At 40.9% G+C, this 54,209-nt stretch overlaps 2 protein-coding genes across 2 annotated transcripts; one reads left to right on the forward strand and one right to left on the reverse strand.

The window, feature by feature from the left end:
- Window positions 1-7,868: 7,868 nt before the first annotated feature.
- On the forward strand, window positions 7,869-28,354 carry LOC122652150 (purple acid phosphatase 22-like). Its single transcript, XM_043845823.1, has 5 exons — window positions 7,869-8,048; window positions 8,166-8,457; window positions 26,138-26,709; window positions 27,900-27,988; window positions 28,135-28,354. The coding sequence occupies exons 1-5, from the start codon at window positions 7,887-7,889 to the stop codon at window positions 28,346-28,348; spliced, it is 1,329 nt and encodes a 442-aa protein (XP_043701758.1). The 5' UTR covers window positions 7,869-7,886; the 3' UTR covers window positions 28,349-28,354.
- Window positions 28,355-38,898: 10,544 nt separating this feature from the next.
- Window positions 38,899-40,476, reverse strand: LOC122650612 (pentatricopeptide repeat-containing protein At1g08070, chloroplastic-like). The gene has a single exon (XM_043844012.1). The coding sequence runs from the start codon at window positions 40,474-40,476 to the stop codon at window positions 38,899-38,901; it is 1,578 nt and encodes a 525-aa protein (XP_043699947.1).
- Between the last annotated feature and the right edge of the window lie 13,733 nt (window positions 40,477-54,209).

Here is a 54,209-nt window from a genome sequence, read left to right on the forward strand (position 1 = left end):
TAATTTTAGAGGAGCTAGGACTCCCAGGGCATGTTGATGGTGATCCACATGTGGTGCTCAAAGCTTATGGAGATGCAAGTCACATACTTTAAAGACGTGATCAGGCGGAGGAGATGATCGAGGCGTGGCATCCATGGTATGATAAATGCATCCAAAGTTATTAGTTTTATTTTTATTAGGAAGGTTCTTTAATTACTTCTGATAAAAATGCCGTCATCCCATAATCACTTTTAATTAATGTTGATTAATTATGTTGTTTAAATCAATCCATGATTTGTGAGAGTTAATCAATCCCTCTTTGATCATAATACATGTATGATATGGACTAGTCTTAATTGGTAGACATGTCCATGGCCTCCTATTGAAGATAAATGAAGAAAGTGTGTGACATGAATCTACATAAGCCGATAGGACATTACCAGAACCTCTGTCACACATTTATCTATATTTACCTCTATCTAGATACATTAGGGTATGGATAGTGAGAGGGCACTGCGACAGTGGACCATCTTTCATGATTCCATGATTCTAACTAATGCAATAGGTAAGTACATGACTTGGGTGTATGTCAGCCGACAGGATCTGGACATGACACCCAGGTGGCCAAAAATATTGGAAGCCTATGAGTCGGACAGCTTAGTCCACACTACCACGGTGTGTATAATGATTCACGACGGGGTAAGTTATGCATATAAGGGTTGTAAGTATCCAATTCATCTTTTGGGTTATGAGGGAAACTCAAATCATGAAAGACCATTGATGTGTGTGTGCTCAATTATTTTTCAATGGTTGTTAATTAGCATATGGTTTTTACTTGTACATCTGTAGATTATTATACGATGGCTGTCGTTAATTCCAACCTTTTGACACTTATTAGCGAATACAAACTTAACGGTACAAACTATGTCGATTGGTACCAGAGCATTAAGTTGCTCCTGACTGCTGAAGGACTGTATACAGTTCTAGATGAACAAGTTCTTCCTCAACCCGACTCGAACGATTTTGAGGCAAATGAAGAGATGCAGGATTTCCTCATGAGGGATTCCAAGGCATCGCTTTATATCCTAAGATTGTTGAAAAAGTCAGTTCTAGACTCGATCAAGGATATACGTACTGCTGGGGCTAAGATGGATAAGCTTGCTGAATTGTTCAACAGGCAGCTGACACACGCCCATTTTGATGTGGTGAGTCAAATCCACAATATCAAGATGTCCCAGGGGATTTCAGTGATGGATCATGTAATGTAAGTGATCAATTTGTTTGAAAAATTGGAATCCATAGGGACTGATTTCAGCCTGTGATACAAGACCGATGTGATCTTGGAGTCACTCACCCTTGCCTATGCACCCTTTAAGATGTCCTACAAGATGTCTGACAAAGAGATGGAGCTTACTGAGCTTGCTAACACACTAGTAGAGGCTGAAGCATTCTTGAAAAAGGATAAGGCTAAGGTCAATGCAACTGAGGCAAAGCCTTCTTCAACTGGGAAGAAGAAGAAAAAGAGAAGTAAGGGTAAGACCCTAAAAACCAAGGGTGGGAAGTCTGGTAATAAAGGCAAAGACAAGTGCTTCTATTGCAAGAAGGAGGGTCACTGGAAAAGGAACTATCGTGCTTACCTGGCAACTTTGAAAGACAAGAAGCCAGATGAAACAGAGGCTGCTAAAGAAGGTACATGTGATGTTCACGTTCTTTATGAGTCTAATTTGTCTCTTGAATCGACCAATTCTTGGTTGGTGGATAGTGGTTCCACTGTTCACATTTGCAATGATTTACAGGGGTTCAAGGAGACAAGGAACCTGAAAAGAAATGAGGTGCATCTTCGGATGGGCACTGGAGCTGAGACCATGGCAATGGCTGTGGGGACTTTTATTCTAAATTTTAGTTCTGCTTGTTTAGTTTTAAAGGATTGCTATTATGTACCCTCTTTTAAGAGGAAGATTATTTCAGTTTCAAAATTTGTTTTGAATGGGTATAGCTTTTCCTTTAATACTAAGTTAATTATTTGTTTTAATAATTCCTTTGTGGCATCCAGTTATATGCAAAGTGGTTTGTATTTCCTAGATTGCCCTATTAGAACAAATGTTGTTTCAAATGTTGATTTGAAACGGAAAGCAGCTCCAGTGAACTTAACATACATGTGGCATCTAAGATTAGGTCACTTTAACTTGGGCCAAATCAGTAGATTGGTGAGGGATGGGCCCTTAAAGAGTCTGAGGGTGGAACCATTCCCCACCTGTGAGTTATGTCTTCAGGGAAAAATGATCAAGAAACCCTTTAGCAATAAAGCTGCTAAAGCCACAGATCTGTTGGAGTTGATACACACCGACGTGTGTGAACCCATAAACATACTAGCAAGGTATGGGTATGAGTATTTTATCACATTCACCGATAATTATTCTAGATATGGTTATATATACTTGATGCATAGGAAATCAGAAGCCTTTGATAAATTTAAAGAATTCTAAGCCAAGGTCGAAAGACAGCTCGATAAACGCATCAAGTTCTTACGATCAGATCGTGGAGGGGAGTATCTATCGGATGAATTTAAAGAATATATCATATCACATGGGATAGTTAGTCAACTAACTAATCCAGGCACACCACAACAAAATGGTGTATCCGAACGACGCAATTGAACTCTATTGGATATGGTCCGGACGATGCTCACTTATAGTGAGCTGCCTCTGTCTTTCTGGGGGTACGCTTTAGAGACGGCGATTTATATCTTGAATAGGGTTCCATCTAAGTCTGTATCTAAGACACCCTTTGAGTTATGGAAAGGACGAAAGCCTAGTATTCAACACCTTAGGGTATGGGGTTGGATAGCAAATGTGCGAAAGCAATAGACAGACAAGTTGGAATCCAGGACTTGGAGATGCTATTTCTTAGGCTACCCCAAAGGCACGATAGGTGATTATTTTTATGACCCAGTTGACCAAAAGGTCATTGTAAGTAAACACGTCACATTTTTGGAGGAAGAAATGATGACCCAGAGGTCCGAACCAATAGTCATTAAGGAGCTATCAGATAGCTCCATAAACGTCACTTCCAAAAGTGAGACCAATTGACATACCCGCTGAAATACCAACACCTGAAGAACCTCAACGCAGTGGGAGGACTGTATGACCACTCACCAGGCTTACTCTTCTAACTGAAGAGGCAACAGTAGAAGAGTTCCACATGGTATCGGTTGAATCGGATGATGATCCGATGACATACTCTGAGGCTCTAAAGGATGTTGATGCCACTAGGTGGCCTGAGGCAATGCGCTCTGAAATTGATTCGATGCATTCCAACAAGGTCTGGACTCTAGTCAATCCACCACTTGGCGTTAAGCCGATTGGGTGTAAATGGATCTTCAAGAGTAAGAAGGGCGCAGATGGAAAGGTCAAAAGATTCAAAGCGAGACTAGTGGCAAAGGGCTATACTCAGAAAGAGGGTATAGACTATGAGAAAACTTTTTCACTAGTGGCGATGATGAAATCTATCAGGATTTTATTGGCTATTGCTACACACTTTGATTATGAGATCTGGCAGATGGATGTGCAAACTGTATTCTAAATGGATTCCTTCAAGAGAAAATCTACATGGAACAGCCAGAGGGGTTCTCTTCCTTGGAGGAAGAAAAAAAGGTGTGCAAGTTGCAGAGGTCCATCTATGGACTGAAGCAGGCTTCCAGGAGCTGGAACATCAGGTTTGATTAACTAATCAAATCGTTTGGTTTTGATCAAAACATGGATGAACCATGTGTTTACAAGAAGATCGGTGGGAGTGCAGTATGTTTTCTTGTTTTACACGTAGATGACATATTGTTGATTGGTAACAATGTTGTTTTTCTTTCATCAGTAAAACAGTGGTTATCCACAACATTTTCGATGGAAGACCTTGGTGAAGTTAGCTATATCCTTGGGATCAAACTCGTAAGAAATCGCCAGAGAAGGATGCTAGGCTTGTCACAGGCTACCTATATAGACAAAGTCTTGGCTAGATTTAGCATGGAGAACTCCAAGAGGGGAAGTGTTCCCTTTCGACATGGAGTTAGTCTTTCCAGATCTCAATGTCCTCAGTCTCAGATGGACATTGAAGAGATGAAGAGGATTCCCTATGCCTCAGCAGTAGGGAGTCTTATGTACGTTATGTTGTGTACGAGGCCAGACATTTGCTATGCAGTAGGTATGGTAACTCGTTATCAATCTAACCCTGGACGCGAGCATTGGAGTGCTGTCAAGAATATCCTTAAGTACTTGAGAAGGACTACGGAATATTTCTTGATTTTTGGATCTAATCAGTTGTCAGTATTGGGATACACAAATTTGGATTTTCAAACTGACAAGGATGACAGAAAATCCACGTCTGGGATGGTATATTTAATGGGTGGAGGTGCCATTGTGTGGCAGAGTGTGAAACAAAAGTCTACAGCCGATTCTACTACCGAAGCAAAATACCTTGTAGCTTGTGATGCAGCAAAAGAAGGTGTTTGGCTGAGGAAATTCCTATCAGATTTGGAGGTAGTCCCTGACCTTGTCAAGGGCCCCATTCCCCTGTTATGTGACAACAGAGGGTCCATTGCACAAGCTAAGGAGCCTAGGGCTCATCAGAGGAACAATCACGTGCAGCGGAAGTATCACCTCATCAGAGAGATTATCCAGCAGGGCGACGTGAGTATCTCTAAAGTGGACACAACTGAAAATGTGTCTGATGCCATGACAAAGGGTTTGTCTCTAGGAGTGTTTGAGAAACACATGGAGGGCATAGGTTTAAAATGTATGAGGAATTGGCTTTGATGTACAAGTGGGAGATTGTTGGACAAGTGTGTGTCCATCAAACCCGGTTCGGTCCGGTTCAACCCGGTTCACCTTTGTATTGAACATTTATACATTTTAGTTTGATATTGTCACATGCGATATAATTTTTTTGAGCATTATGTGTCCATAAGTTTTACTTAAAATGGTAGTCACGGCTAGGGTTTGAGCTAGGCACCCTTATTATATGGCCGTCGCATTGGGTATGTCTAGACATGTGATGTCTGGGTACGAATGCGAGTGCTCACATGTTTGATGTGTGCATTGGCGAAGAGTCTACTTTCTCGATTCCCTTATGTATTACTGCCAGATGTAGGAAGGGATAGACATGTGTCACCGACACCCTATGCCTGAGGAAACCCTGTCGCTGTAAAGTGTGACCGCATTCTTTGGTTCATCAATGACTGAGACTCAAGCGAGTCAAAGCCGGTATTCTGGGAATGCGTGAACACTTTGTGAGTGAAGGAGTTATCCAACATGGTCACCATTGCCCGATTGGGGAACACCAAGATTGAGACTGTCTGTGTATGATCGGATCAGAATCTGGATCTAGTGCCGTTTTGGAAATGGTTTTGCAAAACTCTATTTTATATAAAATGATAGATTATTTATAATTATTTGAACAAAGTGTTTTGTCGAGTTTTTACGGGACCCGATCAGATGCACAGACGCTCGTATATAGACATGTACTATGGATTGGGGTTTGACAGTACATGTGTACATGCCCTAGATTCCATAATGATGGTGTTGATTAGTGGGGGGGTTATAAATGATAAATTGTTATCATATAGGGAGTTATTTGGAATTTTCTATTTTAATTGGTTCTTTATTTAATTAATGGATATGGTGATATTTGTAATTATCCATAGATATTAAATAAAGTAATTAATTAATACTTTCCCTATTTAGATTCTACTTCTTCACCAAGCTAAGGATTCTGAGATAAACAGATAAAGGCTATCTAAGATAAACAGATATAGTAAATTAGGAGAGAGAGTGTCAGACTCTCACAGGGATTCTTCCCATTTGGGTTTTAGAAACCCATCTATAAATAGAACCCAAAACGCAGGAGGGAGACAGGCTTCCACGTTTTTCACAGCCACCCCCTCCCACGTTTTGGGTCTCCTTCTCTCTCTCTTGTGATCTCTTCTTCTTGCTCTCTAGTTTTGAGAGCTAAGGTTTTAGAAACCTAGATCTGGTTGGAGAAATATTCGGATTGGCTTGGAGAACCTTAGTAGCACCATTGGAGGTTTAGATCTGTCTGCTTGGAGTCCTTCTTGGAGGAAGAATCACTGTCTATTGGAGGAGCAACACTTGAGGCTCACCAGGTTAGCAGTTTTTGATTAATTCCTTTGTTTTAATTGTTTAATATTTGTGGGATGCGAAAGAAACTCGAATTGATTTATTTCCGCTACGCATTCGAGTATGGGATGGATCCCTCTTGCCATGTGATGGCTAGAGATGTATTTTCTTTGTCCCTAATGTGTTCTATAATTGCGTGGGACACATGAGGGAAGCAGAAACCCTATTAGGGATGCACCAGGGTTCCCATGGGCGACCATGGGAAACCCTAAAATTAAAATGGGGCACCCATGGGACACCATGGGATAACCCAGAGCGTGCAATACCCTAATTGGTTTGTAATTGGTTTCCCTAGGGAACCATGGTTTGATCCTTGGACCATAGTTTTGCCTACACCTGCTACAAGGCGAGCAGCCAAGGAAATGGAATAATTCACTTCCCCTTTGGGTTCATAAATACCCTCCTAGGTTTTTGTATTTTCTAAAATACCCCTTAGGATCCCATTTCCTTGGCTGCCAGACTTGTAGCAGGAACATTCCTACTACTGGTGTAACAGCAAAATTTCGTCCCTTCGCAACAGGGTTCCTCTTCTTTGCAACACGGATTTGGAAAGAAATCCGTATTTCATTTTTTTAATACAGAGAGAGAACTCAACAGCTTCAAGTTAACCACAATTCAGATCAGAAGAACCCTTACTTTCCTAAATCAGAATAGTGTTCTTCGCATCAGGCTCATCTTCTTCGACGGGGAAAAAATCTCGGCGGGGTTCTTCTTCCACGGTAGGGTAAGCAGTAGATATGGTGGCACTAGTTGCCGTCTCTGACGGATACTCCGGCAAAGTGAGAGGAGTGAGGGAGAGGTTCACAGTGAGGTCAGGAGGAGTGGTGACAAGAGATAGAAGTGCAAGAAAGAGGAGAGAGAAGAGAGGTTGTTAGGGTTGAGAGGAGTGAAATATCGACATTCAAATTTGGTTGTTAGATTTGAAAAAGCCACATGTCAAAATATTAGATATGCACTAAACGTGCACTGGGGGATCATGTATTGGGAGCGATAAGAATCTACATATGTATAGGTGCGCGTACATGTGAGAGGCAACCACCTGTCTTATTTTTGCCATTTATAGGAGAAGGAGGGTTATTTATGGAAACCAAATAAACATGTGATTGATTCTGAAGTGTACGTGCAGATGATCTATGTTCCCGTTTGGCCTTGGACACGTGTCGATAGTACTTACTCTCTTTGTACGAAGACCTGATCTGGACTCACGTTATTTCTTTTGTACGAAGAGCAAATCTGGATTCTAGGTTATTTCTTTTGAGAGCCTCATGGAATATTATTCATTTCTTCCGCACCGTCCACTTGGTTTGGCTGTGATTCTGATTCTCAATTAGTGTGAGCTTGAGGTTCTATCTTTCACTCTTTAATTTGTGTAACCTTTTTTGTTTTGGTAGGATTAATTTGTGTAACCTGTAGTTTATAAATTTTAAAAAGAGAAGGCAGAGTACATGACTTAGGTTAGTGGAGTTTGTTGGTGTTCTGCTTTATTATTATAATTTTTTTTTAGCTCTTTAGTTTGGTAAAAAAAAGTGAGTGTTTGAGGTGTTACGCAATGGGAACTTTTGTATGGGCATATATTGCTATAAGGATTCCCCAAGAGGGGCTGCTCCCTTGACGCCATCAAACTCCTCTCAGTAGTTACAGATTTGTTTTTAGTATTTGTTGAGTTTTCCTGCTACAAAGTTTCTACTTCTTCGAGCCCTCCCTTGCACCTGCAGCAGAGAAATGGAGAAATTTTCGCCACCGATCTATGTGTTCTCCTTCTCCTTTTTCTTCATCTCCTTTCCTCAATTCCTACAATCGCACGCTTCGTTGGAATACATTCGACCACCTCCGCGGAGCATTATATCCACTCCCCACCGTGGTTCGGACTCCGACCCACAACAGGTCTCCCTCTGATGATATCTGATCTCACTTTCTCTCCCGATCTCTAATTAAATGCTTATTATTATTATAAGACTACGATTGATTGATTTGTGTGATTCGAAAAACCTCTGTTTACAGGTTCATGTATCGCTCGTTGGAATAGATCATGCGAGAATTAGTTGGATTACGGACGATAAGAAGGTTCCTTCGATTGTTGAATACGGGCTAACACCAGGAAATTATGAGGGTTCTGCAACCGGAGAACATGAGTGGTATCATTACTTCTTTTACAGCTCCGGCAAGATCCATCACGTCAAGATCGGACCTTTGAATCTGAACACCATCTATTATTATCGCTGCGGTGGAACCGGCCAGGAGTTCAGTTTCAAGACTCCTCCACCTACCTTCCCCATTGAATTCGCGATTGTAGGTGCGTTGTTCCTGTTCATACATACCTTAACTAACAGCTTAATTAACCTGCAAATTTCATTTTTCATTTGGTTTCCCTTCCTTTCCCTTCACTTCTCTTTTCCGGCAACTTCTAAAATTGAGAAATCGCAACTTCTTTTGGTTGACACGTTACTGTCCAGCCCTGGTGCGTGCTGGAACGACAGCAAAAACAGGGGTGGGGTGGTCCCTGTGAAACGACCACCCCACCCCCGTTTTTGCTGTCGTTTAGTGGGATTGGATGGTCCAGCTCCCACCACGGCTGGACAGAATCCTTGTTCTTCCAAACCACACTTCAATCCCCAAAGGATAACCAACTTAGTTGGAATCTTGAGGACGTAATAAGTTATGTATTCTTTATGTTTAAGACTTCAAGCTGAAGTCCCAAAAGTGAATAATGGTCCATGGAATTGGAGATTTGGAGTTGTCTTCTGTAATGGGAGAATCCAATGTACATAAGGATGACAATAGCATTTAGGGGTGTCAATCGGTCTGTTTGGCCTGTTTTGATCCAGAATGAATCAGTTTCGGTGTCCTAAGGATGAATCCGAAACTAAACCAATAAAAGTTATGTTTTGGTTTTGATTTGGTTTGGTTATGGGTTCTTATCAGTTACTCTAATCAGTTTGTTATGGGGTTATTTTCAGTTTGAGTCCAATTTGGGTTTAATTTGACATATATATGTATATAAAATTATGAAAAAATTACGGTTCTCAATGAGTTTTGGGCTGGTGTCGGATTTTATTGGTATGATTTCAGTCCAATTTTCCAGAAATTCAATTTCGAGTTAGGTTGGTTTCAACTTGGTTCAAGCCGATTTTACGGATTCATGCTAGCTTTTCTACTTTTAGCACTATACTGGGATGGTTTAAAGTTGGTCCCCTTCACAAATGCTCTGAGTGTTTACAATTAAGGAGAATGTTCTCTGAGCCGCAGCACAGCCTATGCCTAGGCACATGGGCAGCCTGTGCATGGGGGCAGGTTGGTCATTGCGCCCACCCCCATGTGCCTTGGCACAGGCTGCACTGCACCCCTTACAATTATTAAAGCTATTGACGAGGAGGGTAAGGAGGCTGGCTCAGGTTCTCATACAAAAACCACAGGTCTGAGTCGCACAGATAGAATCCAATAATGGGACCTATCTCTTAGATTCCATCTGTGCAGCTCAGGCTGTACGGGAATTATTCTCATAGGAGAACCTGAGCACTAGAGGGTAAGATCAGGTAAGGGCTTTACTTTTCAAAAAAAAAGGTAAGTGCTTTACTCTCCAATGGTTCATGGATCATGATGGGTCTTTGCCTTCTTCCTGTCATATGTACTGCCTCCTAAAATATCTGATCCATTATTACTTTTTCTTTTTGGCTGGTTTCTTTTTTCCTGTAAAACTTTTTAGCTGGTTGTAGTTCTTAGTCACACATTAATCCAGTCCAATTGAACTAAATGGATCAAAAGGTCATGGCCGTAGAAGAGAAAGGACAGAACATGATGTGGAACATGATGTATTTATGGCAATTAGTGAGCATAGTGAGGATGATACCCTCAATCTCATTTCCTGTTCAGGAGTTCCTTTTACTGTAACTAATTTAAAGTAGGGAAAACAGTTTTCTATCAGGAAGTGTGACATACGGAGTACACCCATGTAGGGGTGCGGGTTTGGGCCAACATGTAGGGGTGCAAGTGTGGCCCTGTCGGCCCAAACCCGCCCTGAGCCCGAACAGGGTCTGGGCTGAGATATTTGGCCTTGAGGGCGGGTCAAGGTCGGGCCAGGGTTGAGGCCGCTAGCTAAGCCTGGCCTGGCCCGCCCGACCTTGTTTTAAGTTGTACTATAAAATATATATATTATAAACTTTAAATGTCACTCACATTTTGTTATATAATACATTATATATGAAGATAATAAGTGATATAATACATTTTATTATAGTGTTATTTTACGTAAAATTGATAATTTTCTCTCCGGTCTATTCCAGCCCATGCATTTCCTTCCCCCTCCCCATGATCAGGGCCAATCAAGGTTAGTCCGGCCTGACCCTGAGGGCGGGTCAGGGTTGGAGTTTTCAGGTCTTGAATCAGGGTCGGCTCAGGCCTGGGCCCAGCTAAGGGGACTCAGGGTTGGGCTAGGTTTCTATAAAGTCCGGCCCAACCCAACCCTGTTGCAGTCCGGCCCAACCCAACCCTGTTGCAGCCCTACTCCCATGTGTCTATCTCTCTTTCTTCTCAAAACAAGGGGGCAGAGGTGTCTTTTCATATAGGGAGGAGAGAGCTAGACTCATGGGAGTGCAGGCCAGACTCCCGACATAATTCTTTTTCCCTTTAAAATAATATAATGAAACAATGCGATAGGCCTTAACCCAAACCTAATTAATACTTCTTTAATTAAACACTTGAATTTTTTAAGTAGAATATAATATTATAGTGACAGTTCCTAGTCATAGCTATCCACGTTACAGTTCTGTTGCACAAAGAAAGGTGTTGAGGGATTTTCTCAACACCGTAACACTAGAACTAGAACTAGACTAGAAACGGTTATGGAAAACGAAGATCACTCTTGATGGTTTCTTGATTTCTCTATTGATTGAATACTTGAATATCCCTTTCCATGGGTGCAAGGGCCTCTATTTATACAAGTTTCTCTCCCCAACCCTCTTTCCAAAGATTTGCTAAATCTGCCAGATGGCTTTCCTTCTTCGTAAGACAGTGGAGTTGTGCTCAATTAGGAAAGCTTTCGAAAGGGTGATCCTCTCCTCATTTCTTGAGATTCATAATCTTCTCGCACGTGGATTGCAGTTGCCAGTCACCATTTATCAGGGTTCTCTAAAACTGATCTTGCTGACGTGTCTAAACTAGTATAACTGCCACGCACATGCTTTGACCAGACTTGGATGAAGACTGGTTTCTTGGAACCCAAGCAATTCCACGTGTCATCCTCGGACTGGGTGGATAATATATGGTGTATCATTTGCCGCCTACTCCCTTTGCCTTGAACAAGGCGTAGGGAGGATTACTTGTCTCTTTCGAGGATCAGTATACTGATTATTATGCTCAATCATCCATGATCTTCATTCACTGTAGATCCATGCCCGTTTCCTCCTAGGCTCGTTAATGTTCAGTAGTACCGACCATCGCCTAGATGAGGATGCAATCCTTGTTTTGAAATGTATCTTTTATTGGGAGTTGTACCCTTGGATATGAAGCAGGAGTTCCCAAAGTTGTGCTGCCATTCTCCATTTTTAACACGTGGGACCGACATATCTTTCGAATTTCACGCATTTTGAGGGGACGTGAAAAGACATTTATAAAGTTTAAATTTGAATCTCTTGAACTCCCGCTGCTATCTTGTTGAGGAAGCTTTCTTCATGGGTTGGACATGCATCCAATAAGTTCTCGTTGATATCTTGACCATTGAACTGAATAAATTGGATTGATGCAGAGCATTCATTCTCCTCCCAAGGGTATAAAGGATTTTGAACTCCTAAAATTGCCCTACTTTATAGTTCCCCAGTTTTTGAGCTCTAAAGTTTTAGGATTCGCTGCCTCTGTTTCACTCTAAAGCCTCTTCATTCTGAATTTTCTGCTCCAACCACACTTTTCTTACTCAAGTAAGTCATCTTCTCTTTGCTTTTTGTAGTTGATTTCTTTTCTTTTTCCAAAAGATGTCAAGTTCTAAGAAAATTCCAACTTCTACGACTACTGATGAAGCCGCTTTGTTTAAAGAATCTGATCTGCGATTCCATGGCCAAAAGTCTAAGGAAGCTACAGTGGCTCCTTCCAAGGCGTCTAAGGAGACTACTGTAGTTCCCCCTAGGGTGTCTGATACGGTTCAACGTAGGAAGTCTGGTACTTTCGCCGGTACTTCCCGACGTAACCCTTCGAGTGGACCCTCTGCACCCCGACATAGTAGCCCTTCAAAGAAATCCTTTGCACTTCCTTATGGGAAAGCTCGTCGCATTCGCCAACCTCAACACGACCCTACGATAGGGAGGAGTGTAGAGGAAATTCCCTCGGTGTTGAATGTATTTGATGTCATGGAGCTCCATGAGGTCTATTCTATTCCCGAATCCATTAACCTCAGGGCTGCTTCTCCTGAAGAGAGATTAAATACCAAGTGCCCTGGTGAGATCAGTTTGATCTCAGATTCTTTTGAAGCAGATTTTCGTCTTCCTATTCCCCAATTCATTTCTCGTCTTCTCAAACACTATGGAGTTGCTCCTAGCCAGTTGCTTTCAAATTCCTAGAGGTGTGTGGGTGCGTTCATCCTCAAATGTTCCCGATTACATAGGCGTCCTTCCCCTGCACTGTTCATTTGGTGTTTCCTATTCAACTCACTCAGGAATCACCCTGGGTGGTATTTCTTCCACCAACGTGATCCCTCCATTCAAATCATAAGTAATATTCCTACCTCAATCCATGCTTGGAAATAGAGGTTCTTTTAGGCTTCATGCTCAAAAAACAAATTCCTCTGTAAATGGGGCTCGCCCAAGACCTCTAGTCTAAATAAGATCCCACTCCTTGACAAGGAGGATCTAAAAACCATTAATTTAATAATAGAGCCCAAGGATCTCGTGGAGCTAGCTGAGATGGATGCTCTGGATATGTCTCAACTTGAGCTAGGTGAGAGTGTATATAATTATTCTTGCTTTTACCTTTCTATAGTCATATTAATTGTGCTTTCTTTCTCTTTCTTATGAAATGGATCTTGATCTATCTTCCGCATTCGAGTTGGTCGAGAAGGAGAATATCACGATAACCGGGGATGAACTGGCTTCCTCGGTTCCTTTGAAGGGAAAGAAGAGAAATCAGGCTCCTCCCGAGCAGGAGAAGGTACCTCCCGAGACCGAAACTCGGAAAAAGAAAACCGAGGATCCCAAGAACTTGAGTCTCCATGGTGGCAAAAAGGGGGAATCTTCGACTTTGAGAATTCTTGGTGTCACCAATCATGATGCTTGGGATGTTAGCGCTTCCTCAAGGATCCAGAAGAACACTCAACTTCTGAAGCCCCTAAAGGAGAAGTTGGTGCTTGTTAAGGAGAAACAAAAGATAAAACCTGATCTGTTTGTTCTTAAGTGGTCAATACATGTTGACCAAAAGGTTTTGGGTGACTCCAATGCTGCTGAGCAGTTGGCACTAAACTGTCTCCCCCCCCCCCACCGACTGGGATATACTTACCTCTATGCACAATGATTCCCTGGAGAGAAATGCCTGTTCCCGGACTTAAGAAGTAACCTCTTCTTTGCTCATCCTTGGTAGAAATGAGTCTTCCTTGTTTTCCTGACTCGATCATCTTTTTCAGGCATTAGCCCATGTTGCTAGGATTGTGCAACGGAAGAGCGATCTGGCTTCCGTATATAGTAAAATGGAGGAGGAGTATAAGGAATTGAAGCGGGTCTGTAAAGATCACGACCAGTAGATCCACACTCTTCAACAGGAGAACAGGAAGCGGGAACAGGAGAAGGGGACTGCCGAGAAGGCTCAAGTGGCAGCCCTAAAACAATCTGAGGATCTTGAGCGGGTTTTGAAGTTGGCTGAAGAGGAATTGAAGAAGAAGAATAATCTGGTGGAAAGCCAGAAATTGGAAATTGCCTCTGAGAAGAGTAAATGGGAGGCAGCCAAAAAGTTAACTGCCGAAGTAGGCCGTCGGGCGGTGGCAGCCTACATTGCTTCCTTGGAGAATAAGAGGGAACATACCCTCACCATGGCGAAGTCCATGTTTCTAACTGCCCCCACAGCATTTGGGGGGAGAAAATGTGACCATGCTAAAGGACGACACTTATGTTCCCACTGCGCCAAGTGGGAAGATGAGGGTTCCTATACCCAGACCTCCTACTGATATAGAGTCTTCGAAGGCTAAGGAGGGGAGCTCGGGATCCAGCGAGTAAGCTCCAATCGATCGGGATCCTAAGGAGTCTGCTCCTATGCAGGTCCAAAATACAAAAGAGTCTCCTTCTGATGCTACCAATCCGAACACAGATTCCCCAACTCTTGTTTAACTGTTCTTCTTATCTTTGTTCTTTTCTCATCTGTTGTATTCAGAGTTTAGGATTGCTGTCTTTTTCTTGTACAAAATTTTTTTTTAATGAAGAATTTTTTTGCTTTGGTTGAAAATCTGCTTCCCAATCTCTGTATGTTAGCAAATTCTGACCATAACTTCTGAACTTTATATAGGTCCGTATTATCAAACCCGGTAGACGTTCTGATGGTGCGAGTATAGTGGAGGAACTGCAAGCTCGAGTAAAGATGTATGCAACTTTAAATGCTGCTTTGCTAAGGTTTAAAACTTGTCTTGAAGATGAGTTGGACTGTTACAATTCGCTTAAGAGGTGGGAAAATGATCTACTCGAAAGTCTCAATTTTGCTAGGGACATTGTAGATGCCATTGTTGATTATCTTTGGGTTAAAAAGTAGCCTGCAGCCAATCTGACCATCGAGCATCTTCTCAAATCAACAGTATTTCAATGCTTCTATGAAGAGAAGGCATTAGAAGGTGCATAGTGGCTTTACAATAAGGTGAAGAAGGCTACCCCCTATTTTAAGTAGGGGAATATTGACTTGGGCTTCAACCCTCAAGTTCTTGTGAAGGAGGTGAGGTTGGACCCGTCCTCCATTTCAACACCCTTTTTTGATCCTCCCAAGAACATTCCAAGACCACCACCTCCCAATCCTACGCGTCCAAAGCGCTTATATTTATAACTCTTATTATATATAAGTTGGGTATTTGTAACTTATAAACTTTTGTTTATCTAAATAAATGAGATTTTCATTCTATTCTTGCATAAATCTTCCTTTTACTCTTCTCGGCCTCGGTTGCTTGTATTGTTCGCTCAATCATGATCGATGTAGCTTTACTTTTCTATGGGTTGTACGCCTCATCCCTATGGTTGGCAGACCATCACTTCCTTCTTTTACTATGGTTCAATTTACCATTATCGTCGAGGGGCCATACTTTATGATTTTTTTTGATGATTTACCAAGCTATTGATTGTACCCTTCAACGTAGTACATTTAATGCCTTGGCCTCTTATTCTACCCATGTCCCGTTAGACCTGCCATATGACGCTTCGCTTACTACGCTATTAATGGGATCTGAACCAAAATTGAACCATCGCATCTTCTCCAAATCTTTACACAAGCTTTGGTAATCGTAGGAGCAATGGGGACATGCCACATGTCTCCTGGCAATTACTTCCTTTAACTCCAGACTATCATCTTTTGGGGATTCCCTTTCAATCTAGTTCGTCCATCCTTCTATAAATAGGGGGTTTTCCTTTCTTTTTCTTTGTCACACCTCCTTTTTGGAACAAAGCCATGGATCTTCACTGCGGCTTTCCTCCCTGTTCTTCCCTTGATGTCCTCCTATTTCTCTAGTGTCACGAACGTCGCTACTTCTATGGCTATAGCGGATGCCATTTCTTGGGTGTTGACTCTCCAACTTTATAGCCCTGGTTTCAAGTTTGATCTTTAAACGACATTTGCCCTTACAGCTTCGATCTTCAATCGACACACCGTGTCTTTTGAACTTCCAAGCTGGGGGGCTACCTCTTTGTATAATGTGCCTGCGTCAATGCTTGACGCTGTCATGTTGACACAAAGAGGTGGAGAGTCTTGAGGTGGTTGTTTCCTGCCACCCTAACCTCCTCAGAATTCAAGGGTGGGAAGATTTGCACAAGTATTGCGCTGGAGGATCTGAGCCGGCGTTCTTCTTGTTGTCTTCAACACCCTTATCTTTCATAATGGGAGGAATTCATCGCAGGGATCCATTCCGTCTTCAAGGGAGTCCGAAGACATCCGTATGGAGATTCCCAGTTGGCAAATAATCTCCTCAAGGCTTCTCGGGCTCGAGTTGGGCTACAGGAGGGCATGCCATGTATGTCTGGGTTGATCGTAGCTTGTACGGCATCCTCTTTATGGCTACTCCTGTCTCATGCTTCTGGGCCCCGGTTTCCATTATCCTCCACATCTGTTGTCTGGCGAACCAAGATGATGCTCTGCGTGCTTGTGGTCTAGGTACACCTTGTTTCTACTTCGCTTTTGTTGCCAGGAAGAGGCATTCACTGGCAGCCAAACACACCCACTTCTCTTTCTTGGGACTTTGTATCACCCTAAGTTCTCATTTCAACGTTGTAAAATGATGATGTATTTGTTGCTTTTGGTACCCCATTTCTATGTTGTAAGAAGTTCCCCTTTAATAAATGATGAATCTTCTCAATTTCCTTCTATTATCCATGATGCTTTGGCTTGTGTATTTTTTTTTTCATACTGTCATTTTCATCATGATCCATCTACGTTTAAACTCATTGAAAATCGATCATTCTGGTCAAAAGCAACTTTATGGTCTAGAGACCATGAATTCTTTTATGGAACGTTGATATGGCGTAACTCACCATTATGGTCGGAAGATCATTAATTTTTATTATGGAGCGCCACTATGGTGCAACTCGCCATTATAGTCAGAAGAACATCTCGCCATTATAGTCAGAAGACTATTAATTTTCATTGTAGAATGCCACTATGGTGTAACTCACCATTATGGTCGAAAGACCATTAATTCTCATTGTGGAATGCCACTATGGTGTAACTCGCCATTATGGTCGGAAGACCATTAATTTTCATTGTAGAATGCCACTATGGTGCAACTCACCATTGTGATCAGAAGACCATTAATTTTCATTATGGAATGCCACTATGGTGCAACTCACCATTATGGTCGGAAGATCATTAATTCTCATTGTGGAACGCCACTATGGTGTAACTCACCATTATGATCGGAAGACCATTAATTTTCATTGTGGAATGCCACTATGGTGCAACTCACCATTATGGTCGAAAGACCATTAATTCTCATTGTGGAATGCCACTATGGTGCAACTCACCAATATGGTCGGAAGGCCATTGATTTTTTATTAATAACTTGCACATTATTAATAACATGCGAATCCTTTATAGCTTGTTCATAAAAATGAATCAATGAGATTGATAACTTTATTAAATGTAAAAATCTGAACATTTAAAATAATCCAAGGTTGATTTAAAACAAGTGAGGACTGACCTTCACTGGTAAAATTTTTTCAAATTTTCTGAGTTCCAAGACCGTGGTATGGGTACCCCATCCAAAGTCTCTAAATGATAAGCTCCTAGCACCACTTGTTTGGAGATTTTGTATGGTGCGTCCCAATTGGAAGCTAGCTTTTCCATGACTCTTGGATCAAAGGCTTCCACTTCGCAAAGTATCAGGTCTCCTTATTGAAATATTCTTGGTTTCACTTTTGCATTATAATGGCATGTAGTTCATTGTTCATGCGCACCATTCCTTACACGTGCTGTCTCTCTGATTTTCTCTAACAGTTCCAAATTTGCTCTCAGATTTTTACTGTTAGTCTCTGGGTCATAAAGCTATACCATTAGTGAAGTTTCTCCAATTTCCACAGGAATTACTACTTCAGTTCCATATGCCAACATGAATGGGGTTTCCCCTGCTGCAAGCCTTGTGGTTGTCCGATATACCCATAAGATGTTTGGTAGCTCTTCAGCCCATAATCCCTTGGCTGTGTCCAACTTCTTTTTTATCCCATCCAGCAAGATTTTGTTCATGGCTTCAACTAAGCCATTAGATTGGGGATGTATTACTGCAGTCTTACATAGCTGAATCTCATACCGATCACTGAACTCTTTGAACTTCTGCTCAAATTGCTTCCCATTATCTGTGATAAGGGTTCTCAGGATTCCATATCTGTATATGATAGAAGGAGGAAGAACTTCCACACCTTTGCGGCTAAGATAATGGCCACTGCCTCTGCCTCCACCCACTTAGCGAAGTAATCTACTACTGCCACCACGAATTGTCTACCTCTTGATGTCTTTGGGAATGGACCCAAAATGTCCATCCCCCATTGTACAAAAGGCAATAGTCTAGAGATAGAGGTGAGTTCAGTTGTTGACTGATGGGTGATCGGTGCGAAGGTTTGACATTTGATGCATTTGCTTACAAAACTCATTGCATCTTTTCGTAAATATGGCCAAAAGTATCTTTGCCTGATGGCCTTATGAGCTAACGCTATGTCCCCCAAGTGTTGTTCGTAAATGCCAGTATGAATTTCCCTAAACACATACTCTGCCTCTAATGGCCTGAGGCATTTCAAATACGGCATGGCGTAAGCTATTTTATAAAGTACTCCCTCGATCATAATGAACCATGCTGCTCTCATATATATCTTCTTAGCTTCTTCTTTGTTGGTCGGAAGCAGGCCCCCTTGGAGATATGCGATAAGAGGATCCATCCAACATGGTTCAACATCAATGGGTAATGTACTCTTGGTTTCTTCGATGCTTGGTACGTCGAGAATGTCTATATACATTGTTCTTCCTAACTCTTGAAAATCTGATGTGGCCAACTGAGATAGTGCATCTGTAGATGTGTTCTGTGTACGGGGTACTTGTCATATTTGAAAGTAATTGAATTCAACAATTAATTCGCGTACCTTCTTCAAGTATTGTGCCATAAGTTATTCTATAGCTTCGTACTCTCCATTCACTTGGTTACCCACTAGCTGTGAATCACTATGTACGGTGATCTTTTTCACCATCAGGCTCTTCACCAAGCATAGGCATGCTATCAATGCTTCGTATTTAGCTCCGTTGTTGGTAGTTTAGAATTCAAATCTCAACGCATAATGTACCACAAAACCTCCTAAGCTTGTTAGTATCAATCCTGCTCTGCATCCAACGCTACTGGAGGATCCATCCACATACAACATCTAGGGCTCTTCCTGTTCTTCATAGTCGTCATCTACTACTATTGAATCATCATCTGTTAAAGTGCATTCTACGACAAAGTCTGCTAATGCTTTTGCCTTGATAGCTATGCGCGGTTTGTATTGGATATCAAATTCTCCCAGCTCAGCCGACCATGCAACCATCCATCCAGAATGGTCGGGTTTTGTAAAATTTTTTTTTAATGGCTACTTTCTCACCACCATTATGATATAAGCTTGAAAGTAAGGTCTTAGCTTTCGCGCCGCTATGATCAAGGCGTAAGCGTGCTTCTCTATGTTGCTATACCTGGTTTCTGCGTCCAAGAGCACCTTGCTTACATAGTAGATTGGTTTTTCCACTCGACCGTCACCTTTGACCAATATTGCACTTATAGCCACCATGGTGGTAGCTAAATAGAGTTGGAGCACATCCCCTGGGTCTGGCTTGGCCAAGAGAGGTTGGTTGGCCAAATATTTCTTCAAGTCTGTAAACGTTTTTTGACATTCTTTTGTCCATTCGTAAGTGAGTTTGACTCCCTTTGTTTGTCTGTCCTTTGCTCTGTTCTTTAGTGCCTTAAAGAATGAGAGACACCGATCTCCAAAAGCTGAGATAAACTTCCCGAGTGCTACTACTCTTCTTGTTAACTCTTGCAAGTCTTTGACTCTCTGTGGTGACTGCATTTCTAATATAGCTTTGATTCTGGCTAGATTTGCTTCTATCCCTCTCTATAATACCATGAAATCAAGGAATTTTCCTGAAGTTACCCTAAACGCGCACTTTGCAGGATTTAGCATCATTTTACTCTTCCTTAAGACTTGGAATGTCTCTTCCAGATTAGTCACGTGGTCTGATGCCTTCAAGCTTTTCACTAGCATATGATCCACGTAAACTTCCATGTTGTGCCCTATTTGATTCTTAAAAATATGATTCATTAACCGTTGGTAGGTGGCACCTACATTTTTTAGCCCAAAAGACATGCGTGTATAGCAGTAGGTATCTCTATCGGCAATGAAAGAGGTCTTCAGTATATCTAGTTCATACATTTTAATCTGAATATACCCAGAATAGGCATCCATGAAACTTAATATTTTATGGCCGACAGGTGCATCTATTAGTAAATCAATACGAAGCAAGGGGTAATAGTCTTTAGGGCATACTTTATTCAAGTTGCTGAAATCAATACACATACGCCACTTGCCATTAGGCTTGGGTACCATTACAACATTGGAAAGCCACTCAGGGTAAATTGCTTCTTCTATGAACCCTGCTTCTAGTAGCTTGATCACTTCTTCAATCACTTTCTCTTGTTGTTCTGGTGCAAAGGTCCTTTTCTTCTGAAAAACTGGTTTGGATGTCGGGTAAACACTTAGCCTATGTTCGCTAATTCCCGATCAACCCCGGGCATGTCTGTAGCCGACCACGAACATACATTAGCATTATTCCTTAAAAAATTTACTAGGCTTTTCTTTCGCTCGCCGTTCAAGCCTGCTCTTATCTGTATTGTGCAGCTTCCATTCCCTCAATGATTTCTATAGGGATCAAATCCTCGGCTGGTTCTGATGTTTCATGCTCAGAATCATCTCGATCGTCTTCAAGGTTGATCTGGAGTATCTGAGGTTCTTTTCCCCTTATTCTCAGGTAACCCTTATAGCATTTCCTAGAGGTTAACTGGCTTCCTCGGCATTCTCCAATTCCTTCATCAGTGGGAAACTTCATGGCTAGGTGGGGAGTGGAGACAATAGCCTGTAGGGTATTGAGTCTTGGTCAACCAAGTATCCCATTATAGGTGGAGTTAACTTTCACTATCAAAAAATTCATCATTACCGTAGAGAGTTTGGGTTCCGTCTCCACCATCACAAATAATTTGATTGAACCCTCCACGTGTATAGGGGCACCATTGAATCCATATAGTGGAGACTCTACCCTCTTTAGCATCTCGAACTTCAGTTGCATCCTCTCAAACGCATCATAGTACAGGATGTCAACTAAACTCCTATTGTCCACAAGGGTCCTGGCCACCGCACAATTGGCAATGGTCATTTTGATCACTAAGGCATCGTCATGTGGAACTTGTAGGTCAAATAAGTCTTCATCAGAGAATGTTATCTGCTGCTTAGTCTTCCTCCTCTTGTTGAGTACTTCAGTATGGAATACACATTGGGCATGATTCTTTGTAGAGTTAGAGGATTCACCCCCCAACCCGGGGCCCCCGAAGATTATAGTGATTTCCCTGAGGGGTGCATTCTTAGTGTGTCGCTTTCCCTTGCTCGGTCTTCTTTGTCCTCGGTATCTTCCAACTGAGTAGGTGACTTCACCCTTTCTTCGGGTTCTCGGGGACGGTACCTCTGTCTCCTTTTGCCACCTTCCTTTTTGATAAATCTCCTCAGGCGGCCCCTCTGAATGAGGGCTTCGGTCTCATCCTTCAGTTGCCTGCAGTCCTCTGTGTCGTGACCATGATCTTGGTGAAATCTACAATACCTGTTCTTGTTACGTGAATGCGCGGGCTTGATCATCTTGGTTGGCCAGCGCAATGTCACTTGGTCCTTAATCTTATTTAGGATATACACCCGGTTATGAGTGAGGGTTGTATAGACTGGCTCTGAGTTTGAATCATTCTTTGGAATGCCTTGTCATCTCTCTTTCTCTTCCCATCCTTCTAGTCTTTGCTGTTCTTTTAGCCGTTTCCTTTAGACTGGGAATCTTTATTTTCTTGGTTCTTCTTCTCGGACTTGCCTTCTTTCTCCTGCTTGGCCGCAAGAACCTCCACCAGATTGATGTGCTTCTCGCAGCGTGAGAAGAGTTCATACATGTCCGCCGGCTCATCCATGATCAGGGATTTCTTCAACTCGACATCCCTGATGCTACTGCGTAGAGCTTGGAACTTCACATTCTGGTCCAGATATTGCACCTCCAGTGCCTCCTTATTGAATCTTGTAAGAAAATATCTGATGGATTCATCAGAGTGCTGCTTAATAGCTATGAGATTGGCTATAGTCTTCTTATGAACTCTGCTGCTTAAGAAGTGGGCAAGAAAGGCCCGCCCAAGCTCTACAAAGCTGGTTAGAGATCGCGGCTTGAGGTGTGAGAACCACTGTCTTGTCGCCCCCTTCAATGTAGAGGGGAATGCTCTATACATTATAGCATCAGATGCTCCCTGAAAGAACATTAACAATTTGAAGGTTTTCAGATGGTCTTCTAGATCCGTCGTGCGCGCATACTACTCAATCGCAGGCATCTTAAAGCCTTTTAGTAGGGGTTCTGCTCTGATCTCATCTGTTAAAGCGAGATCGGTGGTTAATTGGAAATCATGGCTCAGAGCCAGGTTCTTTCCCTTCAAGACCTCTTGAATCTGATCCTGCAACTCCAGCACTTTGTCATTCAAGGCTTGCTCGACCTTGGTCATCTGGGATCCTTGGTGCTTGCTGTCCCCCAGGACCTCCTTACCCTTTCTTCGAACGTTGTTCGCATCACTGTAGTTCTCGCTGTGTTTTGGGGAATGGATTCTTTCCCTCGCTTGTGACGGATGTGGTGGTGCCGAGATTACTTGTAGGAAGTTGTGTTGCACCTCCAACATCTGGTCCATCTTGTCTTGCCATCGAGACTGCATCGCATCAAATTGTTCCATAGTCACGTACCGTGGTGGATCCCCAGGGAGTCTTGCCTGCGATTCCTCCTGTTGGGATTCGTTCACCTCTAGGATCGGATCATGCAGTCTGGGGTGAGGACTTGCAGGTCCACCCAAGGCTCCTCCTTAAGCAACAGCGACAGCGGCAGCCTTTGAAACCTTTGATTGATTGCGAGTGTTGGTCATAGTGGAATCCTCATAGGTTTTTCTCCCTTGTTTCCCACAGACGGCGCCAAATATGTTACATAAAGAAAGGTGTTGAGGGATTTTGTCAACACCACAACACTAGAACTAGAACTAGACTAGAAACGGCTACGGAAAATGAAGATAACCCTTGATGGTTTCTTGATTTCTCTATTCATTGAATACTTGAATATCCCTTTACATGGACGCAAGGGCCTCTATTTATACAAGTTTCTCTCCCCAACCCTCTTTCTAAAGATTTGCCAGATCTACCAGATGGCTTTCCTTCTTCATAAGGCGGTGGAGTTGTGCTTGGATTAGGAAACCCTTCGAAAGGGCGATCCTCTCCTCGTTTCCTGGGATTCAGAATCTTCTCACACGTGGATTGCGGTTACCAGTCACCATCTATCAAGGTTCTCTAAAACTGATCTTGCTGATGTGTTTAAACCAATATAACTGCCACGCACGTGGTCTGACCAGACTTGGACGAAGACTGGTTCTTGGAACCCAAGCCATTCCACGTGTCATCTCGGACTGGGTGGTTAATATAGGGTGTATTAGGTTCAAAAATAAGAAATAGATTAAAGGGCCAGACCTTAACCAAAACTAATGCATGCTGCCCTAATTGAACACTACAAATTTTTTGGGGAAAAGAATGTTGCTTGGTTGCATGGGGGATGCAGTTCCTGCGTCTAGACATAAGGCTGTGTGAAATGAACGTTGCACCCCATGAAAAGTGAAAATCTCCAAAGGCACAACGCTCATTTCGCACAGCCTTGAGTCTAGGCGTAAGAACCACGCCCCGCACACGACTAGGTAGCGTTCTTTTTCCAAATTTTTTTTTGTGTCCTTTGATTCTTTGACAATATCTAGATGACAACATCAAAGTCTTTATTGGATAAATCATTTAGCCACAAAAAAGGTGTATTCTTTTTGTCAAAAAGGTCTAATATTTGTCCAAATGTCTTATAGGCTTCTACTGCCTCGTGGATAAATAATATTTCAATTCTGACCATTAGATTAAGAGATCATGATATAGGTTCGCCACATGTCAAATTTCAGAGTCTATTTCAACTAAATACCCCTTTTGTATTGACACACATCTCATGTATGTCAATGCATGTGTAAGAGTACTTTAGACCACATTTGGAAAACTGAGTGGATTGGGATGAGTAGTCTGAGTCGAGTTAAAAATTTGGAAAACTTGGTCAAAAGTTGTGTAGATTAGGCTAGGATACCAAATTACGAGACTCGATAAAAAATCTTCTGAATCAAATAAGATTTGGTATTTTTGTCCGAGTCATGACAAACTCGGCGAGTTTAGGTTTTTTTAGAAAAAAAAAACACAAAGCCGATTCACTTAGAAACTGAGTTGAGTAAAATAATAAATCCTTATTCTAAAATAGTAAGATACTCTCGTCTCCTCAACTCCCTTATCTTATTCAATGGAATAAACTCAAAATAAAATTATATGTGATTCCTTGATTTTTTTATTTATTTATTTTTTGTTTCCCATATTTTACTGTATTTTCCTGATTTTTGTTAATTTATACATATTTATTGCACTAATAATTAAGAAATAACGTGACTTTCCTTGACCAAGTCTGACCAGGCAAGTCACCAGGTTTTTCTGAAAGACAAGTTGAATTAGAAAACCTGATTTTCCAACTATACTTTAGACATCACAATGCACTCTTTCTATTTTGAATGAAAAAAAAAAAAAAAAACAATTTAAATTAAAAAAAAATCATAAAAATAGATGGATGAGATTTATCTTATAATTTTTTAAAACATCACCTTCCATTGTTACATGGATAATTACCCAAAAAAGATCATCAATTTCCTTCCTTAATGTAATGGGGGCTTTTCTTGGTAAGAATCAATTTTACCTGACTTTTGTATCCTCATGTCTAGTGTATAATGACACAAAAATGAGGGGTAAGTTAGTAATTTAATTTTAACTTCTTCCTTCCCTCTCACGTGCGATATTTGGCCTTCCCTGCCAGTTCAAATCCTCTCCTCTCATCCCATTCCCATTGCAATCTAATTTCCTGATATTATCCACGCAAGGTTTTGGCTCTCTAATAAGTAACAAGATTTCATGGTTCTTGGTTTACGGTTCTTGAAGATTGCATTGACGAGTTTTTCTTTTTTGTTACAAATCACGAATCATGAAACATGCTTTGGTAAAAAAACAAAAAGCATGTATCATGATTCAAGTTTTTATACTTCACGAAAGTTCCCATGATTTCTCTTTTTCCGGTAGCCCATGGTGTATCAATCATGAGTCATGGTTCAAGGTTTTAGGTGGTCGAAAAATAACAGCTGGAGATAAAAAACAATTGGTCACAGATTAAGGCTTCATGTGCCCAAACAGTTATTGATTGGTTCGGTGGAATGGCTATCGGAATTTAGCTCGTCTCTAGGGAGTCCAGCAAGTCCAAGATGCCACCAGCCGTTGGACTGTGCTGCACACATCTCTAGGCATTCGCCGAGATGTGTGCGGCACAGCTCAGCCGCTGGATGCCCCTTGGCAGCACCCTGGGCGCTGGCTCCCTGGAGACGATCTTGATCCCTATTTTTGCCTATGCTTTAATGTGTGGATTAGGATGGATCAAGATCGTCTCCAGGGAGCCCAATGCCCAGGGCACACCTAGGGGGCATCCAGCGGTTGAGGTGTACGCTCACATCTAGGTGCACGCCTAGGGATGTGTGCAGCACATCCCAATGGCCGGATGCACAATGGGCATGCTAGGCTCCTTGGAGACGAGCTAAATTCTAAATGTGTTTCAATACAAAAAGTAAGGGCAATAGAACTCTGAACGATAGCATGGCTGTTACGCTCAGACACATAGGTGAGCAAATTGACTACCCTACCCCAATGAAAGGTGCTGAGTACCTATTCCACGACCCATATGTCACTTGGAGCCTACACCTAGACATAGGAGCTTGTGAATCTATACGCTACCCCTGTTAAATAAAAAATCACATTCATATTGATGCACTTCGCACATGCTCTCATTGGTCCCATGCTGGTGCAGGGCACGCGACCAAGCAGCCATCTCTTGTTCCTAATTTATATCTCTAATGCATTGGGCGCGCCTAACAGGAGATTTAGGACAGACGGAATGGACAGCATCAACCCTAGCACACGTCGGCGAAGCAGACTATGACGTGCTTTTACTCCCGGGAGATATATCCTACGCTGACACCCAACAGCCCCTCTGGGACTCCTTCGGCCGCTTCGTCCAACCATATGCAAGCCGGCGACCCTGGATGGTGACCCAAGGAAACCATGAGGTTGAAACCTACCCCATCTTCGAGCATAAGCCTTTCAAAGCATATAATGCAAGGTGGCGTATGCCCTTCGAGGAGAGCGGCTCCACCTCCAACCTCTACTATTCTTTCGATGTTGCCGCCGGTGTTCACATTATCATGTTGGGATCTTACACTGATTTTAACGCTGATTCTGATCAATACAAGTGGCTCCAAGCTGACTTGGCCAATGTCGATAGGGTGCAAACACCCTGGCTCGTCGTTCTACTTCACGCCCCGTGGTATAACACCAATACTGCCCATGAAGGCGAGGGCGAAAGCATGAGGAAAGCCATGGAGGGCTTATTATATCAGGCCCGGGTCGACATTGTTTTCACCGGACATGTTCATGCCTACGAACGCTTTGTGAGTCCTCTCTCTCTCTCTTTCATTTTGTTTTCTGGTCAAAATTAATCTGTTTAATTTTGATTTTTGACTATTAATTTTTGGTTCTTCTGTTCTATTTGTATTATCGGTTCTTACATCTATTAAAAAAAAAATAGGGAGGAGGGAAGGGGGGGGGGGGAGGAGAAAGAAAGAAGGCTACTTAGGTGCTGCAGTGCTGCACATGGTCCGAGACACAGGGCACTTGAAATGACCTCCGCACTTTTGAAAATTTTTGCCTTTTCATGGGGTGTGACAGTCATTTTACGTGTCCCTGTTTGGACACAGCACGTCCAGATAGTGTTCTTTTACGGTAGAACAATAGAATATTTCGGTAGAACTAATGGAGTTTGGTTCCTCTGCACGTACCAATAGGTGAACGTACATGTGAGAGCCAACCACCTGTCTTATTTTACCATTTACAAGGAGAGAAGGGGTTTTTTCGGAAACAAAATTAAAATGTGATTGACTCTAAGATGCAGTTCACCTGAAGATATATTTTGAAGTTTACTTGTTAGTGGGGTCTCTACCAAGAATTTCGGACTCCCCAAAGTGAAAATGTGAAGGGATTTTATCAATTTAGATCCTCTACAGCGCAACTGCTCGTAGCGGCCTGTGCGGTGCAGACTGAGCTGCACGCTCAAAGACTGCCTTACCCTTGCCCAAACGCCTTGCCCGAGCAGGGGTAAGGCAGTCATTGCACGTACGGCCTAGTCTGCGCTGTACAGACCGCTACGGACAGCGTGCCGTAGAGGATCTGAATCCGAATTTTATATGGTTCTTTTCAATGCAGTTTTTTAATTTTTGTTTTGTTTTTTTTTTCGGGTGTAGCCATGTTGGTGGGGGTGGTGGAGGGAAGGGGGTATTGAATACTTGAATCTCTGCTAGGCAAGGTCCCTGACAGAAACCACGGTGTGGCCCGCTTATGAAGAAGCAAAGAGGTTTGAAGGTTCACCAGAAAAAGGAAACTAACCCCTCCCCCTATTATGCGGTTAACTTATCGAAAATTGGTGACATACCCAACCCTCTCCCATTAAAAATATAAATATTGAAAGCAGTTTCCCTTTATTCGTCGATTCCTTCATCAGGACGTACCTTAGCATTTTATATTTTCCTTCACCCATGGTGTAAGAAAACTTTCTCCATAATTTATTTTTGAAAATTTATTACAGACTCGAATATACAACAACAAGATCAATCAATGCGGACCTGTGCATGTGACCATTGGTGATGGAGGAAACAGAGAAGGACTTGCTTTAATGTGAGTATTTTCTTTTGAAATGTGAATTTTCTTTGATTTAACTTAACTATAGATGAGAAATGAGATTTATAACTATTTAGTTATTACTACTGGTAAACATATGATGACAATTTGATTTTCATTTCATATGCGCGCAATTGTTGAAGGTTCAAAGACCCTCCGTCTCCATTGTCGTTGTTCCGGGAGGCGAGCTTTGGACATGGCCGGCTCAGGGTATTCAACCAAACTCATGCTCTTTGGTCATGGCACCGCAACAATGATAGAGAACCGCTAATGGCAGACCAGGTGTGGCTTGAAAGTCTGAGCATGTCAAGCGTGTGCATGAAACCTTCTATTATATCGACCAAAGACGAACTTTGAAGCTAATCTGTACCTAGAATCATGAAAAAAACCTTCAAATCCCTATAGTTATTTCGTTCGAGGTTGGATCCAATCGGTAGAGGGTTGTTTCTATTTTCTGTACACATTGCTAACTCGTGCACCTACATTTCAAACTTCCTTTTATTTTTTGGCTGGATGCATTACAAACTACTAACTGTGTATAATGAAATAAAAGTCATCTTAGAGTGTTTCAGTTTTAGAATTAAACTACACAATCAATATGGCAAATCCATTGAACATGAAAGTACATTTACCTTGATCTATATTGTTGGAAGGAAACAATCTTCTTGCACTTAGACCTTCTCCATTGATATTGTCTACTCTATTTTTTATGACAGTTAGGTTTAGCAACTAATGAGTATTTTTACCAATTTATAGGGTGAGAGTAGGGACCAACCCTGTACAAAGAACAACTAATGGCTTCCCATAATAAGGCTCAATTGTTCATAGACTCAGATATCGCCTTACACTTTAAGGTGGTTAACTAGAAAGTCCATTACCCAGTAAGGAAATAGATCATTTCCGTATTGGGCTCCATCCAACCATGCCCACCAGTCAACACCATTCTACTTGTCCAAGCCAATATAATGACTGTGCTAGCTTATTATATGTGAAAATATTATATTCTCCCACTTAGGCCTGATTTGGTATGATTTCTATTTCAATTTTAGGGATTGATTTATATTTCAAAAATTGTTTGGTCTGATTTTTGCACCTTATTTTAATTAAATAGAAATCAAGTGGAATAGAAATTTTGAAATAGATGAAGTGTCACACCCCAAACCCACCCCGTAGGAGGATCCAGTTAGTGACCCGGATATCCTATGATATCCAACAATCCTTCAAGATCTAGAAGCAATACTTACACGTCACAAGCCACACAAAAAGGGTAGATAGAAAACAACTGAACATCATAGAGCAACGGAAAACTTGAACTACCCAAAAGATGGATTATATCATTTACTGTAAAATTTCAAATACTTGTATTATAATATATACATATCCATTTGAGCTAAAAAAAAGTGTAATAACTTGATAATTACACTTCTAAAAGAAAGGAAATTAAAATAACCACATGATCGTCACAGAACAACAAGATAAGAAAGATCTATAGTTCCATCAACATCTTCGTCACCCATTGGTGAACCAATACCTGCAAAATCATCTAAAAAAGGGGTTTCCTCGAGGGGTGATCTCCATTGAGCCTAATGAGTGAAATAAACCATACAAGCAAGCGCAACAAATATGAATCCTATATGCATGAGATTCAATTTTAATTATTGAATCCATATAACAACAATGTCTAAGTCACTAGATAAGAATGTACTACCACAATCCCCAATACCTGTATTCCAGGTATAGAATCTCATCCCATACCTGGTTACAACCATATTGAGTTGTCGGAGAAGACTAGTCGGCTCCAACGTACTCTCCATGGTCAGCCCGACCAGCCCTCTAGGTTACCACTGTGCTACCACCAACCCTATAGACTGATGGAAACCAGCCAACCAGTGCCAATTCCAAGACACTGACCTCACACATTTCTGTGCTATCACCATGTCTTAGCGATCATGATGAGTTTACCGACCGACCAATGCCTCTCTAAGTCATTGACCTCACACAATTATGGTATCCAACACCTTAACCTCTGTTGGCATGGGTTCGTAGTGTGGGTGATGATAATCCCTAGCTACATGCCATTCTATATGTACATAGTATAAAGTGTATAGTGCTCCAGCATCCCATACTACGATGCACCATATCCTTTATTTCCAAGCTGACTACGACATCTATTCAATCTCAATTCCATCAATGATATTCAAACATGAAATTTTAATTCAGCTCCACATCTTTAATATTCCATAAACAAATAAAGAAAGAAGGTACAACATGTATTCATATGAAAATTATACATTCTAAATAAATAAGTAAAGGAATGAAAGGCAAGCATATATAAGCATGGCAGAATTTAAATACAAGTTTTTCATATATACTCATTATGCATGAGTGGCATACAAGCAAAGAAGTAAACATTCCATAAAAGAAATCAATGTCTATTCCACTCACCTTGTTTAAAACTTGGTTGTTCAATCGAATAAGTTCCCGGGTCGCTCCTCGGCAAACCTTGTCATATAAGTACGTTGGTTGAACCAATTATGTATGTTAAATTGTGTTTGAGTGATGAAGGCGTCCTAGGGTGTACTTAGGTTTAGGCTAGAATAGGTTTTAAATTCAAAACAGGGTTGACAGCAGCTCTGGTTGATAGGAGTGGTTGATCTACATCGACCAAAGGCTATCGACCAGAGAGAGTCAGTAGCTATTGTGTTATTTTTCCTGAGATTGCATTCTCTGGCTGATGGGAGTGGTTGATAGAACATCAATGAGAGTGAATCGACTAGACTCAGTAGTGCCTGAAATTTGAATGGTATTCCAAGGGATTTTGCTTGGATTCTTCCAAATAGCTTCAAGGATGAAGATTAATCAACCCAAGCTTTGACATTGGTAACCTAATTTGGTCTATGGGATGGGGAATTGATGATTCTATATGGGAATTGGAGCATGCAAGCTGGGTTGGGTTTTTAATTGAATCAAATCAACCATGCATGGCTGGAATTGGTTTTCAAAAGCTTCATCATAGCACAAACAATGAGGGATGGTTAGTAATTAGGTTAAAAATGGTATTAGGTTTAGGCTGTTGGGTTTGGATTAAACCTGCATTAAGCAAATTGGGTTTAACTTCACAAATTCCAAGCTATTGTACATGTATTCAAGTTAGAAGATACATTCCTAATTCTAAAGAGGACTTGGTACTAGGGTTTAGGTTTAGGAATAAGAAATAAGGAAGAGATTATGGTGGAGATAGGAATTACCCCTTCAATTTCTTGAAATTGGAGGCAATAGATGGTTTATACACTTGTTTCCTCTCCAAACAACTGAAGAAATGAATGTAGAGCCTTAATTCAGCAAGAGTTCTAATAACTAAACTATAAAAATGGAGAGAGTGAGGAGGATGAGATTTCTTATCTAAATCGGCAACCTAAGACTTCCTTCCTTCCTTTCCCCTTTTCTTCTCCTTCCTCTAATGATTTTGGCTGGGAGAAATGAATTCCAGAATGGGTTTGGTTTAAATAGAATGAGATTTAGGGTCCGTTTGGCTAAGGGTTTAACTATTCAAAATGCATTATTTCCCGATTCTTATGTACACGGGCTGCTTCACGGGTCCCGCTCAACCCAATTGTTAGGGGAAATACATCCATTAGGTCCCCGGGACACGGCAATGAGACCCCCGACGCGCAGCACCGAGTCTCGTACTCACGGGGCAAAGATTCAGCCAATACAATAGCTCTGGTCGATGTGAGCGACATCAACCAAAGTAGATCGGCAAAAGTGTGTTTTTTTTTTTTTTGATGAAAAAAAGAAAGTTACATAAAATTAGTATAAGGGGGTATAAACAGTGTTCTTGGCTTGTGCATGACGTGCCAAGTTAGAAGCTATTGCTTATTTGATTTTTTTTAACTATTTTTATTGGATTCAAATAGGGGGTATTTGTTTATTTATGAATAATAACTTAAGTAAAACATTTACTTAAATGATATTGGCATAAATAAGTGTTTGTCCTGGTTTCTGGCATAAATAAGTGTCTATATACCAAGGTTTGCATAAATAAGTATCTGTATACCAAGACTTCCCACCGAGATTACCAAAACCACAAGATCTCGCCGAGATCTCACCTCTTGGTCGAGATCTAGCACTCATATAATGGTGTTTGGGTCAAAATCTCGATCGGGTCGAGATTTCGACCGAGTTAGGGTATAATGGGATTTTAATCATCATCTTGTCTCCAGCTTTTGAAATAGCGAGATATTTGTGAGATCTCGTCGAGATCTTGTTCCATGCTCATGTGTTGCCCTCTTCTGGGTGGCCATCCACAAATGTATGATTAATATAACACGCCTAGTTACTCTGTTACCATGTCCAATTATCAAACCCAAAAGCTTAAGCTATTAAGTGGAGAAGCCCATCTAGTATATTAATTATACATATAGGGTTATAGACTTGAACCTAGGACATGAAAGAAAATAAGTAAGCCATAGACTGTCAAGGCAATCCGAGAGACTTGATTTTACTTTTAAGCATAGAACTAAAACTCGCGAGATCTCGGTTTTTCAAAAGGTCGAGACGAGATAGCCTACGAGTTTAAAAAGTACCCCAACTCGATCGATCTCGACCCAAAGTCCTTTATATGAGTGCCAAATCTCGAGCCGAGATCTCGCTGTGAAATCTTGGTATACAGTATACAGACACCTATCTATGCAAACCTTGGTATACAGATACTTGAAACTAGGACAGACACTTATTTATCCCTAATATCAATTGAAACTAGTAAATGTTTTTGTAAATGATTTTGTATTTGTATTTCACTTACTTAAGATATTATTCATAAATAAGCAAATACCCCCCTCTTTGAATACAATAAAATAGTTAAAAAATCAAATTCCAAAAGTCAACCCCCAGTTCAAGAACAAAATCTGGATTTTCGACGGTAGATGCAATTTTCAACTTTCTAATGCTGGGGTTTTTCTCAAATCTAAAAATTCCATAAATCTTAATATGGTAAAACATTGCTAAAAACCAAAAATGCAGTAAATTATTCATTTGTTTTGACGTTCAAAAAAATATTCTCATTGAGAACAATTTTAACAGCATTCGCGCACACCAAATTAAGTTTGACTGGTACAAACTCCTTCAATATAAATCAGATCTAAGCAATCTTGGACTTGTTGGACCCCAATTGATTTGTGTATTGAATTACAAATCAAGAGGAGGCACGGATATCATATGAAAATACTAAATAACTCTCAAGATGTAAGTTATCCTATAGATGCTATATTCATGCCTGTTAGAAATGTGAATTATACTATTCATTCTTATGGGAATGGAAACCAGAAACAAGAGATCATTTTTCACGAAATATGGATGAATGGAAGTTTAACTCCTAAAGAAGCACTTTACGAAGCCTCTCAGAATTTGATTGATTTATTTATCCCCTTTTTACAAGCACAAGAAACAAGTTCAAGATTGCTTAAATCTAATTTATATTGAAGGAGTTATATACCGATCAAACTTAATTTGGTGTGCGCGAAGGCTGTCAAAATCGCTCTCAGTGAAAATATTTTTTTGAACATCAAAACAAATGAATATTTTACCACACTTTAGGTTTTTAACAATGGTTTACCATACTAAGATTTAAGGAATTTTTAGATTTGAGAATAACCCCAGCATTAGAAAGTTGAAAATTGCATCTACCGCCACAAATCCAATTTTTGTTCTTCAACTTGGGGGTTGACTTTTTTTCCCTTTTGGAATTTTATTTTTTAACTATTTTTATAGGATTCAAATAGGGAGTATTTGCTTATTTATGAATAATATCTTAAGTAAGTGAAATACAAATACAAAAACATTTACTTAAATGGTATAAGACATAAATAAGTGTTTGTCCTGGTTTCCGACATAAGTGTCTGTCCTGGTTTCCCACTAAGTGAAACTCCTATTTGGACTTTGTTTTTGCAAAATCTAATAGTGCCATTGTGTTTAAATTGCCTAAAATAGGTTGAGCACCAAGTTTCAGACCCAAACTAGGTCTAAAACCCACTGAAACCAGGTATTGAGTTGGAAAAAAAAAAAAAAAATGCACCAACTTGACCGAGATCTCGAAATATCTTGAGTCAACTCGATTTTTCCCAAGGTCGAATTTGGGTCGAGTTCCGAGTTTTAGTTCTATGCTTTTATTAAGGCTTTAAAGTTATATACAGGTTCCAGCCTTACCAAAGCCCAAGCCAGGTCCGAAGCCTGGCAGACTGGGCTTCGACTGAGGCCATCCCATCCCAACGAAGGGCCAGCCAAGACTAAGGTACCCCTGGCTTGTACCCCTATTTCTAGATCTTGGATTTATCTACCTGGAGTGCTCTGTTTGTTTTCAAACTTATAAGCAATTGTCATATTCAAATCTACTATCTAGATATAAAGTTTTGCGAGAGACCACCAGGTTTTGAAAACTCTATATAACTATTTAGGTCAGTTTTGTTTTCTGAAAAAGTAATGGTTTTCTCAACCAGACTCTTGGGAAACAGTTTGTTTGTATTTTAACCTTCATGGACACGTTACCAGCGTAGTACAAGGTTTGTTTAAACAACCCCACTCCAAGATGGATCTGGCTCCTGTCCAGCCGTGGCGGGAGCTGGACGGTCTAGCACCCCTTTTAGATCATTACACCTGGCATCAAATATAACCAACGATCATCAATATGATGGATATTTTAATCCATCTCTCTCTAACTCTCTCGTTTGAACTCCTGAATCCGACCCGACTTCATTCCTCAGAACTTCTCGTATCTCTTTCTCTTCCCCCTTTCTACATCTTCTTCTCGGGATCCGGCGACACAGGTGTGTGCGATTGAGTGACTCTGCTTTGTAAACCTAAAACCCTAACAGATAAAAAGAAAATGAGAGGAAGACTAAGGTTCAATAGCTGGAGCCTGGTACCTCCCAAGCCTTCAACAAGCTTATATACAACAGATATCAGATCTTGAAAAGAACTGGAACCTCCCAACCCTCGATTCAACAAGCTTTTATACAATAGAAATTAGATCTTGAAAAGAAAATCATGCATTCTAGCGACATCTTCGCCTAGATCTGACAATAAGACCAAGAAGAAAACAAGATCTACAGACCCTAAATACACCTACACTTCATATAAACTACTTAAATGAAATTTGAGAACTACATCGTACACACAGAAAAGGGAAATAAAAGCAAAATCTCCATTGGAAATTTATAGGAAATTGGTGGGGGATAGGATACGGGAAATGAGGTCTACCTTTTTTAAGTGATAACACATGAATCAAAAAGTTGTGATTACAATGATGACAAACCCTCTGAAAGTGATGAATTCATACATCTGATTCTGAGTTTTGGAAATTTCAAGGGGAGAAAAAAAAATACCAGAGTTTGAGGGTTAAAAAATGTCATAAGGGAATACTGCAAGGGGAGGAGGGTGAAAGAGAGAAAGGCGGATTGAACAAAGGGAAAAATTTTGGGGTTATTCCCCCCTGAAATTTCAGGTGGATTGGTCTTTCTCTCTGCAATTATTTCGCTTTTTTAGTGGCGTTCCGTAATGGGTTTCGTCTATAATTCATTTGTTTAATTTGAGTTTTAAGGTTTTATTTTACAGTCTCTTATCTTTCCGGAGCAGCAGGGGAAGGGGTATTTTCGTTCTTAAGAATTAGAAAAAGAAAAAGATGAAAAGAGAAGAAGTGTTGTTCCTCTCGTAAATCGTGTCCCTTGTTTGCAGGTTGCATTCATTATCATAATTCCACCTTTTCCTTAACATGGCCCAATCTACTCTCGAGTCCTCATCTCCCAATTTCCTTTTGCTTCTTTACTTCTTTTCTATCTTAGAGGTTTAAACCATAACCAACTTCTGGGTAGTGGATAACCCTTTCACTCTATTTTAGTCTTTGCTTGATATCGAGGTGACAAACATGCGCTTTCCATCGTCTCTTGGGGGGGGGGGGGGGTTGCTGCAGCTACTGCTTCTGATCTTTTTCTCCCTCTTGGTAGCTACAGAGAAGAACGAACCGGCGAGACTTGGGCACGGAGGTGTTAAAGAGAAGCAACATCAACAACAATACCCCCACCCTGGTTCATAGATTTTCATTCTCTGATTTAGGTTCGCAGAGAAGGGGAAGAGAAAGAGAAAAACGAGAAGTTTTGAGGAATGGAGTCGGGTCGGGTTTAGGAGTTGAAATGAGAGTGAGAGAGAGAGAGATCGAGTAAAATATCCATCATATTGATGACCGTTGGATATATTTAATGCCAGATGTAATGATCTAAAAGGGTGCTGGACCGTCCAGCTCCCGCCACAGCTAGACAGGAGCCAGGTCGCTCCAAGATACATTACGATAGGAGACAATCTTGGATGCATTTCTTGAAAGCTCTAATTGAATGGTATCGCTGGCATTGAAACTATCTAGAGATCAGTTACTTATAAATTGGTTACCGTTCTGGTCTCTACTCAAAATTAAGATATCATAAAAGAAACAAATAAATAAAAACAAATGTAGTCCTAACTTGATGATCGCATAAGTTTCACTCACCACTCAAGTCCAACAAGTGGAATATAACGGAGCAACTGCCAGTTGTCCGCACCATGGTCATCGCAGACCACACCTTTTGGTATTCTTCTCGTGATGCTCTGATGATGCAAAGCTTTGTTATGGGGTTCACATATTTAACTACACAGGAATCACATGATTGAAACTAATGAGGACATCACATCACCCTTTCAAAAGGTAAATAAGCATTTATATTCAACAGAAAACGTCAAACTACCAAGTCTAAGACAAGCTCAGTAGAATGTTTTATTAACCTTGAAATGATCCAAGCGACGCAGCAAGCCCACACTCTCCAAAGTTTACAAGAAAGGTTTCGTTAATTGCTTTTGCAATGTTTGTTTGGCTGATAGTAATAGGATCATCCTTCAAAAGGTCCCTGGCTGGATCCAACAAACCTTCCATCACCATGTACCTATTTTTGAATGCCACCATAACCCTTCATTTCAAATAGAAAATGACATTGTTAGATAAAGGTTATTCGTATAAAATAATACCATTTGATAAACTTTCAGTAGAAGCAAAATAGGGTATAAGAAGTGAAACCCCATGGCCTAGTTGTCATAGCGGCAAGGCAAGCTTAACCATTCACAGGACACCTTGATGCCTTCGTGCTTAGGAGGAGACCGAGGCAGCACCGAGGTGACTAAAGCTTGCTCCCTAAAGAGGGAGTTTGGGTGTAAAATGTTAAGTTTTAGCGGGATTAATGTGTGAAATACTATGCTTTAGGGAGAAGACATCTGTAGATTAAAAAGTTGTATCCTATAAATTATAATAGGTATAAGAGTATTTATAAACTACTAAAATGAGATATTTTAAAGCCAAACTCAAAAGCAAGACGGAGACAACCTTTGCTCCTTCCTTTGTTGGCATTTGTATATGCTTCATGGTGATGGTGAAACTACTGATGCTACCGTTGCTTCTTCTACAGGTGCTTCAGGTAAACTAAGTCAACTGAAACTCTGCACCCTCTTCTTCCCCTTCCCTTCCTTGACACTGGATGACCAACTTAGCAGTAAGATTGGTCTGACACCGCAAGCAAAGACAGGTAGGAACATAAATTAACACTTCTCTGACATAAATCATCCATAACAATCAGAAAAAAAAACAAAAACATTTCTCCATTTTTCGGACAAATTTTTCAGACATCTTTCCACATCCCCAAATCCATGGGAAGATTGAACGTAAGGAGACCCAATGAATTCAAACCGAAACTATGTTGCTCTGGAATAAAGTTATGCAACAACCACGCATTTCATGCTCTTTCCCTCCCTCTCTTCTTCCCTCTCCTATCGTAAAACTATGGGTGGCTTATGGAATTTTTTGTGGTATTCGGTATTCCCAAAGTCACAGCCAAGTTGGTTGTTCATCTTCGCCACTGGCTGACTTTCTTCTTGCTTTCTAGTTATTTCCATTATTCTTCTGTTACTGTCAATCTTTATTTACATCAGATCTGAATTGATCTATGATAACCTGAACTCAATTTTGCAGCTGTTTTCAGTGCCCTGTATAAATCTAGAAATCAGCACCACACTAGGTCTAAATTGCTGAATTTCAGAATTTTTTTTTTCCGACTTCTCTAGCTTCACAATTACTTTTGAATCAATTCTTTCAAAAAGTTTTAAATGAACTGCTGGTTTACTTGTTTGGTTGCAGCCCTCATTGCATGACTGATTTTCTGAATCAGAATTGACATTTAACCTATCACACAGTCCATATACAAGAGAAATTAATCTTGTGTGTTGTGCCAGAAAGGTGTACTAAGGTCCCCTATACCTTCATTTAAATCTCAGTTTCATGAGGTGCCATGTGACTAAGCCACATCATTTTTTCTTAATCAACTTCTCTGGGCAAACTCTGTATAAGAAAATTTTCCATTTATTACACTTGGACCCATTGCCCGCAGAATAAGTTAGGGTTTTTATCCCTGCCAGCAAGGTCAGGAATGGAAAATGAATAAGCAAAGCAGTTCAACCAATAGTCATCGATCCAACAACCTAATAAATAAATGATGTTAATCAAAATCAGCAATTCATACATTAAACCAACTAAAAAAGAAAATGAAAAATATTGCCAATCAATCCATATAATCTTCCTAATCTTAAAGCAAACAGTGGTAAATAAAATAGGCATAGCTTGTAAATATCATTTAATAATATATTGGCACTCCAATGCACGCCCCTGCCACTTCTACAAAAACCACAGTTTAAGATAAGAAATTCAATATGTTAATAAATAAGAGTAGCTATTACAAACCTCTGTAAGTATAGTCTCCTCGTTCTCCAGAAACATCCTCTAGAAATTCTCCTTCAGGATCAGAATAATGTAAGCTGTAATTTGATTTCTGAAAACTAGTCAATTAACATTCCTCATTGACAGCAAACATGGGCACATAGCCAGCCATCTTCAACGTCCTGCTTAACTCATTCAACACTAAGTATATCTCTTCTGATCTAGGATGTGTTCGGTTTGCAGCAACAAACTCATGAACTATTCCTCCAACCTCAATCAAGCTACATCCTGGTGGCTTCCAAACTTCCCTCTCAGCCATCAACTTCCTTACTGACTTAACCCCATCAAATCTATGAGCTGCTGCATAAACATTTGATAGAAGCACATAGGAGCCACCATCTGTAGGATCCAAGTTGAGGACATGGTGAGCTGCCCACTCACCTATCTCAACGTTACCATGAATGCTGCAGGCACTGAGAAGAGCTCCCCAAACAATTACGTTTGGTTCAATTTGCATTGTCATGATTAGCTCCTTTGCTTCCCTAAGTAGCCCTGCACGTCCAAGTAGATCCACCATGCATCCATAATGCTCAACCTTAGGAACAATCTTCCAATGTTTCAACATTATTTTAAAGAACCTGTTTCCATCCTCAACCAAGCCGACATGAGCACATGCATTTAAGATAGCAAGAAAGGTGACAGAATCAGGTCTAGGCCCAGACTTCTCCATCTCAAAGAAGAGATTCAATGCATGTTGAGCTTGCCCATGGGATGCATACCCAGAAAGCATGACATTCCAGGTGGCAACACTCCTTTGGGGCATTTGATCAAAAACTTCTCTTGCCATTGAAATGAAACCACATTTGGCATACATATCAATCAAAGAAGTGCCCACAAAGACATCCCAGATTTTGTTGCTCTCTGCAAATTGTCGGACCCAATTTCCCAGATCTAAAGCACCCACCTGGGCACAAGCAGAAAGAACACTAGAGATTGTGAACCTATCAACTCTAACATTCAATACAACCATTTCCCTGAAAATATCAATTGCCTGGCATGGAGATCCCTTTAGTGAATAGCCACTAATCATTGAGTTCCACACTACAATATTCTTTTCTGGCATTCCTTCAAATACTTTCCTTGCATCACCCAATTGTCCACATTTCGCGTAGAAGTCAATTAAGGCAGCTCCTATTTTTACATATGTGGTAAAGCCCATCTCTTTTACAACATGACCATGAATCTCTTTCCCTAATTTAATCTCTTTCGAAACCAAACAAGCCAGGATCAAACCCAATAGTGTCCCTTCATTGGGTCTAATATCTCTCAGTCCAATCATCTCCTTGAAAACCTCAAAGGCTTCCAAGTCCCTCCCTGCTCGAGCATATCCCATGATAATTGTGTTCCAGAGAACAACATCTTTTATCTCAGATTCATCAAATACCCGCCGTGCATCATTAATTTCCCCAGTAACAGTATAGAAATTTAGCAACGAACTGCGTACAAACTTATCCCAGTCATTCCCAATTCTAATAACCACTCCATGAACCTCCCTACCTTTCTCATTGGCCAAAAAATTAGCACAAGCTCTGAAAACGAAAGGAAAAGTGTAGTTATCTACTTGCACATTTTCACTAACCCTCATCTTGTTATAGATAGAAATAGCAAGAGAAGGAGTTTCTGACAAAGAATAATGCCTTATCATCGAATTGTATAACAAAGTTCCGGGTTCATCAATATGAAAAAATATCTGGGTAACATAATAAAGGTCTCTATCAAAGAAAGATTTTAAAACCTTGGTCAGTATAAATTGGCCATATGAGAGGCCAGATAGAATGGATTTTGAATGAATTTGTTTCAGCTCACGAAGGCTTCTGCAATTTTCTATGAGATTTAAAAGAGAGGTGGGGTGATGGATTTTAGGGTTCTGATCAGAAAAGAGCAAAGGAGAGGATTTGATGTGGAAAAGGAGTTTTGGTATTAGTTTGAAATTCTCATGGCAAATCTGAAAACCAAGAAGCATCTCATTGATTTTTGGGCTTTTCACTCTATAATCGGAACCTAAGGAGCATCAAAACCTGAAAACAGAGAATCAAATTAAATATCCCCAAAGCAAAATGAAATGATGAACCAATCTCGCCAAAGCAAGAGCTCATCAAATAAGATTGTTACATGGCGAGGATAGAAGAAGAATAATCACGATATCTCAGTAAGATCTTTCGACTCGCCTCCACTAAGTTTGTTTTCGAACACACTCACGGAACGGCAGTAGGGGTTTTGACGGATTCGGCTCCAATCCAATGAGGAGAGATCACCGAGTTGGGCTGCCCCTCAATTTCCTCAATTCCATCTAATAGGGTGGCAGAAATGACTATCCTATCCTCTTTCCAAACACACTGTCCGGAGTGGGGTCCACCTCCCTCTATTAGAGAGAATTGAGGAAATTGATGGGAAGGCAAATTGAGGTGATATTTTTCCACGTAGTGAGCGTACGAGAACGGCTCCCAGTTATTCAGATGGAATCCAAATGAGTGCACAATGAGGCCTGAACTTTACACGATTTATCACCTCTCCCCTACCTCGCTAGTCCGGCTCACTCTTCCACTGTTAAGGAAATCGAATCTAAAATCTGAATTAATTGGACGGTTACGTCAACCCGGATCTTTATCCTCTCAATTACATTGCCCGTACAGTACATCTAACAGAGGAGGCAGAAATGACTATCCCACCCCCTACCCGAACACACTGCCCGAGGTAGGGTCCACCTCCCTCTATTAGATGTACTTGACGGTCAAGTACAGGTAGTGTAATTGAGAGGATAAAAATTCCGTCAACCCTCCATTTGAAAATGAATCATTGGTTCCACATTCGCATGGGCACTGGGCACCATGGTTCGATTTAAATGGAATTGATCAGAATTCCCCCCCGGTTGATTTCAATAAAATGCTTTTTTTCTACCTAAAAAAAAAAATAAGAATTGATCCCCCCGTTGTTTTTGATTCAGTTGGAATCAACCGGAAATTGGCTTGAACCCTTTTTTTTCCGGCAAAAACTATCGTCTTCATCACGAATGATCCACGAGACTTGAAACAGAGAGAGTAAGGGGCCTGAGTCGGTCTCTGGGATATTCTCCAACGATCAAGTCAGTATAATGATCAGAATGAGTAAAAGGAAACTAAAGAGTAATTCAAGTTGTTTACCTCACACTCGGGGGATGGTATTTATAGAGTTCAAGAAATAGATCTCTTGATGAACAAGTCAATCAGACTTCTGGTAGGAATAGCATCCCTGATTTAATGGGTTGTTTCCTTTTTTCCTTGAGATTTTGGAGATGTGCGTGAGTTATAATAGGAATATAATAGGTTACCACTTGTGGCTAATATCCTGTTGGATTTGCTTCCTTTTTATGGAGAGTCTCGATTGCGCACATGGTTTTATCTTCATGTGTCTATTAGGCATGCTACATGGCGCATGTTCATTGGCGGTGGATAATTATCCATATAACTTGCCCTCCACTCCCTTAGGCCAGATCTAGGCTGAGGGAGGATAGTCTTTGTAACCGAACAGAACATCTAGCGTGTTAACGTGCATGGGCTACCACGCATGATTTCCAGCTATTTGGAAAGAATGGTTTTCTTGCTCGTTCTGATTTCTACAGGAACTTGTGGATATAGTTGCTCATGCAGCTTTCACTACTTGGTATAGTACCTCGTGAAGTGTTCATCACCTCATTGCCTGCCACCAGATATGTAGGCAAACTACAGTCCATGGGATCATCTCCATGGTAATCCATGGGAAATCAATCAAAGAAAATTTATCTGGGTCAGCCCATGATTTCCCATGGGCAACCTAGGAAAATTCCATGGTTGCCCATGGGATCCCTAGGGAATCCTTATTAGGGTTTGGTATAAAAATCTATTACCAAACTCTCTCTTTCTTGTCCTTGTATAAAAATTATGGGGTCCTCAAGAGAGAAAGAAAACCCATCTCTTTTTCATCCCATACTCGAATGCATAGTGGAAAGAGATTGATTTAGGTTTCTTTCGCATCCCATGGATTATCAAATAATTAAAACATTTAATGTAAAATAAAACATTAATATCTGTTAACCTGTTGAGCCTCAAGTATTGCTCCTCCTTCAGATAATGGTTCTTCTCCTAACGAGCCGATCAACCAAGAACTAATCTGGATCTCCTTGTTGCAAGTAGAAGATCCCTAAGCCAAACTAGAATTTCTTCTCAAACACTTGGATCCAATCCGTAAAACCAGGTTTCCAAAACTCTAACTAGATCTCAAAACCGTAGAGTATAAGAGATCAAAAGAGAAGGAGAGAGGAAAGAGAGTGTCTGTGTTTTTGTAGAGGGGGTAGAAAATTCATCCAACCCTTGGATGGGTTCTGCGCCCCCTCTGGTGTGAATAGGTGAGGCTCTAAGGAGCCTCCCTCATTCCTAGTGATGGGCTTCTAGTTAGTGAAGAAGCAGAATTTAAAAAGGAATAATTTTAATTAATTAATTTAAACATTAATGGGTTCATTAATTAATTAGCATCAAACCCATACTAGTTTAAATAAATAAATTAATAATTAGCAAATCCAAGAAATACCCCTGCATATCAAATATGCACTAACCATCCACTAAACAACATCATTGTCATGGAATCTAGGGCATGTACACTAGGGGTGTCAATTACAAGACCGCACCGGTAAAGCCGATCGGTACCGACTGATAAAAAACTGACCCCGACCTGACCGGTTAACAAATGTGCCGGGCTTAAGCCCATCCGAATATTACTCGGTCGTTCCCAGTGCATTATGAGAGACCGACCGAACGACCGAAAGTTGTTTCAAATGACTCCTAAATCCTGATGCATCTCCGCGTATATTGATATAATAGTATTTATTTGGTTGAAACTGACCATTTTGGGAGTCCAACCTTGACAAAACGTGTTCATAGACCTTACCATCTTTATTAATTTATAATATAAAATATAAAAATCACAATCACAAAACTACTAAAATATTAAACCTCTCAAACCTAAGTTATTTCTCTTTCCCTAACCCTAATCCTTCTACGCCTCACCGCCTCTACTCTACAACTCCATGATCAGTTCTCAGTCGAACTAAGACTCTCGCTGCTCAATTCTACATCTCCTAGATTATGGCAACGTAATATCTCTCTCTCTATCAACATAAGTTCTTTGATCGCTAAGTGTTGTTCCTGCTAGACGATGGCAACAAAATCTCCATCGATGCTTGCTCCTCCTGCTTAATGACGGCAACAAAAATGCTCTCTCTTCTCTGGCCATTTTATTTTCCAATCTCCATGAAATAAACCTTGATCCAAGGTCAATCTATTTCTTCTGTTTCTAAATCCGATTCTACTAGTATTTTTTTTATTTGAAGTGACTTATAATGTAATTGGATGATCTTCAAATTTGGCTTCCTGAGTCTAATTTCTCATAGAATGGATGCCTGTTTTGCCCGATTAAAAATCGACAACCGACCGACCGATATTAAATGTGTCCATGTCTGCCATATGCATGCCCAATCCCATAAACGGGCGGTCACAGTGTAGAGGTTAAAAATGATGTGGCCCGATCAGGCCTGACCGAAACCGACCGTGATCGACTGGTTGACACCCCTAATGTACACTAGTACTGTCAAACCCCATTCCATGGTATATGTCCATATCAGAGTGTCTGTGTACGTGATCGAAATCCGCAAAACACGATTAAACTCTTTAATCAAATACATAATTATGAATTATCATTTATGTGAAAATAGGCTTTGCAAAAATCATTTATCAAAATGGTACAAGATCCTGATTCAAATCCGACCATCCAGAGACTAACTCCCCTTAATGTTCCTCAATTGAGTAGTGGAGACCATGTTGAGTGACTCTTTCACCAAAACACGATTAAACTCTTTAATCAAATACATAAGTATGAATTATCATTTTATGTAAAAATAGGTTTTGCAAAAACCATTTATCAAAACGGTACAAGATCTTGATTCAAATCCGACCATCCACAAACTAACTCCCCTTGATGTTCCTCAATCGAGCAGTGGAGATCATGTTGAGTGACTCTTTCACTCACATAATAATATTTACACATTCCCAAAACACCGACTTTAGTTCTCTTGAACCGTAGTCATTGGTGAACCAAAGAATACGCTCACATCATGGATTGACAAGGCCCTCTCAGGTACTAGGTCTCGGTGACACATGTCTATCCCAATCCAACATCTAGTAGTAATACATGAGGGAATCAACAAAATAAGATTCTTAACCAATATACACATCAACATGTGCATACTCGTATTCGTACCCCAACATCAAACATATCTAGGCATACCTAATGCGACAACCATATGATAAGGGCTGCCTAACCCAAACCTTAGTTGTGACTACCAATTTAAAGTAATACTTGTGGATATACATTTCTCAAAAAGTTTTTATCGCATGTGATCATATTAAACAAAAATGTATGAAATATTTAATACATAATAAATTGGGTCGAATCGGATTGAACCAGGTTTGATGGACACACATATCCAATAATATATACCTCGAGTTTCCAAAATATTTCTTGGGAAGTCACGCCCAATGATGGGATGTTCAAAAAGTTCTCACACACTAAGTCTGATGGGATGGCCTCACACATGATGTTGACATGTGGATTCTATCTACGGATACTGAAGAAGTGCTCCAATCTAAACCGTTGCCTGATTTTTAACTTTCCCCTGACCCCTCTTTGTATTTATTTATATTATTATGGTGCAGGACACGATTCACCTTTTTCATCTCTTTTCACTTTCTTCTCCAATAGTTCATCAATTTTATGGAACTTTATCCTTCAGACTTTTGTGGCAATGTTTCTAGGGAGTTATCCATCTTTAAACAATCAGTAAGTTCTCTTTCTCTTCCCACCATGTCTTTACACTGCCATTCTTCTAGTTCGAACATTTTGGCAGATGCCCCAGGGAGGACTCCCAGGAGTCGCCATCTGGTAAGGATAGATTCTACTTCAGGAAAGGGGGTAACGCAAGTGCCCTTTGGTTTAGATGAAGATCTTCCCTTCATTAAGAAAAGATGCCAAATACCTGAGTCCATTCACCTTAGGATTCTTGGAGAGAATGAAAGGCCCTGTGACGCCTGGGATGTGGAAATTTGTTTATATGAGGATGCCTTTAGAGCTGGTTTCCATTTTCCCCCTAGCGACTTTGTCACTCGCCTCCTCCGTCATTACCGGATTGTCCTTGAACAATTAGTGCCTAATTCTTAGAGTTGGGTGTCTGATTTCCTCCTTCATTGTGCTAGGTTGAATCACCGGCCATCATTGGCATTCCTTATAAGTTGCTTCCTGCTGATGGCGCATGGAACGCATCGCGGCTTGCATTATTATCACCGCAAGTCTAAGGCTATTGCCATTTTGGAGGCTATGCCCTCCTCCATCCATTAGTGGAAGGGTAAATATGTTTGGGCAAAGGATGAGCGAACTTGGTCCTTTAGGATGGAATGGAACCATTCCAGCAATTCTGCCTACAATACTCTTCCCAAGTTGGATGTTGAGGATGAGGAAACCCCTCAAGATCCTTACCAAAGATGTGAACCCGGTGATTTCATCGAAATTGGATGATATGTTGCCTGAGGTGCGGTCTCAACTGGCTTTTGGTGAGCTTCTTTCCGTTATGCAGTTGTTTAATTTTGTCTTATAGACTTCTAACTATTATCTTATTCTAGTGGTAGTACAATTCAACTGCACAAGCATCTTGAAGGCCTTTGAGCAACCTAAGGCTCCTCCCTCTACATCTTGAAGACTTCTAATTGTTATCTTATTTTGGATGGCTTGGGCAAAAAATCCGTCGGGGCCAAGGATTTAGGTTTTGCTGCTAAGGTAGTGGTCCCGAGTTAAAAATCTAAGAGCGTGCCCCATGATAGGGTTGACAAACACTCAGAGGTGAATCCTTCTGGTCATAGCACTTCTTCGGATGCTTGGGAAGGATTTACTTCCTCTAGTGTTATGGTGACTAGGGGATTTCCTTCTCCTCGATCCCAGGGTATCACCGAGGGATATTTCCTTTCTCTGATATAATCAACCACAGGTGCAAACCAAACCCTCCCATCTGCTATCAACAAGTTTATAGGTTCTCCATATGCTGGGCCAGTCCTTCTTTCGACCAAAAAGGGGCGGGTTTTAGCTTGGGAATCACATTCTACCATGGAGGCCAAAGTAGCCAGAGCATCTGCAAATCTATTATTGTCCATTGGCAGATATTCAAAAGAGATTTCCTTAAAGCACCTGATCATCTATTCTAGATACTCTTGATAGGGTTTCAATTTGTCATCTCTTGTTTTCCATTTTCCTTAAGTCTGACAAATCACCACTGATGAGTCTTCGAAAACTTTGACCCTTTCTGCACCCACAGATAGGGCCATTTCCAAATCGATGGCGCATGTCTCGTATTCCACAATATTATTGGTGCAACTGAATTCTAGACGGAAAGACATGGGTAAATGAGACCCATCAGGGGTTACTAGTAGCACGCCTGCTCCATGTCCTTTTTGGTTTGTAGCTCCATCAAAGTATAACTGCCATCTTTCTTCTTGACTTTCTCCAACGAGACACAACTCTTCATCGGGAAACGAATCTTCTACAGGCCGTGAATCCGATGTCGTCGGATGTGCGGCTAAGTGATCTGATATCGCTTGCCCCTTTATGGATTTTTGATTGACGTAGGTTATGTTAAATTCTAATAATAATAGCAACCACCTGGCCATTCTCCCAGTCAGGGCTGGTTTCTCAAAAAGGTACTTGATCGGGTCCATTCTGGAAATAAGTCGAATTGGATGTGAGACCATGTAATGCTTCAATCTTTTAGTTACCCAAACTAAAGATGTGCAGGTCTTTTCCAAGGGAGTATAGCGAGTTTCATACCCTAGCAATTTCCTGCTTAAGTAGTAAATTGCACATTCTTCTTCATTCTTCTGATCGAGTTGTGCCATCATTGATCCCATGGATATTTCTTCCACTGATAAGTATAGCAACAAGGGTTCGCTCAGAACTGGCGGAACAAGGACAGGTGGATGTACCAGATACTCTTTGATTTTTATGAATGCGTCCTGGCATTTGCCATTCCACTCCTTTGGTTCTTCCTTCCTTAAGAGCTTGAAAATAGGTTCGCATATTGTGGTTAATCGAGATATGAACCTACTTATGTATTGAATACGACCTAGGAATCCACGAACCTCTTTCTCTATCCTTGGTGCTGGCATTTTTGGGATGGCTTTTATTTTTTCAAGGATCTACTTCCACCCTTCTCTCGCTAACAAGATTACCTAGCAATTTGCCTGTCGTTGCTCCAAATACACACTTTTGTGGATTCAACCTGAGGTTATATTCTTTTATTTTTTCAAAGAATTTCTTCAATGCTACAAAATGCCCTTGTCGATCAATTGATTTTACTACCATGTCATCAACGTATACCTCGACCTCCTTGTGTATCATGTCGTGCAATATGGTTGTAGCTGCTCTCTAATACGTTGTACCTGCATTCTTCAGCCCAAGAGGCATCACCTTATAACAAAATATCCCCTAAGGTGTGATAAAGGCAGTCTTTTCCCAATCTTTGGGACACATGCTAATCTAATTGTAGCCAAAAAATCCATCCATGAATGATAGCAGCACGTGCCAGGCAGTGTTTTCGGCTAGTATGTCAATGTGGGGCAGCGGGAAATCATCTTTAGGGCTGACCCTATTCAGATCGTGAAAATTCAAACACATTTGAACTTTTCCATCCTTTTTAAGAACATGAATAATATTGGACAACCATTGAGGATATTGGGTTACTTGAAGGAATACTACATTCCATTTCTTAATGACTTCTTCCTTAGTCTTTTCACTCCACTGTGTTTGCATTCGTCTTGGCTTCTACTTGACGGGGCGGGCGTCCGGATATGTCAGGAACTTGTGTTGCACAATTTTTGGATCAATGCCAGGCATATCCTCATAAGACCACACAAAGAATTCTTCAAATTTCATGAGGAGAGAGGTCATTTGGTGGATCTCTTCATTGTTGAGAGATGAACCGATTTTGATCATTCAAGGGCATTGGTCAGTTCCCAAATTTATAAAGTGAGTGTCCTCCCGGATGGGTTGGGCTTTTCTTTGCTTTAATTTTTCTAGAAGATGTTGATGCTCGATGGCATCATCATCATCAAAAGAATAAGAGGAAGAAGAAGAAGGAACATACTCAGAATTAACGATTTCATTCATGATAAAAGGAGTACAAATGGAGTCGACAAACTGAAAATTACTAACTTCCTTTTGGAAAGCACATGCAAACTTAGACTCAAACTGGATTACACTAGAGCTGGCTATGACTTCAGACTCTATGGCACAAAAATCTTCAGCGACCCTTGCCCATTTTCCTATAGACCCTTGAAGAGGTTGTATCAGGAGTTGAGGTGCTGGCTCTTCCTTTCCTTCAGTGATCATTGCTATTTTGAACATCTCATCAATCCCTTGATTATCTTGTTCTTTGTTTATCTTGGCTTGTTCCAACTCCATGGTTACCCAGTCTACTTCATCTTTGAAGAATATCTCAAATCCAGGCTGGAAGCTGTATATCTCTTGGTTGAACCAAGGCTCAATGTTTTCGCAATATAGGAAGCTTTTCCCTTCTTTCACAAAGTAACCATTCAAAGTCTTGAAGTAAGGGGTGATCTCAATCGTCTGACTCTTTGCTCCTTTGACATTGCTCCTCCCTCCTGCCAAGGCCTTTCTTTTCATTGGGGTGAAACCTAAGCCATAAAGATTGGTGTTGGCTAATATCTCGAGAAACTTTGGTATTCCTTACTGGTTCTTTCTCAATCCCAAGCCTAGGAAGTACTTCATCTTCCTCATCATCCTTAGCAAAGCCTTGCTCCATATGGTGGGGAATTTATCTGGGATGGATTCTTTTCCTTTGGAACGGGTTACACGGATATTTCCAATTTCAAATATTCCTAACTGTATTTCTAATGGAGTTGAACCTTCCACTCCTATGTTTGCAAGTGTGTGAACCATTTTCGGGTCTCTGAAAATGGTGATCGCCTTTTGCACACGAATGAATTTCAAATTTTGGTGAAGGCTGGATGCAAGAACGCCTGTAGAATGTAGTCGTGGCCTCCCTAGCAACATGTTGAAAGAAGCCTGAATATCAATGACTTGAAAGTCAACAGTGAACCAAGCCGGCCCTACCTTGATATCTGTGGTGAGGATTCCGACCACTTCTCGCCTAGTGTTCTTATTTGCCCTGATGGTTTGGCTTGAAGGTTTCATCTTGTCAAAAGGTAAACCCATGTACTTTGCAGCTTTCAATGGCATGACATTGAGGGTGGAGCCGTTATCAATCAATACATGAGGGACTTGATTTTTGTTGCATTCTAAAGTGATGTAGAGGGTCCTGTTATGTTCCTTCCCTCCAGGTGGCAAATCCTCATCTAAGAAGATTAGTGACTAGATTGCATATATGGCCCCTACTATATGGGATAGTTCCTCCGGTCCCATTTCAATGGGCACTTAAGCTTTGGTAAGGGTTTTTAACTGCTTCTCTGTGAGTTGGTGAGGCCATTAATAGCCCCCAAATTGAAATATTTGCCTGAGCCTTCTTCAACTGATTCAAAACTAGATTCTTAGGTTCATTGTCTGGCTTCGAGTGATTAAACTGATGCTTTTCTATTGTCAAACCCTTGTTCTTGAAATCCTTTCCACTTCTGGTCTCCATTATCTTTGATTCTTCTCTTTTGATGATTAACTCAAATGGGCAAACATCTTCCTCTCCTCTATCACTATCCATGATAATGATGGTTCCTACAATGGGACTCCTCTACTTTGCCACTTGCTTCTCGACCTTGATTTCCATAATAGAGATGGACTCCCAAGTCTGACTCAAGATTTTTGCCAAAGATTCCTATTTTCAGTGATTTGCTGCATCAGATGAAGATGTTTAGGGTCGCCTGGATTCTCTGGGATCATCTGATGTAACTGATGGAAGGTTTCTAAGGCTGCTTGATGCATTTACCTTGCTTCAATCAAGGATTTGTAGAAATGGCTAACTCCCTCACCTTGGGAACTGAGGCTTGCGGAGTTAAATTCTGAACATTCTTCGGGATTAGAGGTAACTGGATAAATGTTTCCCATGGGATCATAAAAATGTTCTTCATTCACATTATTGAGGAGGAAGTCATCATGTGCCTGGGCCCATTTATGGGTATTCTTCAATGCCACGATTAGGGGAAGAAGGGGGAGTTCCACATAAATCTTGTGTTAGAGCAAGTGTCAATTTCAAGGAATTTTCCATGCGGAAGAACCCACTATTCACTGATCGGTTCCAATTGTTGGAGTTCCTCTTAATACTTGTCATCTGAAACCACAATCTTTGTGAGCATGTTTTAGATTTTATCAATGTCCCAGTGAACCTTGCATATTTGGAATGGTGGGTCCCAAGGGGCTGGTCCACAAATATTTCTATATTTTCCAAAAGAGTTTACTGGCCGATCGGATTCTTCTTCCTCCTCTTCTTGGCTTCCCTCCGTAGATTCTTCCTCCTCTTCAGATGAATCGCCTTCTCCTTGTTCTGCTTCTTCATCATTGGATTCCCTTGGTCCGAATTCTTCTTCACTCTCATCTTCTTCAAATGAGTCTTCTTCACTTGAATTTTTCTCGTCATCCACCTCCATAGGTCAGTTATCATTTGTGGGGTCAAAAAAGGGATCCCTTGTATTGATGTTGTTGATCCACATTTCCCATTATTCTCTTCCTGAAGGCCTTGAGTATGCTTGGGAATCTGAATATAACATGAGATCGTGGGGAGGTGTTCCAAATATGTCTTACGCCAAAGCATTGGCGAGCCAAGTCATATTCCTTAGTTCATGCAAAGTCCGAAGGAGCAGATCATCTTTCATCTAGCATTTCTAACCGTTCACATCGTGCCGCAAAATTACTGCAGACCAGATTCGGGAATTAGGAAGTGGCCTTGTATAGGATAGGATCTCTTGGGTGTTGGTGGAGACATCCATTATGTTTGTTACTTAGTAATAAACACTCATGCTCCATCGATCAAAATCTCTTCCAGATAAGGACCAATTTCTTCTAGGGTTTTCTGGGGACCCTATTTCTTCATCATTTCCTTATTCATTATCGCTTTCCAAGAAGAATGGTTGGATGAGATCGGTGGGATCAATATGGTTGTCATCATCCCCAATGTTGTTTATCCATCTGGTTGCCTCTATGGAGAACTCATCCTGAGAAGGTTCTAAGCAAATTTCCTCCTCAACGAAATTCATCCATTCAACATATACCTTGAGGCACTCAAATTCTTCTTTCTCCTCTATACTATCTTCCATGTCTCCTCCGATCTGAATGAGGGAGATGTCTTCAGATAAGGATGGTCCAATGGCAAGTGCTGACATGACCTTAAGTAATTCAGGTGTCACCTTCTTTATGTTTCCTTGCTTTCCTCACTGTTATCAGAAGTTCTTCTCTGGTGCCAAATGATCAACTTTATGAGCTGTGAATCCATACTTTCGTAAAGGTACACCTGGCTCGAGACCGTTCAGACCCTTTTCCAAGAAATGTAACTTTTGGAGCCGCCTATTAGATGTCATGCCCCTTCCCCAGTCACACAATTGTGCTCTTTCTCGGGTGCTACCATCGCAGTTCATTCTGGCACAATGAGCACATACTTGCATCCACTGGGCCCTTTTCCTAAAAGCTTTCTTACTCCTCAACAAATACCATTCTTCTTCTTGGAGATGCCTCCTCCTTTCCTAGAATTGGATCAAAACGATGGGGTCCAGTGGAAATTCCTCTTCTCGAATCATATTTACCGACCCTATTGACGATTCAAGAGAGTGGGATCCCTTCAGTAGAGGTTGTGGTACTTTCTGTAGTGAAAGAAAAGGTTCTACTTGCCTGTTGTCTGGAGACCTAGAGTGATAAAAAGGGGAGTCGAGTCGGTTCACCTCTTGAGAGATTTCTTGCCCAATCTGATGCTCTCCCTTTCCTTTCTTTGATGCAAAAAGGGCCCTTTAAATGGGTGCATCCATTAGCTTCCTTCTCCTTCCAACAGGCTTGATTAGGGGAGTGAGATCCTCGAACTCCGACTCTTCCTCTAACATATTCACCCCATGAGCCGGTAACAGATTTGCAGTCACGTTCGGCTATTATCTTGTCTGAAGCTCGATCTTCCTAGCTTTTATTATGTCTTGGGTAGCATGCTTGAGATGTATACACTTGTCCATCTGATGTCCCTTTTGGTCATGATAGTGACAGTACAGATTAGGCTTATACCATATCGGTAAATTAGCCATGTCCATATGTCGAGGTGGGACGGTGTTGATCATTCCTTCCCTCTTGAGCTTAGTGAATAGCACAATTGGCGTCATCCTCCCAAAATTGAAAACTCTTTTAGGAGGTAACGGTTCTACCTGGATTACAAGTGGTGGGGTAATTGTGGAAACCATTTGCACTTTTGCTGCTTGGTAACTGGGTCCTACTGTGTTCAATCCTTTTGGTTTCGAAACCTTTCTCCAAGAGTAAGACCCGTTCATCTCCTTGGTTACCCCTTGTACTTGCTTTTCTTTGAAGATCGTGTCTTCAATCTTCTTTTCGATGGTCATGAGGGCATCGAAAGTTTTGATGTGTTGGTAATACAACTTATCATGATACTCCCTGTACAAATTCTTAAGCAGAATCTCCACCTGTTCTTCTTCATTAGGACGGTTCCACATCTTTGCAACCTTTTCTCAAAACCTTGCAATGAAATTCGAGAATTTCTTACTTGACTCTTACCTCAAGGTTTCTAATTCTCTTCTGGTAATGTCCATCTCAGTATTGTAAGAATACTGTTCAGTAAAAGCTTTCATCACAGAGGACCATTTTTTAGTTTGAGTTTGATCTAACTAAGTTAACCATCTCAGAGCTGATCTGGCCAGAGAATAAAGAAAGGCCTATCCCATCTGGTTTTCTGTAAGATCCCGAGATTTGGCCACTGTAGCAAAAATCTTGAGATGGGCTTTCAGATCTCCTGAACCATCAAACTTGTCTAGCTTCCACTTAAAGTCATTGGGTATTCTTCCTTCAGGAAAGAAAACCAGCTCGTCTTCAACTTTCTCTTTGCCATTGTCTTTGATTGCAACTTCCAATTTCTCAACCTTTTCTCTCATCTTCTTCTCCCTCTCAGTTTCGAGAGGGTCAGGTGATAGACTTGCCACAACCTCTTCTCCTTCTTTTGCTATTATTGTAACTGATACCTTGGGATTTGTTGGAGTCTCCTTCCTCATTCCTGTTCTGTGGACACTGGTGTTGAATCCCCTTTGGATGTTACTTGGACTGCTTGCAACACCTGGGTTATGAGCTACCTCATTTCTACCACATCTACTTGCAATTTCTCTA

The sequence above is a fragment of the Telopea speciosissima genome, chromosome 2 (assembly GCF_018873765.1).
Source record: "Telopea speciosissima isolate NSW1024214 ecotype Mountain lineage chromosome 2, Tspe_v1, whole genome shotgun sequence".
Taxonomy (NCBI): Eukaryota; Viridiplantae; Streptophyta; class Magnoliopsida; order Proteales; family Proteaceae; genus Telopea; species Telopea speciosissima.

What these genes read in the sequence shown, in the direction of transcription:
- LOC122652150 (XM_043845823.1), top strand. Translation starts at nt 7,887, where the DNA reads ATGGAGAAATTTTCGCCACCGATCTATGTGTTCTCCTTCTCCTTTTTC. An exon ending in CGGACTCCGACCCACAACAG is followed by an intron (nt 8,049 to 8,165) that starts GTCTCCCTCTGA and finishes CTCTGTTTACAG; the next exon opens with GTTCATGTATCGCTCGTTGG. An exon ending in CATTGAATTCGCGATTGTAG is followed by an intron (nt 8,458 to 26,137) that starts GTGCGTTGTTCC and finishes CGCGCCTAACAG; the next exon opens with GAGATTTAGGACAGACGGAA.
- LOC122650612 (XM_043844012.1), bottom strand. Translation starts at nt 40,476, where the DNA reads ATGATAAGGCATTATTCTTTGTCAGAAACTCCTTCTCTTGCTATTTCT.